Consider the following 62,708-nt stretch of genomic DNA (forward strand, 5'->3'; position numbering starts at 1 on the left):
AAATAAATATATTTTAAATGATATTACGCTTGCTCTTAGCTCACCAAATACGCTTGACAGGTGTAAGATAGATTAGTAACATAACCTAGGATTAATTTCAAATTAAAATAGATAATGTACAAAATTCAAGTCTTTTATTTTCTCAGACCAGGGGACTGAGGATAGCTACTAAATAGATTTATCTTAAACCAGCTCAAAAAACTGTCACAGACGGGACTTTGCATTCACGAAATGTCGCTTTGGCGAATAACTAAGTACTAAATAAGCTACGGTGACATTTTTTCCATAGAAATTACTAAAGCCCGGTCTCTGAGCGCGTAGAATTTTGTCCAATGACCCTAAGCTACCCATCCTTATCGCTCGCGCGTAATTATATTGCTGTCGCAACTGTGCGACGAGCGCCCGCAGTGAGTGTGCGAGCACGACAGCGATATAATTACGCGCGAGCGATAAGGATGGGTAGCTTGGGGTCATTGGACAAAATTCTACGTGCTCACGGACCAGGCTTTAAATCTCAGAAAGTACTTACTCTGTGATAACAATTATTATTTTAGAATTTAATAAAGAATTTCTTAAATCTTTTAAGAAATTACCAATTCGCTAGGATGTCATATTTTGCAGATTAATGGCGGTTTTAACGGATCACTCAATTCATTACTTGTCTGAACGGAGTGGTCTACAAATTAAGCTCTACACCTATAACGTGAAAGAAATTAAACAAAATATTAAAAGAATAATTTTATTACAAGAATAAATACGTAAAGAAACATTATTAACATTTTCAATTGCATAAGTACTATAGTTTATCACACAATTTAAATATTTTTTATAAGCAATCACGATTTTATTTTACAACAATAAAAGTATTATAAAACATGGCAAATTGAGGTGTAGAATCACCATCAATCTATTGCCGTAGTTCGTGACACCCAAAGTGGCCAAAAAGTTGACAACACAACCTTATTCCAATGAGGGCTATCGTTTTTATACTTAACAGTTGGCACCCCTGGCGATTGACAGGACCTTGCTCTACAGTGGCGCCATCTTGATGGGTGCAAATGCGATAGTCCTCCTACCACTTTAGCGCTCACAAGTTGGCGCCACTGTCTTCGCGACTAGCAAGTGACAGGACCTTACTCTACAGTGGCGCTAACTGGTGAGCGCTAAAACGATAGCCCTCATTGGAATAAGGTTGTGTTGTCACTTTTTGGCCACTTTGGGTGTCACGAACTATTTGACGCTGACTGTATCTGTGACCTAATTCACGTATTTTGACAGTCAAGATCTCGCTGACGTTCAGAAGTCGTCCCATTGATAAACAGTTCTAAATCCGTATTCACAAGAGTCATTTTGATAGAACATTACTCGATAAGATCGCATTCAGCGATTTGTTGTCGTTGAAGTTTTGTTACGTGAATAAGGCTACTGGCAGGCCTGGCTCACTCCGCGCGGTACATCCGATAATTACCTACAGCGAAGCGCCCCGCCGGCGGGTATTATATCAGTCGAGTGTCACGCGCGCGCCCGTCAGGACGCTGGCGAGCGTTGTAGTATGATTATAATTCTATGATCGAAGTATTATTACAAAATGGACATAAAGAGAAAGAAATATTATTGTGCGGCGTTCGGGTGTTTAAATTCGAAAAGAAATCTACCGGATTTATTTTTTTTCGCTTCCTAAAGATGCTGAAAGGTATGTTGGCCATGTAGGTAATCAATAATTCTTAGGATAGTATAGGAACCTAACCTACCATGACTACTGCTCAGAATGCGTTCGTTCGTTTCAGCCAAATGACGTCCACTGCTGGACAAAGGCCTCTCCCAAGGTTTTCCATAATGAATGCGTACTTACATATATACGTGTCATGAGGTACGTACCTCATGACATATAAGTAGATTAATCATTTTTTTCACTAGACAGCAACCCTAACAGCTTAAGAAGAGTTCAGAGGCACGCNTTTGCCTCTGGTAAATTAGAGAGAATCATGCTACTGCAGTGGAGACTAAATGACCTGATGATGATCAGACCCAGGGCTCCCAGCCTGAACGGGTGACGCTGAGGATTCGAGGGTCGGTGCATTGACGCAGCAGGCAGGTCACCTGGGAATGTACATAAAGAAATCAATCTTACCGTGGATAACATAAAACTAATTTATTTTTGCAAATAGAAAGAAAGAAAATACATTTATTCGGCACACTGGAACAACAAATTACAGAAATTAATACGTTAAAAAAAATAGGCTTAAGAAGCACTTTTACACGTCCCAGTACTAACCCTACCACTGCTTCGGGACAGTAAATGGGCCAGTGCTGAGAAGAAGCAGAGCAAGAAACTCAGTCACTATTGTCAGCCTCCTTTTTAAGGGTTTACAGTCTTTAAAATATACATACATAGTCATAAATATTGATGCAAGCTAGGCAGTTAAACATTCCAAACATAATGTACATAACGTAAGAGGTTTTTAAAATAACTTAAAAAAACGAACTGCCTAAGGTGGGAACGACCTTTCGCTTGCCGGGCGACTACTCCATATGAGCTACTTAGACACTCGATGAACCCGTCGACATTTTCAAGTGTAACATGCCGCCACCAACCGGCCATTGTGGAAATCATTGGGGGAGACCTATGTTCAGCAGTGGACGTCTTATGGCTAAAATGATGATGATGATGAATTTGCTGTTACGGTCAGCTTTTGTTTCATCATCAAGATCGCTGAAGGTATCCTGACTATCCTCTTTTTGTAAGATCTGTCGGATGCTACTGATGATGATGATGACACTGCTTAAATGACCTAGTGTTGATCTGATGATGTTTTTTTTTATGTGACAGGAGGCAAACGAGCAGACGGATCACCTGATGGTAAGTGATTACCGTCGCCCATAGACACCCGCAGACCCAGGGGCGTTACAGGTGCGTTGCCGGCTCTTAAGGTGAAGATACGCTCTCCTCTTGAAAGCTTTCAGGTCGTATCTGTCCGGAAACACCGCAGACGACAGTCCATTCCACAGTTTGGTTGTACGGGACAGGAAGTTTCTGGAGAAACGGACTGATTGTCGAAGATTGATGATGTCACTGACCTGTTCCACCACGCTGTACTCCTCTTTTTCCTCCAGATCGCTGAAGGTATCATCAAGTAGCCTGACGATTCTTTCTTTGTAGGCTCTATCGGACGCCATTACCACAAAATATAACAGAAGACAAACTCCATACTAAACGCGCTCGAGCCACGCACACATAGACAGACACCGCTCGAGCAAGACTGTCTTGGACGAATGCGAGCGCGACGTGGCGCGACAGACAGACGTTCGCCACACGTTCCCTGTGGTTCGCTTGAGTCACGCGCCGGTCAACCGCCTGTGATATTATTTTGTTTTGCGCAATTGACGAAAATGAGTGAACAGAAAAAGTCGTATTTTAATTGTTCGGTATTTGGTTGCTTAAACTCATCATTGAATGCCGAATTTTCATTTTTTAAATTACCAGTTGATTCGGGGAGGTAAGTAAGTTATTTATTTGAATTTCAATTGAAATTGAAAGCCAACTCAATTATTAGGAATATCGAATTGTTTAGAGAGGTTTTAGGAATTATTAGATAACTAGCTTTTGCCCGCGGCTTCACCCGCGTGAAATTTAGTTTGTCACAGATCGTCATAAATTATAGCCTATATATTATTCAGGGTTATAAACAATAATACTGTAAAGTTACATCAAAATCCGTTCAGTAGTGATCGCGTGAAAGAGCAACAAACATCCAGACATCCAAACTTTCGCATTTATAATATTAGTTGGATAATAGTGTCAACCACTCAACTAAATACTACTTCCTTCTCGTGTATTTGTTTGCAAACTATTACTATAATAACGTACTAAATATAAATAAGTATACGTGGATATCTGTTATTGTCTTTCTTGCATAGTATTAAGAGTTACATTTTTCTATCATAACGAAATAAACGCAACACATGACAAGACAACCCTAGCGCGACGGCCGAGCGTGCGAGCGAGAGAGGTATGCAAAGCGAGGTACATACATGAGTTTACCTTCTGTTATATTTTGTGCCATTACGGCTTGCTTGGTCACTTCGCGCGACGTGGTCCGACCATAAAGTTAATATACCTAGCGGAATATAGCAACAAAGGACTGAGCGAGCGAGATGTCACTAGTAGCAACACTGTGTGATAAAAAGAGATGGGTGATACGACGTAAAAGAACCATTTTTGCAACTATTTAACAGTTTATTAGCACTGACACGCTGAAAATTTGAGCTCTGGGATTTTTTCAGATTTAACGCGAAAGAAATCGTGGATGTTTATGAGAAACTAGCGGCCGCCCGCAACTTCGTACGCGTGGATCCCGTTTTACCCCCTTAGGGGTGGAGTTTCGTAAAATCCTTTGTCTACGGATGCGTACGTCATAACATCTAGCTGCATGCCAAATTTCAGCCCGATCCGTCCAGTGGTTTGGGCTGTGCGTTGATAGATCACTATGTCAGTCAGTCACCTTTGAGTTATACATATTTAGATGTGCGTCAGAAACGTGTTGACTGGTTCAGTGATTGATTAATGTACAAATCAGTGAAATAATCCTGAAAACTGACACACTAATGACATTCTGATTCCTGTGACATCATAAAATCGGTTTCGTTTGACAGCTCGTGGTTGTTGCTTTATTCCGAAGGAATAGTATTAACTTTAAGGCAGCGACCGGTTACGTAGTTCGCTATGATGATGACGATTAATCATCCTAAAGATCACTGATGCTGATGATGACCTGACGAGACTGGCTAAATGACCTAGTGTTGACTTGATGATGATTATGCCACTGACCTGTTCCACCACGCTGTACTCCTCTTTTTCCTCCAGATCGCTGAAGGTATCATCAAGTAGCCTGACGATTCTTTCTTTGTAGGCTCTATCGGACGCCATTACGGCTTGCTTGGTCACTTCGCGGGACGTGGCGCGACCGGTCGCGTAGTTTTCTATGATGGGGTACTGGAAACAAAATACATTATCGTTTCATCTACGAAGACGCGCCCCACCATTCTTCCGCGAATGTTTGAGTGTTATCGGTACACGCTAAATGCTCCATGAGTGCACACGCACACTACAATAATGCCTTACGGCTTGCTCGGACCACACTCCCCGCACCCCGCGCGACCGGGACTAAACATTAGTGGGGCGCGTCCGAGTGGATAAAACCACAGAATAATAATAAGTACTACGTACAGAAGTTTTACTTCGCGAAGGTATTTGAAAAATTGTATGCTCAATGTCATTAACAATATGGTGTAATTTAGCGTGCGTGTCTCAAGAGTAAAGCACCATTTTGTTGACAAACGTCAGTGATCGGCACTGCGCCGAAGCTAAGGGCTGACTTCGGTAAAATGATGTGACGTGAGGTGCCAAACTGCTTAAAATGGCGGAGGAAATACATGATTTAGCATGAATAATATTAACTACTTATTTACCTCTCAGTATCTTAGTACACCATTTTCTTTATTTTATTCCATCATACACAAGAATACGCGTGCGTGATTCAATGTTCGCTCGTATGTGAGGCCTTGTCGAATAGTATCCTGTAGGTGGGCCATCGTGCGTGTTTTGTTTTCGATGTAAACTCGCGGAGATGAACAGGCCTGATAAAACGAACTATTCAAGACTAGAAACTAGTTCGTTTACGGATCTCCTCATTTCTGATTCGATTACGTAAAGAAACACCGAGCATAGCCCTCTCCATAGCACGATGTGTAATTTATTATAAGGCCTGTAGTAAATAAAGTAGGCGTAGCAGTGGACGTCCTGTGGCTGAAATGATGATGATGAAATAAACTAAAGTCGCTGACATAGCCCGACAGATTAGCAAGCTGAAGTGGCAATGGGCAGGGCACATAGTACGCAGAACTGACGGCCGATGGGGCAGCAAGGTTCTGGAGTGGAGGCCGCGTGTAAGACGTCCACCCACAAGGTGGACCGATGACCTCATAAAGGTAGCAGGAAGGCGCTGGATGTATGCCGCTACCAACCGGGCGATGTGGAAATCATTGAGGGACGCCTATGTTTAGCAGTGGACGTCCTGTGACTGAAATGATGATTATGATGATGAAACGTACCTTGCTGTCAAACTCCTGTCCCATCCACTTGAAGGAACCCTTCACAGCGTGTAAAAACAGCTTGCTGGAGTCTCGCAGCGCTTGCAGTAGACTTTGCAGTCGCGCTTCTAAAACTAGAATGCAGTACAATTTATTATTTTTTTGGACCCAGCAGTTTTGTAGCTAGTACTATTAGTGTTGACGCTAGTTGCTATTGTGCTATTAGTAGTGTCAGAATTACTAGTGTTGGAATTAGAAAGAAAGAAAGAAAGATACAGGCAATTACATAGACATGACAGTGGCACATAATAATAGAAGAAGAAAAAGCATAGAAACAAGAGTAAACTGAGCAGTGCCACCCAATTACCAGCAAGATGCCCACTGCAACGGGACCCCACTCGGCATATGCCGTGGCCCATGGTGACGAAGGCCACGGCGCTGGTTTCAGTGTGCCCCATGTTATGTTGGAGTAGTGTTTTTTTCTCTTTTTACAGGAAACGATGGGAAAACAGTCACATTGAAGGCTTATGTACTAAATCTATTAAAATTTAAAAATTGAGTAACAATGTACTGTGTTGGAGCCTGGAGTAGTGTTGAAGTAGTGTTGGACTAGTGTTGAGGTAGTGTTGGACTAGTGTTGAGGTAGTGTTAGACTAGTGTTGGACTAGTGTTGTAGTGTTGAGCTAATGTTGTAGTGTTGGACTAGTGTTGAGGTAGTGTTGGACTAGTGTTGTAGTGTCGCAGCTACCTCTAGTGTCAGCCACGGCTCGCAGGCTCCTTGTCAGCCTCGCCGGGTGTAGTGTTGGACTAGTGTTGTAGTGTCGGGGCTACCTCTAATGTCGGCCACGGCTCGCAGGCTCCTCGTCAGCCTCGCCGGGTGTAGTGTTGGACTAGTGTTGTAGTGTCGCAGCTACCTCTAGTGTCAGCCACGGCTCGCAGGCTCCTGGTCAGCCTGGCAGGCGGCAGCTCGCGCGCGCCGCATTGCAGCAACGGCGACCAGTCGACGCACCACAACGCACCGCAACGGAGCGAATACATCATGTTCTCTAAATGACGGTCGCCTAGCCCTAGGGATTTAAATTAATCAGAAATGTCGTTTCAAACATCAGAATGAAATGTCTTTACTTGTTTAGACTAATCTATATTTATAAAAGCGAAAGGTCACTGACTGACTGACTCACTCGTCACGAAATTTCAGAAACTACATGTGCTAGAAGTTTCGAATTTTGCATGAGGGTTCCTTTCAGATCGTAGGTGCTCACTAAGACGGGATTTTACAAAATTCAACCACTAAGGGTTACTCCCTAAGTCCCTATGAACCGAAAAGCGTATGAAGTCGCGGGCGGCCGGTAGTATAGTAAATTTTTTGTCTAGCGTTTAGCTGAGTCAGCGCCTGAGGTATTTATTTTATGAGAGCGACACAAGACGGGTGACATTGACATATTATGACGTAACGGAGCATACAAATCTCATTTCTCACTGACAATCGACGTAACAAAAACACACTCCGCTCACATACCTCTGGCACTGACATAGTATTTTTTAAATGGTACAGTTTTAAAGGATCTACTTCTTACCGAATATCCAGCACAGCAGAGTAAGCAAGCTTAGTGTCTCGACGAACTTGTGCTTCTTCTTTATAAAGTCTTCTGTCGACGAGCAGTTCGCTTCGATGGCTGATCTGAGGCAAAAATCAAGTTTAAAAATACGTTAAATATTGTGTTACATATACGACGACAGAAAAACGAAGCAGCAGGTAGCAGGAAGGCGCTTTTTTTTTTTATGTGATAGGAGGCAAACGAGCAGACGGATCACCTGATGGTAAGCAATTGCCGTCGCCCATGTACACCCGCAACATCAGTGAAGTCACAAGTGCGCTACCAACCTTTTAAATCCCATTCCCCCCCAATTGGGCCTCCGGTATCCTCACTCACTCGGCGAAACACAGCGCAAGCGCTGCTTCACGCCGGTTTTTTGTGAGGCCGTGGTATCACTCCGGTCGAGCCGGCCCATTCATGCCGAAGCGTGGCTCTCCCACGGAAAAAAAGCGCTGGATGCAGGCCGCTACCAACCGGGCGATGTGGAAATCATTGGGGGAGGCCTATGTTCAACAGTGGACGTCCTGTGTCTGTAATATGACATTATGTATCATTGAAATTGTATGAATCTATTGTAATAATATGTTTGTGCTATTTCAATAATTCATAATCATTTTCTGACATTTGCATGATATTCAATTAATAATGATACTACTTTTTAATACTAAAAACATAATCGTATTTTTGGTAATATTTGCACATCGTATGTACGATAGAATATGTTGGAAACTTCTCTTTTTATAACCATTTGTAACCGTATTCTAGCAAATAAATGATTTATTTATTTATCTGAAATGATGATGAAATGAGAAAGGGTCGTGCAGTCACACTAATGACATCTGTCCAAAATGATGTCGTAGGACTTCATTTGAGCGTGACTTTTAAGTAGACATGCCACGAATATTTGGCTACTATTCGGTATTCGGCCTATTCGGCCACTTTTTTTGGTATTCGGTATTCGGCCGAATAATAGGTACTATTCGGCCGAATACCGAATACCAAGTCATGGAAAAAAAGGACACATCATATTAATCGAGATTTGTCTTTATTATCAAATTACAATACTTTAATAAGTAAAATTAATCAGCTGTAAGTTGTGATGGATAAAAACAAGCTTTTCAGCATTTGAAGGTAGCAAACGATTACGCTTTTCATCATAAATGATACCAGCTTCAGAAAACAACCTCTCACTATACACGCTACTCCCGGGAGAAGAAAGATAAACTTAGCAAATTTCGAGAGGTTTGGGTATTGTTTTTCATTAGCTGACCACCACTTGTAAGCTTCTCGATCTAGTCGATTTGATTTCAAATAAAAATCCATCTCATTTGCCACAGTATTCTTCTCCACGTTCTCCTCATCATTACTATTTCGCATATTATCTTTAACGACTTCCTCAAATAGGCCAGTAGAATTAAACACAAAAATTGATTAAATCGGAAATAATTCCTACAAAAGATTTTTTTGCTTTAATGGCTTCATTGGTTGCCCATTAAGACTCTCCTAAGTTTTCGACTTCGACGGAGTTGTGCTTAAGTGGTGGGGGCCCCCGAAAGGGGCGTTTTTTCGGTTTTCCGGTTATACCGTGTAAAGGACTTACCCTATCGAAAAGTGGTCTTCATGACGGTTAAAGGGCACTTAATCCTGCATTGAATAAGACCAAATTCATATGTTTTGGACAAACCGTTCTCGCGCTAAAGTTCGGCAAAGTAGAAAATATACGTATAATTAATGACCCTCTCCACGTCCAATGGCTTGTTACCCACATGCTTCCAAGCCTTGTAAAGGGTCGCCTTAACCAGTGTAACCCTAACAAGGCTCACGAGTTTGATTCGCTGCTCATTAATTATACGTATATTTTCTACTTTGCCGAACTTTAGCGCGAGAACGGTTTGTCCAAAACATATGAATTTGGTCTTATTCAATGCAGGATTAAGTGCCCTTCAACCGTCATGAAGACCACTTTTTGATAGGGTAAGTCCTTTACGCGGTATAACCGGAAAACCGAAAAAATGCCCCTTTCGGGGGCCCCCACCACTTATGCACAACTCCGTCGAAGTCGAAAACTTAGGAGAGTCTTAATGGGCAACCAATGAAGCCATTAAAACAATAAAATCTTTTGTAGGAATTATTTCCGATTTAAAAGCTAATTCTACTGGACTAAAAGCAGTTCCAGAAACTGTCGTGTATTTCAAATGACTTATCATTTTCGTTCAAGTTTCTTCTCTTACGACTTGGAGAAGAATCGTCATCGGTACTACTAGACTCATCATTACAACTTAGTTTCAGAGCTTCTATAAGAATTTTTTGTCTTGCTCTTTCTGCTTGAACAAAACCTAGGAAACTTGTTTTGAAGCGTGGATCAAGAAAAGTAGCGACCAGAAATTTGTAATTTATATTAATCTGTCAATGCGTGCCGTGACGTGATTTACTCGCAATTGAATGAAAGAGTCAAATAGCCTCACACCGCCCGCGCACGATTGAGACAGGGCAACCTGTCGTATTATTATTTACGCGCTCGACTAGCATGAACTTTGTGCCGAATATTCGGCCGCCGAACATTCGGCGCTTCGGCCGACAGCGTTGCCGAATATTCGGTATTCGGTATTCGGCTAAATCACTATTCGTGGCAACTCTACTTTTAAGACGTTTATAACGTATTGGCCGAAATCCTCCCTTTCAGGACGTCCACTGCTGAACATAGGCCTCCCCCGATGATTTCCATGTTTGACAGTAAGGTACGTTACATCATCATCATTTCAGCCACAGGACGTCCACTGCTGAAAATGAGCCTCCCCCAATGACTTCCACATCGCACCTCCCAAATTCGTCCAATCCAAATCCTCCATTTGCCTCTGGTAAATGAGAGAGGGTCGTTCTCCTGCAGTGGAGACTGAATGACCTGATGATGATCATTATGATCAAGCTCAAGATGATCAAGATGTAATTCTTACCCATTAATAATTTACATCTTGTGCTTACTGCTTAACGATTGCCATCCGCCAAACGCACCCGATGTGTGCCAAATAAAAGACAATGCCGGAAATTGGAGTCTTTTTTTTTTCGCGCGGCCATCGACCAAACTTTGTTTTTTGATTACAAAATAGTGCAATAAACCAAACTTACTATGACATGTATACCTTTAAACTCAGTCTAAACTGAGTTACGAGCATTAGAAGTATGGAGCAGAATCAGCGCAATAAAAAAATAGCGCAATATTTTTTTGCAATTTCTTACAAAACTTGCGCACAAAAAGCAAATCTAGTATGAAAATAATCAAACTTCTAATGCTCGTAACTCAGTTCAGACTGAGTTTAGAGGTATACATGTTATAGTAAGGTTTATTACACTATTTTGTAATCAAAAAACAAAGTTTGGTCGATGGCCGCGCGAAAAAAAAAGACGCCACTTTCCATACAAAATCTGGCATTGCCATTTCTTCTTTCTTTCTTTCTATCAAGCCTGTGTTCCTACCTCAGAGCATTGATGGTGCTCCAAGATGAAGATCAAGATGTAATTCTTAAATCATCATCATTTCAACCACATGACATCCACTGCTGAACATAGGCCTCCCCCAATGCTTTCCAAGTTGCCCGGTTGGTAGCGGCCTGCGTCCAGCGCTTTCCTGCTACCTGTACGATGTCGTCGGTCCACCTTGTGGGTGGACGTCCCACGCTGCGTTTTCCGGTACGCGGCCTCCACTCCAGAACCTTACTGCCCCATCGGCCGTCAGTTCTGCGTACTATGTGCCCTGCCCATTGCCACTTCAGCTTGCTAATCCGTCGGGCTATATCAGCGACTTTAGTTCGTTTACGGATCTCCTCATTTCTGAATCGATCTCGTAAAGAAACACCGAGCATTCTTACCCTCTTACTAATAAAACTTACACGCTCGTTGAACAGTGTTTTAAAGTGACGTTTAGTATGGAAATGTCATTTTAAAACAGTGTTCAACAACTGTGTAACTTTTTTATTAGTAAGGGGGTTAATGTGTGCCAAATAAATGACTTTTCTTTCTTTCTTTCTATTAAGCCTGTGTTCCTACCTCAGAGCATGGGCCGGTACTTGACTGCAAAAGTTGCGGTAGTGCTCCAAGGATGCTGAGGACAGGATCAACTCTTCATCTTCAGCTCTCGCGCCAATGTCCACTTGATCTGGGAGAAAAAGACAAGTTTTTGACATCTTTTAGAAAAAAAATACTTTTTTTACTTTTAGAACAAAGGTTTTTATTTATAAGTTTTGTAATTTTCTTAACTTTGCTGTCACTTTTCATCGCCTAAAACAGGGTCTTTTTATGTGTGTGGAAAATTTTAAATATTAAAAAACGAAATTTTAAATAAACAACTTGTAAAATCGAACTGCCTAAGGCGGGGATCGAACCCACGACCTTATGCTTGCCGGGCGACTGCTCTTCCAACTGAGCTACTTAGACACTGGATGAACCTGTCGAAATTTTCAAGTGTATGTTGTTATGGCCGCGATTACACTTGAAAATTTCGACGAGTTTATCGACGGAAGTAGCTCAGTTGGAAGAGCATACTACCTATAAGGATGGCCTTCATACCTAGATCATAAACGCTGTTGATCATATCGCGGAGCCTGGTGGAGTCTTCGACAAACTCTATCAGCCCGCTGTCCTCTCCGAGTGGGGTCACCTGCAAGAGATTGTCACACCTTTAGACCAGCGTTTCTTAACCTTTTTTTGTCTACGGAGTGTGGCATAACTATTCCATCCGAGGAACGTGCGGCAAATTCTGCGCATGGCCCTTGACGTATCTATAGTCTGGTCTGCGAGCACGTAAAATTTTGTCCAATGACCCCAAGCTACCCATACTTATCGCTCGCGCGTAATTATGTTGCTGTCGCGACTGTGCGACGGGCGGCCGCAGTGAGTGTGCGTGCGCGACAGCAACATTCATTGGACAAAATTCTACGTGCTCACAGACCGGGCTTTAGGGTTATTTTTCAGGGGGGCCCCGGGACCATTGCCCTGAAGCATGGCGATTAGGGTCTTGGGCCGGGGCCCCCTCGGCTCGGGTCCCGTGGCATTTTGCCAGCCACTGTCCACAGACCCTTTAGGAAATCAAGCACAATTTTAAGGAGCCTCTTAATAACACACCTCAGGGGTCCACGGACCAATATGTTAAGAAACACTGCCATCTCCGCTTCGTTCTGCTTCAAAATCCTACTTACCCACGATCTTCTCTACGATACCCCGGTCCTAAAATTGGCTTCTCCGCTAAATATCTCCGCTCCGCTCACCTCATACCGCAGCCGGGTCCCTCGCACCAGCGTCGCCGCGGCCGCCGCCGCTCGCTGCGCCGCTCGCTCCACTTGCAAGCGATCACCACTTTTGTGGATGTACCGACGGACAGTCCCATCAGTGAGCAAGAGTGATAATACTGCTGGACGGCTGACAGCATCGGTGAAGACCGATACCTGGATGAAAGAATAATAATAATAATGTTAATATCGAGCCGGAACACGTAGCGTGGGCAGGCCTCCCACTAGGTGGACCGACGATCTGGTGAGGGTCGCGGGAGGTGCTTAGATGCGGGCGGCGCAGACCGGTCTTTGTGGAAATCCTTGGGGGAGGCCTTTGTCCAGCAGTGGACGTCTTTCGGCTGAAACGAACGAACGAACGAATGTTAATCATCTTCATTTCAGCCACAGGACGTCCACTGCTGAACATAGGCCTCCCCCAATGACTTCCAGATTGCCCGGTTGAAAGGTCTCGTGATGTTACTATTCTGTAAAAATTGGCCAAGTGCGTGTCGTACCACGCGCAGTGTAGGGTTCCGTAGTAGTTAATTTCCCCCCGGGACAAACTTGGCCTTCACTGGTTGTGTTATTGGCGGTCAAGCTGTAGATCCTGGCTACACAGGAGTTGCAGCGGTGGGAACGAGAGGTGGGAATAGTCCCGTGTCAGTTTCCCAAAAAAAAAAAAAAATTTCTTCTAGCTAAAATTGCCTTATAATGTATAATACTTACTTGCTCATAGAACTTCACAACACCCTTCTTTCCGAGTCCCAGTAGTCTTGACATCTGTGCGTCCCGCTCGCTCGCGCAGTAAGTGTGCTTGGCGAGAGCGGGACAAAGCTGGGACAGGCGTAGCGTGGCTCTCGGTGGCTTCTTGTATAGTTCAGATAATATCTTGTTTAGCGTTGACGTTTTTTGCTGGGTATCTGTAGATTCTAAAAGAAATTCACGCGTTAGATTGGTCCCTGGTTATCTGCCAGATGTCTAAGAAACTAATGCCCGTTTTCACTATCAATCCCTAATTTTTAAGTGACCCCTATGGTAACACAAAACATGAATTTTGTTTTCAAAGGGGACACTTAAAAATTAGGGATTGATGGTGAAAACGGGCATAAAAGTAGTTTTTTATCTGATAGATAAGTCCTTAATAGGTTAGTACCAAGGGATAGTTATCACTTCTTGTCCGCCAGATATCTGTATCAGAGACCAGTGAACCTAAATCGTAATTTATCTGACAGATAAGTTCCTGATAGGCTTGTAGCAAGGGATAATTATTAATGGTTGTCCGTCAGATATTTCTATCAGGGACCAGTAAATCTAAGCTGTGGTTCATCTGACAGATAAGTCCCTGATAGGCTTGTACCAAGGGATAGTTATCACTGGTTATTTGCCAGCTATCTTTATCAGAGACCAATGAACCTAAATCGTAATTTATCTGACAAATATGTTCTGAATTTATCTGATAGATAAGTTCCTGATAGGTAATCAGAGGATTTCTCGTACTCTAGACGAGAAACTAGAGAAATGTGCCTCATAGTTTATCTGACAGATAAGTTCCTGATAGGCTATCAAGGACCTTATAAACAAAAGTACTTACTGATATTTCGCTACTTAATGAAGCAGATCCAGAAGATGTAATTAATCTGACAGATAAGTTTCTGATAGATTAGCAAGGATTTTAGGACAATAAGAGGAAGTAAAGAAGTTTTCTGAGTTGATAAGTCTGCAATGACCTTTCTAACTAAACTATAGAAACACTTACCATAGTCTTCGATCATGTACAGATCTTGCTTATACTTGGCTAACACGTTGTATTCCGAACTCTGTAATGAGTATGGATTATCAAATATATTGTCTTTCAGCAGCTCAAAAGATTTCTGCCATTTTGTGGGATCTGCAACAAAAATATGGTTCGTTTCAGCCAAATGACGTCCACTGCTGGACAAAGGCCGCCAAGCATTTCCACGATTGGTAGCGGGTGCACAAAAAATTGGTTAAATAAGTATTAATTTTATTGTTTTTAGTATTACAAGCTATACTGCTTAGTTTGGGTCTCACTGGTAAATATTTAAATATGTTAATATCTAGTGCATAGTTTAAGTACATTGTTATTTAAGTCAAGAATATGTATATCTTTTTGGAAATAAAATATTTATTATTATTATTTATATTTTGTGCTTTTTCCACCTCAGCTTAAAAGCTGGAAAATTAAAGATCAGCTACGGGCATTGCCAAGTACCTGATCTATAATAAGATTAATTAAGTGTTTATATTACGATGGGCCAGCAGAATTATTATTATTTGTTGAAAATTTCAATTTTCTAGCTGTCACAGTTCATGAGATAAACACTGAACTGTCCCAGTTATAACTGTCAGGAGGGCGCTACTATCAATGCTGGATCATTAGTTCCGTTTATTGCCACGTTGGACAACCATTAAAATCTGCGGGCACGGCAGTGCACAACATTAACTATAATAATAAACAAATCGCAGTAAGGAACCATAGACTTGGCACGACTTTGTCTAGATTTCATTACTTTTTAAAGATAAACAAGCAGCTCCATCGAGACTTGGCTAGTTTTTCAACCGACTTCAAAAAAAAAGGAGGAGGTTCTCAATTCGACCCGTACCTATGTTTTTTTTTCTATGTTTGTTACGCGATAACTCCGCCAATAATTATGAACCGATTTGAACAAATCTTTTTTCGGCGTATAGGTAATACGCCGAAAACAAAGGGTGGTCCCATTTAAATGTAATAATAGAAAAAACAACCCCCAAGGGTGGAAAATTGGGGATGAACTTTTTTATACGCAATATTTTTAATTTTTAGTTTTTTTTTGTGTTCACGCATTTGAAGTCGGTTTTATTTTTTTTTAAATTAATTACAGAATGTTTTTTGTGGGATATATTTGACACCACCAATCAATAAACGTACTTTCTAAAACTGTCAAAACGATACTTTCCAATAGATTTTGGTGACGTCACTATTTTGTCAATTTTACTACTTTCTTCAATTACAATGCAACCAAAAATCTTAATTTACAGGTATTTTAAAATTAATTGAATGAAGTGACTTATAAAAAGTTGTGATTTCGAAATATTGGGGAATGGTGTCAAATAGTCTATTGTGACATTAGGAGGGATATCAATCAGGGATGTTACGGATATCCGTAAGCGTAACCGAAACTTTCGGATATCCGAAATAAAAAAATATCCGAAACCGTAACCGTAACCGGTATAATATTATTCCTATATCCGTAACCGTATCCATAACCGAAACTACATATCCATAACATCCCTACTATCAATGCTGAGTTGTTTGTTTTTGATTTTTGTCACTTGACGTTTCAAAATCTTTGAACTATACATTACAGCCTGTTAAACAGATGTACAGTGGAGTCCTTTTCACCATTTGGTTACGGAACCTAAAACACTTACCACTAATCTCTCTCTTCAGTCCCTCACACCTCCTCAACAGTGAGTATCGGAGGTCGCAGACCAGTTGGAACTGTTTCTTCCAGCTGTCGTCTGCAGACGTCAGGGCGGCCGATAGCGAGGGGAAGTCCTGTAGGATGGGGGGGAAGAGGGGAACATGGGACCTGAGCTGGTCTAGGGATGTGTCGTCTAGGTGGGGAAGGAGGGAAACCTGGAAAGAAGTAGGTATTTCATCGAATATTTGTCATATTTGCGACATTTCACATACAGTATCAATCATGAGTGAGTAAGGCATGGTTGAGGATGCAGCGCTTGGTACTCATTACCTGATAAAATGTAATAATGTACGAACTTATTTAAGCAGCTAGGAAACTCTTTAATTGGCTTAGATTTAATGCTCATCAAACTAACATGAATATTGTAAAACAGCTGTTGAGTTTCTGAATAAATAAATAAATAAGTATCGGTCTCTGACTATTAAAGGTATTTTTTCTGAATTTCATTGTGAAAAATATGCCCGTAAATCAGTAAAATAATAAAAAACTTAGATGTTGCTATATGGTATTTTCACCGCTAAAAACATGAATAACAGAAAAATAAATTTTTTAAGTTCATGTCCTATGACTAGTGGGGCGACCAAGTGGCTACACAGCTCGCGGACAAATGACAGAAAACCCACGAAATAAAAAGCCTGGAGAAACCAGAGACAAATGGATGATTTGGACTCAACTCATTTTATAAAATTGACATTGTATTTATTTGACATTTAGAAATATTAATGTATAATTTATTACTATTTAATTAATTTTTAGTCTGCACTCTGTATTAATTTTAAATGTGGAAACTTTGCTGATTTCTGTCCTATTTTTTGTGTGATTATTTGTCTGTATATCAAAATTGTTTGTTTCCCTAATATAAATAAATAAATAAACTGCTCATGCTGGCAAGACGGGTTAGGGAGGCCTGATGTTCGCATATTTGGAACTCAGTCGCTTTTAACGACATCCACGGGAAGAGTCGGAATGGTCCTATTATTCTACTATTATCTGATCTATAAGGTCGTTGATCCTCCTTGTGGATGGAAGTCACACGCTGCGTTTTTCGGTACCGACCAAGGTGGACTAACGACCTCATAAAGGTAGCAGGAAGGCGCTGGATGCAGGCCGCTACCAACCGGGCAATATGGGAATCATTGGGGGATTGATTGGCCTGTACAGGGTGTTAGGTAAATGCTACCCATTTACCTAACACCCTGTATAGGCCAATTAATCAAATGGGTATAGGAGCCGACACTAGCCCATGTTAACATGGGCATATAAAAATGGTATGATGAAGTCAGAAAATTGATATCTTCATTTTAATTATTTTATTTTTCATACAAAGCGGATTTTATAAAATTTATTTTGTATGAAAATAAAAAAAATGAAGATATCAAATTTCTGACTTCACCATACCATTTATATGCCCATGTTAACATGGGCTAGTGTCGGCTCACATACCCATTTACCTAAAACCCTGTATTCAGTGGACGTCCTGTGGCTGAAATGATGATGATTTTAAACATACCTTCTCCAAAACATTCCTCGCTGTTTCTTCGCTCATTTCCGCAGTAAACTCATCTAATTTGTTCAGTATGACGGCCAGGAACAGCTCGGCTCGTTGGATGAGATCCAGCTCTATCATTAGCCCGAGGAGATCCGCCATGTTGGATAGGAGGTCGTTTTGGTCGGACGATTCTGGAAACGTATGAACTTTATAATGAGGGAATTTTGATTGGGTATTTCAGTACGAGCACAGAATAATAATAAGTACTACGTACAGAAGTTTTACTTCGCGAAGGTATTTAAAAAAATGTATGCTCAATGTCATTAACAATATGGTGTAATTTAGCCTGTCTCAAGAGTCAAGCACCATTTTGTTGACAAACGTCAGTGATCGGCACTGCGCCGAAGCTATAGGGCTGACTTCGGTAAAATGATGTGACGTGAGGTGCCAAACTGCGGAAAATGGCGGAGGAAATACATGATTTAGCATGAATTATCATGAATAATATTAACTACTTATTTACCTCTCAATGTCTTGAGGCAACTTAAAAAAGTACATTCTGTGTTTTTATTATTATTTAGGCAGTTAAATACTGCACAGTATTTAGTACACCATTTTCTTTATTTTCTTCCATCATACACAAGAATACGCGTGCGTGAGTCAATGTTCGCTCGTATGTGAGGCCTTGTCGAATAGTATCCTGTAGGTGGGCCATCGTGCGTGTTTTGTTTTCGATGTAAACTCGCGGAGATGAACAGGCCTGGTACGAGTATGATTTGATTTTTATAATAGGCGACACTAGCCATAAGGTTATGGTGTCCAAGTGCGTATTCGAGGGTTGCCAGTTCGATCCAGTAATGATATTAGTGGTGGATTTTTTTTATCCACAACGAGGAAGCTCTTGGCCTGTATCTCTCCTGATGGTAAGTGATGATTTGTCGCAGTCATTTGGTTACAGAAGCCTTAATATATACATAGTTCAGAAGTTAAGTTGCCTAGATTAACTTTTGCGGTTATCAATGGGTGTGATATTTGATATAAATAGTCAGCAGTTCTGCGTGCGTGCCATGCCCATCTTTCCCACTAGGCACTTTGGGCACGTACCCAGGGCCCCGTGAAAGGCCAAGGCTTCCACCTGCTTTAAAAAATATTTAAACAAACAGCTGATAGTTGTAAATTTTTGCATTTTCCCTTTTTTAGAAGGGATTTATTCCTGTATTTGTGATGAATCACTCAGGGCCTCAGTTGGTTAAAGACGGCCCAATGTCAGTTTAGGTTGCTGATGCCCGCTTTGACCATCAATCCCTAATTTTTAAGCGACCCCTATAAAAACAAAATTCCTGTTAAGTGTTACCTTAGGGATCACTTAAAAATTAGGGATTGATGGTGAAAACTGGCATAAGGAATACAAAACATAGAACACCATTCATCTCACCATCGCTCCATACATCGTCGTAGAAGCCAATAGCCATTTCGTACAGCGCGCATAGCGAGGGCTTGTCGAGCTTGACGCTGCGCCGCGATGCCTGTTCTGCGCTCGATATAAAGACTTGCAGCTGCTCTTTGGTTATCGCTGAAACATTATCAGATCATTTTTAGGTCTAAAGCCCGGTCTGTGAGCACGTAGAATTTTGTCCAATGACCCCAAGCTACCCATCCTTATCGCTCGCGCGTAATTATATTGCTGTCGCGACTGTGCGACGGGCGCCCGCAGTGAGTGTGCGAGCGCGACAGCAACATAATTACGCGCGAGCGGTAAGGATGGGTCATCATCATCATCAACAGCCCTTTACAGTCCACTGCTGGACTATGAGCCTCCTCCACTATAGTGGAGGGTTTTGCCATAATCCCCACGCTTGGCAGGCGGGTTGGGTTTAAAAGATTGATGTTTGTTAGAGAGCTCTGCTGCCCGTTCTGTTTGATGTGTGATCCCTAAGTCGCCTCTTACGACACCCGCGGGAAGAGTAGGGGTTGGTGACAAATGTATTCTACTCTGCCGTCACCACAATGCTAAGGATGGGTAGCTTGGGGTCATTGGACAAAATTCTACGTGCTCACGGACCAGACTATAGCTAGCGCATAAAGTCAGTCAGTGCCTGATGTATTGGAGCGGCCTGATGTTTGATTGTCGTTGATCAACATTCAGATTTGTATGCTTTGTCACGTCACAATATGTCAATGTCACCGCTCCGCTTTGCAATGGAGGAAAGTCGAACCTTAAATTCGAACTCCTCCTATGTTCTTCTGATTAATTTCGTTGCGGGTCCAATGACAGTTTAACTTTCCCCCGGGACAAACTTGGCCATCACTGGTTGTGTTATTGGCGGTCAAGCTGTAGATCCTGGCTGCACAGGAGTTGCAGCGGTGGGAATAGTCCCGTAGACCTATAGATTAAAGTACTCACATCCTAGGTCCTGATGTAGAGAAGCGGCTAAATTGTTCCACATTATAATATCGTTGCTTGAAGACTCGTTCAATGCATCCTTCTTTGATTCTGAAACATAATAAATTAGTTAACTTAAGTTAACTTTTACAAACGTCAAAAGTCTGTTAACTCCATACAAAAAGGTCCGGTTATCGTTATAGTTACGGTTAAAGTTAGGTGGTGCAACCCAGCCTTAAAAAATACGCCACAATTCTATATTTCTATGCTTTTTATTTATTATGGCTTCGATAGGAATACGCCAGGGTAGATTAAAATTAGGTAACGAGTATAGACTGCGTAGCGAGGGTTGAGGCGATCAACACAAGCAAAGACTAAACTTTTGTTTTTCACGTCATCCGCTTTTCAATGGAGAGAAGTCGAACCTTAACTTCGAACTCCTCCAATGTTCTTGTTTAATTTCAATGACAATTAACAGTTGACTTACTACCGAGACAAACATGACCTTCACTGGTTGGGTTATTGGCGGTCAAGCTGTAGATCCTGGCTACACAGGAGTTGCAGCAGTGGAAACGAGTGATGAGAAAGTTCCGGTCCCTCCATCGTGTTCGGATACCGGCACAGAATAATAATAAGTACTACGTACAGAAGTCTTTCTTCGCGAAGGTATTTAAAAAAATGTATGCTCAATGTCATTAACAATATGGTGTAATTTAGCCTGTCTCAAGAGTCAAGCACCATTTTGTTGACAAACGTCAGTGATCGGCACTGCGCCGAAGCTATAGGGCTGTGAAAATACATGATTTAGCATGAATTATCATGAATAATATTAACTACTTATTTACCTCTCAGTGTCTTGAGGCAACTTAAAAAAGTACATTCTGTATTTTTATTATTATTTAGGTAGTTAAATACTGCACAGTATTTAGTACACCATTTTATTTATTTTCTTCCATCATACACAAGAATACGCGTGCGTGAGACAATGTTAGTATAGTATCCTGAAGGTGGGCCATCGTGCGTGTTTTGTTTTCGATGTAAACTCGCGGAAATGAACAGGCCTGATACCGGTCCCGGTATCCGAACACGATGGAGGACTGTTGTGGACGCCCTCTGCCTCATTTAGGATAATAAGTCAAGTTATTTTCTCACCAAGTAAGGCCAAAGCGTCGCCCAGCATATCAACGTTGTTACTGTTCAAACCGATGATCCTCATAGCACGAGCCTTTTCGATCTGCCACGACAGTTGTTCGCTGACCTCTGCCGCACTGAAAGATAATTTCGAACTAATAAGAAAAATACCTTCTCTTTAATGAGTGGAGCCCAGGCTTGTCTTCAATCTACTACACAAAACAGTGACATTGTATGTGTAAACAAACAATACCATCCATTAAAGGCTCCAGACATCAGTATGGAGCAGAATCAGCGCAATAAAAAAATAGCGCAATATTTTGTTGCAATTTCTTACAAAACTTGCGCGCAAAAAGCAAATCTAGTATGTGAAATCATCAAACTTCTAATGCTCGTAACACAGTTCAGACTGAGTTTAGAGGTATACATGTCATAGTAAGTTTGGTTTATTACACTATTTTGTAATCAAAAAACAAAGTTTGGTCGATGGCCGCGCGAAAAAAAAAAAGACGCCAGCCACCTTCCATACAAAATCTGGCATTGCCATTTATTGTGCATTTTGGGTATCATTAATGAGGTTAAAGATCATAGCAGACTTATCAACCCGGAAAGGGATCAACACCGTATCACCTTTCGCGAGCTGTCATCGCCATTCGCGCGCTGACCGCGAGGCAAGGCGTTTACGCTACAGTGCGAATAAGGCCCAGAACAGACGGTAAAAGGCAACTGCAACGAAACTGCAACTGTTAGTTACTTTTGAGTTGCATCTAAGTTACTGCCATAGCGTCCGTTGAGAGACCACACATGACGCGACCAGTTTGAAACTTTCAGTTGCAGTTTCATTCATCAGAATTATCAGAATGTTGCAGTTTCGTTGCAGTTGCGTTTCACCGTCTGTTCTGGGCCTAAGTGTGCGTTGCAGTATGGAGTTTGATACAAAGAATACTGACAGCCTCGAGTTGATACGGTTACGATACCTTTCCGGGTTTATAAATGTGCTACGTTCTTTAGTATGTATTTGCTGTAAAAATGGATTTTTAGTTGCCTTGAAATTAAAATAAAATGAATTTATTTCAGACATGAGTCCTTACATTAAAATTAAAAACAAAATGACAATCTAAATTGAAAATCAAAATCAAAATAAGTTTAAAAATATTTGCCATTAATTAAGTTAAAGCCTGGTCCGTGAGCACGTAGAATTTTGTCCAATGACCCCAAGCTACCCATCCTTATCGCTCGCGCGTAATTATATTGCTGTCGCGACTGTGCGACGGGCGCCCGCAGTGAGTGTGCGAGCGCGACAGCAACATAATTACGCGCGAGCGATAAGGATGGGTAGCTTGGGGTCATTGGACAAAATTCTACGGGCTCACGGACCAGGCTTTAGTCGAGTTTACGAATTTGATTGGTGTTTTTCAACTACCCTACCAACTCACCGGGCGTTTAAATCAGCACAGTTGATGACCAGGTGCGGTAGTCCTCTGTCATTGGCCGTCCTACACCACAGCAACTCGTGAGAGCGAGACGGAACTGATTCTCCGTCCTGCTCTGTTGCTTGCGCTCTTCTGTTGTGTAGGAATTTAAAATGTGTTTAAGTTTAACTTGTTGACTCGTTGCTAACATATTTTCAGATTTATTGAGATTTTTTATATTCTTTTTTTAATTCAAAAATATTTTTTGTTACTCTTTTCGTATAAAATAAAACATTAGATTGATATCTTTTTCCTCGTGCGCTTCAGATTTTAATAGCCAAGGCTAGTAAAAAAGATAAAGTTGATCCATTAACATTAAGTTGCTTGTTAAATATTAGTTTTTAAATGGTATATGAGACTAGCAACTGTCATTCGAAATAACAAACCACCACCACCAGTTATTTGACTACAATCGCACCTGATGTTAAGTGGGATGCAGTCTAGGATACTTTTTTAACCGACTGGGGCCGTTCAAGTATTACGTAAGCAGATTTCTTACCATTTTTTACCCCCCCGCCCCCCTTGTCATCAAAAGTAAGCAAAGCACTTACCCCCTCCCCCTATGCTTACGTAAACATTTTTAGTTATAAATGTTTTTTATACAGTGTGAGTCACGTTAAAGTGTACATATAAAAATAGATGAAACTAGACCTATTTTTATAGACAAAAAAGAGGTCAAAAATTTTTTGAGATATTTTCTTAATGTTTTAAAGATTTTTTTTTGTTCCAATTACTTATTGTAAAGAAAACGTAATTACTTTTAAACTAAGCGGTATATCCTGGTAAAATAAAAACATTAATAATGCTTAATAACAGGCGATACTAAAAAAATACATAAAATACACAAAAAAGGCCAACAAATAATAAAAAATGATAGGTACTGTTTGAAAAAAAAAAACACTGCTTTTAAATTCGTGTTTTTTTGGTTATTTGATAAATTTCTCCAAAAAATGCCCCTATAACCGGTGGTTTTTATTACTTTGTATTATTCTCTATCGTATTACCTTCGTAAAACCAAAAATCGCATGTCTCTATCCCTATCACAACGTTTGCAATGATGAAATAACTAACGATGACGTAATCATCATCTAGACCCCCTACCCCCCATGTCATCCAAAATAAGCAAAACAGAGACCCCCCCACCCCCCCTTGGTGCTTACGTAATACTTGAACGGCCCCACTTAAAAAAAGGAGAAGGTTTTTAAAAAGTCGTATTTACGTTTCTGATGTATTTACCTGACCATAAGCCTAGCTGCCCACTCCACCAAGCAGTCTGAGGGCCTGATATCACATCGCGTCTTCATTTCTTGCTCGCTCCACTCGTTGCCTTCTATCAGTTCCGTTACCTAAAATAAATTACGTAAAATACCATTAATAAGGTATTTTTGACATATTTTGACGTATGTAGATAGTCATTTTTTGGAATTACGAAGCCCCATAATGTATTACAGACAAAAAAACAGTAAAAAAATCAATTATAGGTAATGTGTATTTTTAGTATACATGGATGATATTCTTATACATAGTACATCACCCTTTGAGCATAACCAGGAGTTATCTACTTTAGTAAATATTTCCTTACCACAGATATATCGAAGTGTCGCCTCGGCCATCTATCCGTCTCTCTCAGCCATCGCAGGCTGTCCTGCTTGCACTCATCACGGTACGAGCTCAACATTTTGTTGAACCAGGATTTTGAGTTCGCCACTGTCAAACAGAGAAACACTAAATAAGTATTTTTAGGAAATATACAGGGTGATTATCATAAGTGTTAAGTACTAAATGTTGTGTCAGAGGTTTTAGTTTGTATATTTTGCCTTTTTTGTTTTCTCTGAAGTGTCTATTCGAAGTATTTCGTGCACCGTAATAAAACATACGAATTATAACCCAAGATTTAGGTGAATAGTTGTAAGTGCAGCTATTTAATCTGGAATATGGATATTTATCATCCTCATCAGGTCATTTAGTCTTTGCAGGAGGCCGACCCTCTATTACTATAGGCAAAAACGAGGATAATGTTTAAAATAACTGTTTCTTACCATTTGCTTCGGTCAGCCAGGTCTTAAAAGTGTCTTCTGGCATCCACAGCTGCGGTAGTCCTCCGCGTTGGACTTCGTTCTTCTGCTGAATCGTCAGCGTGTCCCAATTGGACAGCTTGCCGAATGCTGATGTCATATCTGTTATATAAACATGCTGTGTTATTCACACCAATCTTGTTAATATTATATTCCAGCTTATGTTTTGAATTTTGAACCCTCATCAGATCATCGGTCTATCTAGTTAAATAATTACTTGACAATTATCGTTGTGATTTGGCCTATTAACTTAATAATGTTATAAATTATACTTTTTAAGTAATACCGGTGGATAAAAAATAATACTGTAAACTTTTAACACAGCAAGTTCAAAATGTTATTTTTAGACCGTAACACCAGGCATTGAGTTTCAAAATATCGTAACAACATATAAAAATGTCATACCATCAAAAGTAGTATCTGAATCCGTTTCGGCGTACTCCATGAAAATACTACTGAAACAAATAATAATTTTAAAATATCTATTAAAAATAAATCATTGATAAATATTTGAAAAGCTTTAGCAGTAAATAAGGCACAAAGATTTAAGAACAGCTAACTCTTTTTTCCAAATTATATTTTCATGAAACTCTCTAGCAAAGAAGCTAATAAAGCCCGGTCTGCGAGCACGTAGAATTTTGTCCAATGACCCCAAGCTACCCATCCTGTCCTGTCGCGACTGTGCGCGACGGGCGCCCGAAGTGAGTGTGCGAGCGCGACATCAACATAATTACACGCGAGCGATAAGGATGGGTAGCTTGAGGTCATTGGACAAAATTCTACGTGCTCGCAGACCAGACTATAGATGCTTGTGTTAGAAGTGGTTATTCCACAATAGTCCAGCGGACGATGGGGGTCAAGCTAGCGACAAGCATAAGAAGCCTGCAGTCATAAGCTAAGATCAGTCAGTTTAGATTAGCTAACATAGCTGACGCAGTTTTCTATGTTTGTATACTTAGCAGTTGACACACAACATAATAAAATCGAGCAAGTGCGAGTTGGACAGAAAAGCAAGCCGTACGCAATATTTATGTCACCGTAAAATTATGAGTCCCGTCACATTATAATCTGGCGTAGTTAGATTACAATCTAACCCACTGTTAGTTTACAAACTCACGCGTTACATTGTAATTTACGGAGTTCATAATTTCACGTTGACATTTACACTCTACTGACCTCTGTTCTGTCAAACGCGGTAGACTGACACTGAAATTGACAAAACAAATGTAAGTTAATATTTCTAAATTATAATAATTGATCTTCCTTTCAACCTAATGCTGTGACACTGGACATAGGCCTCCTCCAAGGATTTTCACGAACGGTCCTGCGTTGCCCATAACCAGTGGCCTAATTCACGTATCAAAACTTCAACTACATGCACTCTTGTGGCGGAGTTTTGGGCTGACACTGTGTAGGTTTGTTGTCGACACGAAAAGAAGAAGAACTACATGCAAGCGATTTGATAGCTGGAGTCACTTTTCGTATTCACGTATTAAACGCCCGTTATGCGTATTCGACCGTGTCTCTGCAGTTCACCTATTTTGAAGTGTGGTTAGATCGGATGCCAGTGATTAAACGTCAAATGTCAAATCACTGAGTTGCGATCCGATCGAGTAATCGTTCTATCGAAATGACACGTGAATACGGATTTAAGACTGTAAATGTTCGCTTGAGTCACGCGCCGGTCAACCGCCTGTGATATTATTCTGTTTTGCGAAATTGACGAAAATGAGTGAACAGAAAAAGTCGTATTATAATTGTTCGGTATTTGGTTGCTTAAACTCATCATTAAATACCGAATTTTCATTTTTCAAATTACCAGTTGATTCGGGGAGGTAAGTTATTTATTTGAATTNTTAGGGGCATTTTTTGGAGAAAATAAAATAACCAAAAAAACACGAATTTTTAAGCATTTTTTTTTCAAAAAGTATCATTTTTTATTATTTGTTGGCATTTTTTGTGTATTTTATGTATTTTTTTAGTATTGCCTGATATTTAACATTATTACTGTTTTTTTTTTATCAGGATATACCGCTTCGTTTAAAAGTTATTACGTTTTCTTTACAATAAGTAATTCGAAGAAAAAAAAATCTATAAAAAATTAAAAAAAAATCTCAAAAATTTTTTGACCTCTTTTTTGTCGATAAAAATAGGTCTTGTTTCATCTATTTTCATATGTACACTTTAACGTGACTCACACTGTATTTTGTGACTAAAGCCCGTATTCACAAACAATACTATGCGGTCTCACAGTGCGCGTGGACGCACAGGGTGACACACGAACTAATCTTACGCCCGTATTCACAAACATTACTAAGATGTCTCACAGTGCGCGTGGACGCACAGGGTGACAACGAACTAATCTCACGCCCGTATTCACACACATTACTAAGAGGTCTCACAGTGCGCGTGGACGCACAGGGTGACAACGAACTAATCTCACGCCCGTATTCACACACATTACTAAGAGGTCTCACAGTGCGCGTGGACGCACAGGGTGACACACGAACTAATCTTACGCCCGTATTCATAAACATCACTATGAGGTCTCACTGTGCGCGTGGACGCACAGGGTGACACACGAACTAATGTTACGCCTGTATTCATAAACATCACTATGAGGTCTCACAGTGCGCGTGGACGCACAGGGTGACACACGAACCAATCTCAGAGCTCTATTCAACGCTGTGCGTTCGATTTACTGCTTCACTTAAGCAAGCATCGTTTGTGAATACTGCCCCCCTAGACAAAACGCACTTTTTGATCGAATCGAAAATCGAATCCGTCAAAACTCCATACAAAAAAGGGGCTTTTCGACCACTTTTCGACTGATTATAATTTGCACTTTGTCTAGACCTACAGATGTAGTAAATGATGATGATGCATTAAACGCTCTGCTGGATCTTATACCACTGCATATGCATGTGCAAAAAGAAGCCAAGCAGAGCACATATAGAATCTGCACCCGCACGAAAGTCAGATGGGCTTCTCAAAATCTGATAAGACTCAAGGAATCAGTACTTGAAAACAAACTTCTGTGCATGCCCAGTGACGACATGCATACGGAATGTAACTTCACCAAACTATATTCCGTAAATTTACCTCCTAGAGACAAATGGCTAGAAGGCCAAATGTCATTTAAGGAAGGTAGTCACGTCTGGTACACGGACGGATCCAAAAAGGAAAATAATGTAGGTTGCGGGATCTACGGAGAGAAGCCTAAGCTCAAAGTTAGCCTAAACATGGGGACTGAAGCCTCAATCTTCCAAGCCGAGGTCTTTGCCATAAACAAATGTGCAGAGATAAACTTGGAAAGGAAGCTCCAGGATCAACACATCTACATCAACTCAGACAGCCAAGCAGCACTGCTGGCCTTAACATCCTTCGAATACACGTCAAAATTGGTGCAAACATGCACCGAGACACTGAATGCACTGGGAAATACCAACAAAGTAACGCTTACATGGGTACCAGGACATTCGAATATAGAAGGAAACGAAGTAGCAGATGAACTCGCCAGAGATGGAGCCGATAACCCTCAAATCGGCGTAGAACCGTTCTGTGGCATTACCAAACAACGAGCCACCACGCTACTAACCGCCCTCTGCAAACAAGAGGCTATTGAGTGGTGGAAGTCTACATCGGGACAAAAACACTCAAAAGCACTCATTCAGGGATATAGCAATAAAGTAACTAAGGAACTGCTAAAGTTCAAAAGATACAAAGCCTGTGCAGTGACTAGAATACTGACCGGCCACTGCAAACTAAACAAACATAAATCGAACATGAACATGACCGAGGAAACTCTGTGCAGATTCTGCCATACAGAAGAAGAAACGGCCATGCATGTTCTTTGCTCATGCTTCCCGCTTATGAGCAAAAGAAGTATCCATCTCGGGCGACACATCATGCACCCGGATGAGATAGCAGATATCACGCTCCAAAGAATCTGGAAATTTATAGACTCAACGGGACTAAGCAGTGAACTTTAAAGACAAGGGCTGCCACAATAGATCAAACCTGGTCGAGTTGGCGCAAATAAAGGCCCAAAAACCAATAATAATAATAAAAATGATGATGATGATGATGATGATGATGACGTCACAACTCACCCGAACTCAAACGTATCCGGATCAGCTCTGAGCCGGTATTCTTCGTATAACAACTGAACCAGGTCCTCGCCTTCGGTGCACTTTGTTATGTCTTTCAGTTTGTTTATAGCTGTTTCAAATCTGAAACAATACATGAAACATTCATTTATTTATTTACCAGCTTCCCGCCCGCGGCTTAGCCCACGTGGAATTTTGTCTGTCACAGAAAAAAAATATCGCGCGCGTCCCTGTTTCAAAAACCGGGACAAAAACTATCCTATGTCCTTTCCCGGGACTCAAACTATCTCTATGCCAAATTTCATCAAAATCGGTTCAGTGGTTTAGGCGTGAAAGAGAGACAGACAGAGTTACTTTTGCGTTTATAATATTAGTACAAATATGTTATTCTGGGTTATAAACAATAACACTGTACAGTTTTATCAAAATCCGTTCAGTAGTTTTTGCGTGAAAGAGTAACAAACATCCAGACATCCATACAAACTTTCACATTTATAATATTAGTAGGACTACATCAAATTCATGCGGGCAAAAGTAATATGATCAAAACTATATCTAGATCTAACCCTTAACTCAGCCAGTGCCTGAGGTATGGCAGAAGGAGGGTGTTTTAGTGACGTCATAATATGTCAATGTCACTGGGCACTTTAGGCACGTGCGACCGAGGGGGCTCCCATCTGCTCAAAAGACCTATTTCCAAATAAAAGCCCTTGATCCTAAAGTGCCCAGGGCCCCTTTGTTAAAGACGGCCCTGAATCAGGCAGTGACTGAGTTAAGTTAAAGCCCGGTCTGTGAGCACGTAGAATTTTGTCCAATGACCCCAAGCTACCCATCCTTATCGCTCGCGCGTTATTATATTGCTGTCGCGACTGTGCGACGGGCGCCCGCAGTGAGTGTGCGAGCGCGATACATAATTACGCGCGAGCGATAAGGATGGGTAGATTGGGGTCATTGGACAAAATTCTACGTGCTCGCAGACCAGTCTATACCTATAAACAACTCACTCAATGACAGCCTTCATATTATCCACCATCAACCTCGCCATCTCGGCCGCAACTGGAGTACCATCGCCGACCGATGCCAACATGTCGCACAGCTGTCGCGACAGACTCGAGCGGGTGTCGAACCCGCGACCGCTGGCCAGAATCATGCGGGCCACTTCGACGCAGAGGGAGAGAGACACGTCTGGCTTGTCCTAAAAAATAAAAATCTAAAATATTCATTCAATTTCGACCAGTATTTTGGCACTTATGAACGTCAAAGTTAAAAAAAATAGAAGTAAGTATTTTCTACAGGCTACACTTCGGAGAATGTGCGAACGAATTACACGAACTAATTCCACCAGCCCCCTTCCATCATCGAGGAACCAGACGCAGGTTAGCGTACCATCCCTATATTGTTTACATTCCACCAGCTCGCACTAAGCGTTTCGATGACTCTTTTATAATGCGAACAGCTAGGGACTGGAATTCGTTGCCTGCTGCTGTCTTTCCCGAAGACTATAATCCGGGCGTTTTCAAGGCGAGAGTGAATAGGTACTTACAGGGCAGATACGTGGGACACTATTTAAGTTGTGAGCCTAACTATGAAAACAAAGTAGTTTATTATTTAAATGGTATTGATTGCGTTTATTGATATTGTCTTTCATGATTTATGTACTTTTTAATGTGTCCGAAATACTTTTCATAGCATTTTTTCCACTCAGCTTGAGGCACCTCTAAAGCATGGTTTTTGACCGCACCGTCTGTTGCTTCTGGCTACATAAATCGCTGTTCACGCATTTAATTTTTAATATATGGGTACCAAAAGAAGTGTTTAGATTCCAAGCAAGAATTTTGTAGCGTTGGACCTGTTTATTTCATATTTTGAGTGTTTAAATAGTCAGTTGTTTGACGAGACGTGTAAAAGCTCACATTTTCGTCACGAATGGCGATTCGACTAAGCTGGTTAGTTTCCCTTAATAAACTGAAGACTTTTGGGAAAAAAGTGGCTGTTTACTATTAAGAATTAACCATTCTAAATTTCTCTAGTGACGTTTCTGTCACATAATCGGATATTTCGGAAAAATAGGCGACCGTAAGTTTCAAAGTGTTCCGAGCGCATGGGACTTTTGTTGGAATTGGTTCGACGTCTCCTGCAAAGGGGTCGTGCAAATGACATTTGACCATTTTCATCTCGATAACCTGGCAACACTGGAAGTTATGGGGAAAAGTATTTTTTGCGACATGGGTGTCTTTAAAGTTAAGGACGGACAGAAGAAGTTATGGCAGAAAAAGTCTGAAAATGGGGTTTAGTCGGTTATACGACCCACATTATAGGAAAAATCCGAAATATCAGAAAATCAAAATGGCGACCGAGTGCGCGGCCATTTTGTAAAAAGTTTCAGATTTTTTATTTTTCCAAGGCTTTTTTCGGGTAGTTGGTAACATCTGGGAAAGTTAAATTGTTTGTGTGTTTTGTCAAGAGGTGTCGCTTGGGTAAAGAAATTTCTTTTCAGCGGGACAGTCCATCCCAAAAAAAAAAAAACCGGTTGGAATTTCTGCAATGTTGCCATATTGTTGGAGATTTGGTCCTTATATTTAAGAAAGAAATGGAAATAATGACTTCCGGTGATGATTTTTTTTACTGAAACGTGTGCAAATAAGTGAAACTAATGACATTTGACCATTTTTATCTCAATGACCTGGCAACACTTGGAGTTACGGGATTACACAATTTTTGGACATGAGGTTTGTTCGGAACTCGGTAAACTTAGAGAAAAAGTAAAAATGGGGTTCGGTGCGGAAAGTAGTCCAGATCAAAGAAAAAATACAAAATTTTGAAAATCCTAGATGGCCGCCAAGCTGTCAATCGCTTTCGTAACCGAACTAAATTCTCGATACAAATTGTATACAGGAGCTTACTAAGGCGAGACCCAAGGCCGAACGATAGTTCAAAGAACGAAAATCGCCACACTGAAAACCAGCGTCGTGGCCTCCCTCACCGGGGGCCACGGAATATGCTGAGTGGAGTCCATTGCGATGGACATCGCTGTGCGACAGGGTGGCACTGCTCAGTTTACTTTTATTTTCATTGTATGTTTTATGTCACCTATGTCTTATTTACTTTTTTTTTCTATTATTTACATCTTTTGTCTTCTGTGATGTCCATTGGAAATAAATGTTTCTTTCTTTCTTTCTTTCCATAAATTTAATTTTAATATTTAAGACAGGACTGCAGCCCAGTGTTATAAGAATATTAATTGCGCATATAGCAGCTATTTCCACAAAGTTTTATTGCTATCTAAAAAGAAATATCAGTTACGTGGGACACTATTTAAGTTGTGAGCCTAACTATGAAAACAAAGTATATTATTATTTAAATGGTATTGATTGCGTTTATTGGTATTGTCTTTCATGATTTATGTACTTTTTAATGTGTCCGAAATACTTTTCATAGCATTTTTTCCACTCAGTTTGAGGCACCTCCAAAGCATGGTTTTTGACCGCACCGACAGTTGCTTCTGGCTACATAAATCGCTGTTCACGCATTTAATTTTAATACATGGGTACCAAAAGAAGTGTTTAGATTCCAAGCAAGAATTTTGTAGCATTGGACCTGTTTATTTTATATTTTGAGTGTTCAAATAGTCAGTTGTTTGACGAGACGTGTGAAAGCTCACATTTTCGTCACGAATGGCGACTCGACTATGCTGGTCAGTTTCCCTTATTAAACTGAAAACTTTTGGAAAAAAGTGGCTGTTTACTATTAAAAATTAACCATTCTAAATTTCTCTAGTGTCGTTTCTGTCATATAATCGGATATTTCGGAAAAATAGGCGACCGTAAGTTTCAAAGTGTTCCGAGCGCATGGGACTTTTGTTGGAATTGGTTCATCTTAAAACACCTCCATAGTCGATAGCTGTTTATTTTCAGGATCATTATGCATAGATCCTAAATTCGTCAACTGTCACAATTTTAAAAACGACTTTTAAAGCTTTTTAAACGTATTTATCAAACATTTCCAAGGACTAAACGACACAAACGTCCTATTGAGCGTTTGAAAAATTTTGTGACATCCAGCGAGAAAAAAACGTATTAACCATAATATGGTCATACAATGTTTTATTACTGCTAGTGGAATTAATGCCTAGGGTTGTCTCAATCCTACGATATATCACATGACGAGGTTTCTCTTCCATTTTTCTAACAACATCAATGTTTTCCGCCACTATTAGTCATTTTGGACGACTTTCGCAAAGTTCACTGGTGAGTCAATGACATAAAATATTATACTTCTTAAACTAGCGTTATACAATGTTAAAAGACAGATCTTTATCACCAAAAGTGAAATTTAGCTGACCGCTTCAGTTTTGTATTGATTAACCACGTCGAAAGTCACAATAAATATTCGCGCAAAAATTTCCGCAAGTCAATTCCATGTTTTTGTAGTCAAGATAATTTTCAATTCAATGTTAATAATACAAAACGTGCTCAAATGATAAAAAGTTTTGAATAAGATTGTAGTCAAAAATGTCAAACTTTTCATTAAAAGTATCAGGTGTCGTCTAACAACACGTTATGATGTCGAGGCTCACAACTTAAATAGTTCCCTAGTAGGAGAAAAATTTCGAATGGAAAATGTCCACAGGAAATTAAATAGATTTCTTAAAAAAAATTAGTATTGTTAGTTAGGAGGTATATTGCCACTTTACCATTGGTATTATACACGAGTGTACGTGCACCTGTCACAAATCTAGCCGAAGACCCAAGAGCTAGACTGACCCGACACTTTACCGAAGATATCCCGGACGTCAGTCTGTACGAGATTAGAATGGCTCTCAAACAGCTGAAGAACAACAAGGCACCGGGTGATGATGGAATCACGGCTGAGCTTTTGAAGGCAGGCGGAACGCCGGTACTGAGGGCTCTTCAGAAGCTGTTCAATTCCGTCATCCTCGAAGGGAAAACGCCTACGACATGGCACAGAAGTGTGGTGGTACTCTTCTTCAAAAAAGGTGACAAAACCTTATTGAAGAATTATAGACCCATCTCACTTCTGAGCCATGTCTACAAGCTGTTTTCAAGAGTCATTACGAATCGTCTCGCTCGCAGGCTCGACGACTTCCAGCCTCCCGAACAAGCCGGTTTCCGAAAAGGCTTTAGTACCATAGACCACATACATACGCTAAGGCAGATTATACAGAAGACCGAGGAGTATAATCAACCACTTTGCCTGGCGTTTGTGGATTATGAGAAAGCCTTCGATTCGGTCGAGACCTGGGCAGTGCTACAGTCTCTCCAAAGGTGCCAAATTGACTATCGATATATCGAAGTGTTGAGGGATTTGTACAAAAACGCCACAATGTCGGTCCGCCTCCAGGATCGGGATTCGAAACCTATCCAGTTGCAGCGAGGGGTAAGACAGGGAGACGTCATATCTCCAAAACTGTTTACCNTGAGAAAAAAACGTATTAACCATAATATGGTCATACAATATTTTATTACTGCTGGTGGAATTAATGCCTAGGATTATCTCAATCCTACGATATATCACATGACGAGGTTTCTCTTCCATTTTTCTGACAACATCAATGTTTTCCGCCACAATTAGTAATTTTGGACGACTTTCGCAAAATTCCCTGATGAGCCAATGACATACAATATTATACCTCTTAAACTAGCGTTTTACAATGGTAAAGGATATATCTTTATCACCAAAAGTGAAATTTAGCTGACCGCTTCAGTTTTGTATTGATAACCACGTCGAAAGTCATAATAAATCTTCGTGCAAAAGTTTCCGCAAGTCAATTCCATGTTTTTGTAGTCAAGATAATTTTCAATTCAATGTTAATAATACAAAACGTGCTCAAATGATAAAAAGTTTTGAATAAGGTTATAGTTAAAAATGTCAAACTTTTCATTAAAAGTATCAGATGTCGTCTAACAACACGTTATGTTGTCGAGGCTCACAACTTAAATAGTGCCCTAGTATGTACCATCCTAGACTGCATCCCACTTAACATCAGGTGCGATTGTGGTCAAATATCTGCATTGTTATGCATAAAAAAAATAGAAAAGGATAGGCTATATTCTAGACGGCTCAGCGAGAATTGAGGCGAACACGTACTCACACTGAATTTGAATATTTCGTGCTTAGTGCAAGTTTGCATTGAACGTCATCGCTAGCGAGTGCGTCAAAACGGATGCGAATGTTCTTAAGAGTATCCGCTAGAACACCCTGTACAGTGTGCAGTCTTTCATACTTTCATGATATTTTTTTCGCAGTCGCTAGCGAAAACGTACGGTGTAAACTTGCAATAAGAACACAGAACACAAATAACACATTAAAGTTCAAATATTGGATACACTATCTACCTCGCTGATGGCCTCAACATGCATAGGCCGCGCAACGTGAGTTGAGGGTTGATGATGACATTAACAGATAACCTTAACGCGGGACTATTCCCACCGCTGCAAGTCCTGTGTAGCCAGGATCTACAGCTTGACCGCCAATAACCCAACCAGTGAAGGTCAAGTTTGTCCCGGGGGAAAGTTAACTGTCATTGGACCCGCAACGAAATTAATCAGAAGAACAGATGAGGAGTTCGAAATTAAGGTTTCAAATCAGTTTTATAGGTCGCTCAAAGTGATTTGAGTTCATTAACACAAGCAAAGATTTGTATCTGTCTGCTCTGACGTCATCCACGAAGTTTTATAGCTCACACAAAATAATAAAATCTTACCTTAGCAAACGATAGAAAGGATCCTAAGATGTCATCGATTGGTATTTGAACGTTAATACCACTTTGAGTTTCATCTGAAAACAGAATAAATCCATTAGTGATCCCTATTTATCAATTTTCTGCCCTACATAGATAACATAAAGTTCAAATTACAAAAACAATCAGTCTTACCAAGTTTAACGCGAGCTCGTTTCCCCATAGTACTCAAAAAGGACCCTTGATAAGTCCTTGTGTTTGTCACCAGTTTTGAAGACATCGAAAGTGGATCCCTGATGGTGGAAACAGAATTGTTCATATCTACAACTGCATATCTAGCACACACTATGCGATATTAAGTAGTTATAGTCAGCGTCAAATAGTTCATGACACCCAAACTGGCCAAAAAGTTGACAATGCGACCTTATTGCAATTTCAATTAGAAGTCAAGTGGTCTCTGTTTATGACTGTGTCCTAATGTAGTTCTGAAAAATACTTTTACAGAATCACAAAATCAGTTTAAGTAGCTTCGTCATAAATGTGTCATCTCTGAGTATTTCTTTGTTTTTTTAATTGTGGTTGACAATAAAGTGTTTTTATCTAACTATCTGTCCGTTACATCCCTGGCAAAATTGTTCGGTTGTTTCTAAGGCTGAGTTGCATGCAACATCTTCCTTTAGCTAAAACATTGCAACATCTTCCTATACGTAAAAAATCTGTCAAACTCCATACAAAAAGCACCGGTTATAGTTATAGTTACGGTTAAAGTAAGTTGGTGCAATTCAGCCTAAGATTCTCAGGAACAAATATACATAAAAAAATTACACGGGCAATGCTTAAAAGTCAAATACAAATTAAAATCAAGTTTACCTGAAATCCAAGGCGTCCTCCCTCAGTTTGGCTAGTTTAAATCTTTCCTGGCCCCTCAGGCCTTTGAATAGTAGGTCGAAGAAGGCCGACGCACAGACAGACGGTTCTCGATTCTTATTCATAGTAGCTGGCATGCAGAACGATATGAGGAAGCTCTCTGCTAGTCTGGAAGTAAAATATACTATGATCAGTTAATAGTTAACGTCCTACAAGGTGGACAGACGACCTGATAAAGGTAGCAGGAAGGCGATGGATGCAGGTCGCTACCAAGTCTACCAACCGTGCGATGTGAAAGTCATTGGGGGAGGCCTATGTTCAGCAGTGGACGTCCTGTGGCTGAAATGATGATGATGATACGTGGAAATCCTTGGGGGAGGCCTTGGTCCAGCAGTGGACGTCATTTAGCTGAAACGAACGAACCTCCACTCACCTGATCTTCATATCGTCTCCATTTAAACACTTCCCTACCCTTTCTCTCGCGTTACTGGTTATAGTCCGGTCGCCGAGCACGTAGAATTTCGTCCAATGACCCCAAGCGTCAGTCACAGCTAACGATATACTCTCAATAACGGAGCTAGTATACATTGAGTACTGATACCGCAGTGGATAATTAGCACATATTCTGATTACTTTGTGTGTGTGAATTTCTAAAGCGACACTGAGTTTCGAACTCTGCGTATTAGTTGGCATGTTTCTATATCTCTATGGTAGAAATCCTTGTGGGAGGCCTTGGTCCAGCAGTGAACGTCATTTAGCTGAAACGAACGAACCTCCGTGGTTGAGGATTCCGGGTGAAGCTCGCTTCCACCTTCGGCCTGATCATCACTTACCATCAGGTGAGATACAGGCCAAGAGCTTCCTCGTTGTGGATAAAAAAAAACCACCACTCACCTGATCTTCATATCGTCTCCATTCAAACACTTGGCTACCCTCTCTCTCGCGTTACTAGCTATACCAACATCACTGTCAGTCACAGCTAACGATACGCTCTCAATAACGGAGCTAGTATACGTATCGGGTGACTCGATGTTGTGTAGTATTTTGCTCGGATGTGATTTTGGAATCTTAGCTGATGGTTCGCCGTGTTTTGGGCCGAAAAGATCTGTAAAGAAAATTGTTATTTAGTTTTTTCAATTAAATGTTATATGGCCTAGGAGTTATTTGTTTTTTAAAAGCGATTTTACACGTACTAAAGTCTGGTCGACGCGCACGTAGAATTTTGTCCAATGACCCCAAGCTACTGCGCGCCCCAAGCTACTCGCGACTAAGCGACGGGCGGCCGCAGTGTGCGAGCGCGACAGCAACATAAATACGCGCGAGCGACAAGGATGGGTAGCTTGGGGTCATTGGACAAAATCCTAGGTGCTCAGGGACCGGACTATAGTATAATTAATATTGAAGCGATTTATTCAATTACACTTTTAAATCGTGATTAGCCACATACTGGTGATGCTATGAACCATTGCAGAACTATTTTTTGGGACACATGGCCAGGATGTATTGACGTTTGGTCAAAAAACTTGCAAAGGTTAGCACATAACTGACCTTCACTGGTTGGGTTATTGGCGGTCAAGCTGTAGATCCTGGCTACACAGGAGTTGCAGCGGTGGGAACGAGAGGTGGGAATAGTCCCGTATTAACACAACACATAACTGAGTCAGTGCCTAAGCTGTGAGAGCGACGCGGGAGGGACATTGACATATTATGACGTGACAGAGAATACAAATCTGAAGCAAATGTCTCGCTGATGTTGGACGTTACAAAGACACCCTCTCGTGGCGCTCCCATGCCTCAGGCACTGACTCTGTTAAGCGAAAAGCCTATGGTTTCTGATAATGATAACAATTATAACTTACCTTCAAACACATTCAGCATCACCGTGACAGCCAGTCCCCTGATACTCCTGTCACTGTGACTGACACACGTCACCACCCCTCCTACCACCTGTGAGAAAGATAGAAAATAATTTTATTTGGCAAAAAAGACAGACAGACAGGCATTTCAGCTACAGGACGTCCATTGCTGAACATAGGCCTCCTCCAATGACTTCCACATCGGACGGTTGGTAGCGGCCTGCATCTAGCGTCTTCCCGCTACCTTTATCAGTGGCCTAATTTACGTTTGACACAGGGTTCGAAAATATCCGATATTTATTATAAATATCAAAATATCGGATATTTATGATATATATCCGATATATATCAACTTTGATATATATCAATTTTGTATGAAAGCCATAGTATTATTTTATTGTATTATTCATGAATACCATTGCATATGTGTTATATAAACATGTTTTTAATGTTTTTAAAACTTAAAATCAGACAAATAAAGCAAAAACATAAAATATCTTTGAAATACGGCAAAAACAACTAAAAAATTAAAAATCTTATGTCAAAAAGTACAAATACAGTAACAAATTTTAAAAGTTGATATATATCATCAAAACCGGCTTGATATATATCGGATATATATCCGATATATATCTTGATATATATCCCTTGATATATATCCTCGAACCCTGGTTTGACACAGTCAAAATCTCGTTGAAGTTTAGTAGTCCTATTGAAAAACAGTTCTAAATCCGTATTCACGTATCATTTCGATAGAAAGATTACTCGATAGGATCGCAACGTTTGTGTCGGTGTTTATCGGCCGTTTGGTGTAGTGGTTCAGAACGGACTACTATGCCGAGAGGTCCCGGGTTCAATGAGGATCATTTCGATTTTTAGCTGTGAATGCAGATTTATAGGGCTAAGAAATCCTTAATACACAGTCCAAAAATTTTTGTTCTACGACAAAAATTGACGAAGTTATGGCCAAATTACTAAAAAATTTCACTGACCGCCCGGCGCGGGGACGATGACGTCACTATATCCGATCCGAACGCTGCCGGCGTACTGCGTGGATAGAAAATATTTTTTTCTAGCCAAACTATCAGTTTTAGAGAAAAACTTGTAATGACATTTATTCATCAGAATAAAGTAAGCTATCGATAGGTAATTTAAAAAAATAGAAATTGTGAAAAATACCGCAAACAACAAACTCATACGATTCAATGGAACGCAGAGACGCGATTGGGGTCTCCGCGGTGGTATATTTGGCGATTTATTCAAATAAAGTGACACTCACCCCCAACCGCGTCTACGCATTGCATCGAATCCTATGAAAATGTGGTTTTTGGACATAGCGGTACTTATTTTTCACAATTTTTATTTTTTTAAATTACTGGTCGATAGGTTACTTTATTTTGATGAAGAAATGTTATTAAAAGTTTTTTTCTAAAACTGATAGTTTAGCAGGAAAAAAATATTTTCCATCCCAATAGTACGCCGGCTGCGCTCGATTCGGATATAGTGACGTCACGCGAATTTTTCAATCGTCGGATAACTTTTAACTAAAGAATAAGTTTGGCACATTGCAGTTTTAGTATGGGAAATATGTCAAAATGACAAGGTTATTCCTCAGATAAAAGATATCTGACGATTGAAAAATCAGCCCTAAGTAGTATATCCGTTAAACTAGCACCCATAACACAAGCATTAAGTTGCTTACTTTGGGGCTAGCTGGCGCTGTGTGAAATTAAAAAAAAAACTAGGTAATAGGTGAATACCGCGGAGGCAACGATTGAATACGCATAGAAACGAAATCGAAACAAAATCGGGCGACTAACACGTGAATACGAAAGATGACTCCAGCGATCAAATCACTTGCATGTCGTTGAAGTTTTGTTACGTGAATTAGGCCACAGCCACTTAGAAAATTATCAATCAGTTTTTTGCAATAATTAAATTAATATAACCTGTCTCCCCACCCTCCCTCGAGTCAAGCACCGCGCATCTGACACCAGCTTCAGACTCTCTGAAGGCAGCTCTCTGAGGAGACTGCAGATGTCGAGGGTAGACAGCAATTCCGTCTGTTCGGTGTGGGATATGTAGGTGGACAGTATACGGAGGCATTTGGACTTCGTGTGGCCTACTACCCTAGCTGTTAGTTGCAGGACCATTCTGGAAGAGAAACAAAAAAACTGAATTAAATAGTACCAGGCCTGTTCATCTCCGCGAGTTTACATTGAAAACAAAACACGCACGATGGCCCACCTACAGGATACTATTCGACAAGGCCTCACATACGAGCGAACATTGACTCACCCACGCGTATTCTTGTGTATGATGGAAGAAAATAAAGAAAATGCTGTACTAAAAACTGTGCAGTATTTAACTGCCTAAATATTAATAAAACACAGAATGTACTTTTTTAAGTTGCCTCAAGACACTGAGAGGTAAATAAGTAGTTAATATTATTCATGATAATTCATGCTAAATGATGTATTTCCTCCGCCATTTTCCGCAGTTTGGCACCTCACGTCACATCATTTTACCGAAGTCAGCCCTATAGCTTCGGCGCAGTGCCGATCACTGACGTTTGTCAACAAAATGGTGCTTGACTCTTGAGACAGGCTAAATTACACCATATTGTTAATGACATTGAGCATAATACATTTTTTTTAATACCTTCGCGAAGTAAAACTTCTGTACGTAGTACTTATTATTATTCTGTGATAGTACTTACACACGGCCACACTATTAACTATCCATTTCCGTTTTTGCTCTCGCTCCAATCAAATGGTGATTCTTTGCGATCGAAAAAGACGACATGACATGGATAGTTAACACTGTTGCCGATGGTACAAATTGTTAATTTTTTAAGACCGAAAAAATGGAAAGGAAAAAATACGATTTATAGTTATAGTTTTTGCAACTCACGAAGGCGAGTGAGCTTTATTTGACGGACGTTTGTAAATTATCTACCTACATAAAATCTGTTAATTTCTCATGTAAGTGACTGTAATGTTTTTAATGAGAAATAAATGTTCTTTAAACCTTATTTGTGTGTGTACGTGTACATGCACATAACGATAGAACAGTAGCGAGCCACCACACATGTAAATCTCACTCGCCTCCGTGAATCGCAACAACTATAAACACTTAACTAAGCCTTAACTAGTAGATAAGTTAATTTCTGTAACACATTTGTTTGTAATTCCTAAAATAAATAAATAAATAAGCCAGTGCCTAAGGTATGGGAGCGACACGGGATCGGTGGCATTGACATATTTTATTATGACGTGACAGATGATAATATAGTTCCAAAATACTGAACTGTCCTATGCATGACATTGACAGTGGGGCGCCACCGTCAATACCGGATCGCTGGTTCCGATTTTTGCCATGTTGGAAACCATATAGTTGAACGATGGTAGCGCACCCCTGTCATTGAGTTTGGTGGGACAGTTCAGCGTGGGTCATCTATATCTGAAGATAATTTGAAGACTCGCTGACGTTTAACGTCACAAAACACCCTCCCGTGCCCCTCTTATAACTCAAGCCCGGTTTCCACCGAGGCGGAGAGCGGAGAAGTGTGAGGTCGTAAAATTTTTCGATAGAATTTGGAGCGGAGAGTAGAAGTAAAAATAATGAAATCTGATTGGTTGTTCATAACACTTCTCCGTTCTCTGCTCCATCTTAGTGGAAAGATCTATAAATAAAAATTTATATTTATAAATAAATAATTTATTTCTAAGAAGTAGTACAGACTTAACATTTTCAGCGGCTTCTGCACTAAGCTCACGCTTGTATCGCAGGTGCCAAATAACACAACTCTAAAAGTAAATTACAGTAGCAGTCGGACAAACAGTTTTATTTTTAAGCTAGTGGCAAAATGATATCTAAGGTAATATTAAACAGTCAATTAAATACTATTTTGATAACAATTACAATATAGAAAATTGAAGTTTGGAATTTTTAAGAGCCATTTCACAAAAATATTCCTTATCTTTTTTTTTTAATTCCCTTTTTTTACACGCCGTTGGGTTTTTTGTTTTACACTCGAAAAACATAACCCACCCTCCTTCTGGCGCAGTCGGGTAATTAACTAATTAATAATAACACTCACTCACCCCATCGCATCGTTCCGTTCGGTTCATGATAATATTCGGCCGACGACGGCGAGAGGGCGGCGGAGGCCTCCAGCCGCCGCCGCCGCCGCAGACAGCGACCGCCCGCCCGCACGCCCGCCACACCACCAGCACCAGCACCAGCAGCAGCAGCAGCAGCAGCAGCAGCAGCAGCAGCAGCAGCAGCACACATTGTTCACGCACCACCAACTGAAATTATGAACGGAGAAACCACATAAGTATCTGTGTATGATACCACAACAACATCACACGCATCACTTTGGCACTTTGTTTGTTCGCACACATAATCATTTATCGTTTAAATCGCTCTCAATTTACTTGCTTTTACCGCACAACACACACAACTAACTGAATGAACGAATAACAACAACAACAACAAGTAGCCACCTGAGTTAACTTATAACTTGTCTTGCATTTGATGCGCGTCGTCGTTCACTTTTCGCCATTTCAGCGGCAAAATGATAACACAATGCAGTTATTAAATAATCTCTGGGTGTTGCTTAAGATAGTAATTCATGCTTCCAAAATCTTAGAAATTCGCACGAAAATATAAAATGGCTCTTAAACAAAATTGGAATGTACGGTTTTAATTAAAAATCTTAATTAAAATTGGTAATGGGAATGTGTGTGCGCGCGTGTGTGCGTGTGTGTGTGTGTGTGTGTGTGTGTGTGTGTGTGTGTGTGTGTGTGTGTGTGTGTGTGTGTGTGCCTGTGCGTGTATAGCAAAAATACTTACTTAAAATGATACTCGTCACATATCATAGGATAGCCAATCTGCGCATAATACAGCAACTTAACGTAAGAATCAATCTCCTCCTTCTGTCTCTGTCTGTCCATGAACTGTCTGTACTTAGAGACCGGTCGCTCCGTCTCGCTCGCACACGCCAACGCTTGGCCAAACAGTTCGGCCAACTTTATCTCGTGCCAATGTCTTTCTTCCAATGCTATTAAGGATGGTAGAAGCTCGGGAATGTGTATTTTGTGTTTTGTTACAATTAGAAGAATGCGTAGTACTGCTTTTTGTTTTTCGCGCACTGGAAATGGAGATAAAAATTAATTGTATTTGACACCATTCGATAATCATTTTGAAGAACATTTTTAAAAACACACTTCATTCTAGAGTTTTAAGAAACTAGAGTTTTTAGTCTTCATTTCGAGACTGAGTCTATTTCCAAGACTAAGACTCTTTGGTCACATGAGTCCGAGTAGTTTGAATCTTCTAAGTCCTTATTTATTTCAATACTCAAACTTTGGAGGACTCAGTCATGAGTTCTTTTAAAAAGACTCAGTATTTATGTTCTTTTTGACAGGACTCGAGTCTTCGAGAGTCTCTAAGAGTCTCAGAGACTCCGAGACTTAACATTCTAAAGGACTGAGCTCTAAGTTTTATTTATAAGACTCGAGTCTTCATAAATAGTTCAAGTTCTATTAAATAAGACTCCAAGACTCGAGTTTCTTACAGCCTTTAGTTCGTTTACGTATCTCCTCATTTCTAATTCAATTACAATACTAACCAGTACCAGTCACAAGGTGGACCGATGACCTCATAAAGGTAGGAGGAAGGCGTTGGATGCAGGCCGCTACCAACCGGCCATTATGGAAATCATTGGGGGAGGCCTATGTTCAGCAGTGGACATCTTATGGCTGGCATGATGATATGACTTACCAGTAAGAAAACTCTCAAAGCACTTCCACGGCACTGCCACCAATCTACCATAGACTTCCAAACTTCTGTCCAATAGACCTGCCAGCCAGTTCATCATGCTAGCATAGCCGTGGTTGTCTATGCACGTGTTTATTAGATACTCTATGGCCGAATTCAGGTGCTCCGTCAATTTTGCATGCTATGTGCCCTGTCCATTGCCACTTCAGCTTGCTAAAGGACGAAGAACACTTTTCATCCCGAAAACGAATCGTAACCGTATCAACTCGAGGCGGTCAATATTATTTGCACGAAACCAAGTACTGCAACGCACACTTATCCGCACCGTAACGTAAACGCCTCGCCTCGCGGTTGATAGCGCGCGAAAGGTGTAAGTGCGTAACCGTGTTGATCCTTTTCCGGGTCGATAAGTCTGCTATGACCTTAATCCATCATGGTTTATTTCGTTTACGGATACACTTACCAGTACCAGTCACAAGGTGGACCGACGACCTCATAAATGTAGCAGGAAGGCGCTGCTTGTACTACCAGACTTACCAGTGAGAAAACTCTCAAAGCACCTCCACGGAACTGCCACCAATCTACCATAGACCTCCAGACTCCTGTCCAATAGACCTGCCAGCCAGTTCATCATGCTGGGATATCCGTAGTTATCTATGCACGTGTTTATTAGATACTCTATGGCCGAGTTTAGGTGGTCCGATGGTTGCAGGTCTGGTGTATCTTTCCAGTGGAGGAGGGTTTCTAGCTGGAAAGAGGAAAGACATTTTAGATAAATGAACTGTCAAACTACAGTGGTGACGACAAGGTTCAACAGTTCTGTCATAAAATAATATATTTTTTTTTAAAAACTCAAAAAAAGGTCACTAAAAAGTAGAAATATAAGTTTTAAATTCAAATAGTTCATTCAGTACATAGGCCCTTTCCAGGGCGCTTATACACGAATCCTTTTAGAAGGAATGTGCTCACTAAGACGGGATTTTGCAACATTCAACCACGTAAAGGGTAAACGGGGTCCACTCGTACGAAGTCGCGGGCGGCCGCTAGTATGGAAATAAATCTGATTGGTTATTCAAAACACTTCTACGCTCCGCCTTGGCGAAAACTGAACCTAAGACTTGAAGTCGATCAAAACTCACAATATCAACGTGCAGGCTGTTGACCAGTTTCCTCCCGTTGTCCTCTCTCGCTGTAGTCGCCATCACTTCTATAAGAGGGCCTCTGAGGACGCCCGCGTGAGGCTTCAACGCCTCCCTGCAGTTGCATACCATCTGCGGGAATAATATAGTTATTAGTTAGTCAAAATCTACCTAAAAAATTTACCTATAAGATTACTATACATAATACTTGCTATGCTCTTACTTACAGGGTGCATGTGATGTACTACCCTACCATTTACCAACTGTCAAACCACACATTTACATGTGTAAGTGCAAATAAATGATTTGCTTTGATTTGATTTGAAATCTTATTTCATTAAAATGTGGCATTAGTGTTCAGTTTGGTAGTGTTGGGATGTGTCATTAATGTTAGGTTGTGTCACTATTGTTGTGTTGGGTCACCAGTGTTGGAGTTCTATTAATGCTGGAGTGTGTCATTAGCGTTAGTGTGTCACTAGTGTTGCGATGTCATTAGTGTTGGAGTGTGCCATTAGTATTGGGGTGTGTCACTAATGTTCAGGAGTGCCACTGTGTTGGAGTGTGTCACTAGTGTTGGTATGTGTCATTAGTGAAGGAATAAGTCATTACTGTTGAGGCATGTCACCTGAGCCAGCGGAGCGCTCCCTGTTAATGCTTTTTTTTTTTTTTTTTTTTTTTTTTTTTTTNTAACAGACTGGAATACCTTTTTTTTCGTCAGGAAAATACATTGATTTGTATACCCACCAGCCGCGGGGGCGGTTAGTGGGTTATGTGGGGTTCTCCCTGCCAGAAGGGCAGGGCCTACCCACTAAAAACCTGACGTTGCCCTCGGTAGCCATATGAGTCGGGAACGCGGGCCATCACTATCGGCATTTTGCCTCAAGCATTCGTCCGCGTTCCCTGCTCGGCATTTCACTCGCTTAAACCAAGCCCAGCCCAACCAAGGCGTTATTACGCCTTCAACCTCCTGCGAGCGGCACGCAGGACACGTGCTGCGCCGTCGCGGCCTCTTTAGACGCCACCAGACACCCCCGTATCTGATGGCCGAGGCCTATTAGGAAGGGGCAGATGGAGGTCATAGAGCCTCCTTCTTTGCCCATGACGTCGGCGGCGGGCAATGGGTGCGTCGGGTGATGCTTCCCGCTCCCTCTCCGCCGCTTCCTTCTGTGAAATGACTGCTTCACAGAAGGTGAGAACTCCACGCCACGCCTCCTCTCCGTTGGTCATATGGTGAACTAAGACCGGTAGAGAGAGGTCATTTCCTATACATATATTGAGGGCCGCACGCTCATCCGCCCAAGCTGGGCATTCTTGGAGCGTGTGCTCAGCTGTATCCACAGTGTCAAGGTTGCAGTGATGGCAGCCTGGTACCTCTTCTCGGCCTATTCTGTGAAGGAAGGCCCCGAAACACCCGTGGCCTGTCAGTAGCTGGGTCATCCGGTAGGTTAGACGACCATGCCGACGTCGCAGCCACTCCGCTAGGACAGGCAGAAGTGCCTGCACAGTGCGACGCCCGACTTGACTAACGGCAGCGAGCGCGGTCACCCATCCAGTGTGGTGCAGAGAGCTCGCGTGTTGTAGCAGACCCATCACAGTGTCAGTACACTCTTGTTGTAGGGTGTGTCATTAGTGTTGGGGTGTCACTAGTGTTGAGGTGTGTTATTAGTATTAGGGTGTGTCACTAGTGTTCAAGCAAGAGTGCCACTAGTGTCGGAGTGTATTATTAGTGTTAGAGTGTGTCACTAGTGTTGAGGGTGTGTCATTAGTGTTGCAATGTCATTAGTGTTGGCGTGTGTCATCAGTCTTGGGATGAGTCACTAGTGTTGGGATGAGTCACTAGTGTTGGAGTGTGTCACTAGTATTGGAGTGTGTCACTAGTGTTGGTGTGTGTCACTAGTGTTCAAGAGTGTCACTAGATGTAGGGGTGTGTTATTAGTATTGGAGTGTCACTAGTGTTGTTGTGTCACTAGTGTTAGCGTGTGTCATCAGTCTTGGGAGTGTGTCATTGTCATCAATATTGACATGTATCATCGTGTCATTACCTGAGCCAGCGGCGCGCTCCCTGTTAATCCTTCAGCGAGCGCGGTCACCCATCCGGTGTGGTGCAGAGAGCTCGCGTGTTGTAGCAGACCCATCACAGTGTCCGCACACTAGTTGTAGGGGTGTGTCATTAGTGTTGGTGTGTGTCACTAGTGTTAGAGTGTCATTAGTGTTGGAGTGTCGTGTTGGAGTGTCCTTAGTGTTAGAGTATGACATCAGTCTTGGGATGAGTCACTAGTGTTGGCGTGTGTCACTAGTGTTCGAGTGTGTCACTAGTATCAGCGTGTGTCATCATTCTTGGGATGAGTCACTAGTGTTGGAGTGTGTCACTAGTATTGCAGTGTGTCACTAGTGTTGGTGTGTGTCACTAGTGTTGGTGTGTGTCACTAGTGTTCAAGAGTGTCATTAGTGTTGGAGGTGCGTCACTAGTGTTGCAATGTAATTTTTGTTGGAGTGTATCACTAGTGTTGGGGTGTATCACTAGTAATGGGCGTGTCTATCAGTGAAGGAATGAGGCATCAGTGTGTCATCGTGTCATCAGTGCTAATGTGTGTCGACAGACCTGAGCCAGTGGCGCGCTCCCTGTTAATCCTCCAGCGAGCGCGGTCACCCATCCAGTGTGGTGCAGAGAGCTCGCGTGTTGTAGTAGACCTATCACAGTGTCCGCACACTTTAGTTGTAGGGTGTGCCATTAGTGTTGCAGTGTGTCGCTAGTGTTGGGGTGTGTCATTAGTTTTGGGGAGTGTCATTAGTGTTGGGGAGTGTCATTAGTGTTGGGGAGTGTCATTAGTGTTGGGGTGTGTCATTAGTGTTAGGGTGTGTCATCAGTCTCGGGATGAGTCACTAGTGTTAGCGTGTGCCACTAGTGTTGGGGTGTGTCATCAGTGCTAATGTGTGTCGACAGACCTGAGCCAGCGGCGCGCTCCCTGCTAATCCTTCAGCGAGCGCGGTCACCCATCCAGTGTGGTGCAGAGAGCTCGCGTGTTGTAGTAGACCTATCACAGTGTCCGCACACTCTTGGGAGTTTAACTCGTTGTCCACTAATTCGATTTCGTGGGAGTTTTCCTGGGAGGAATGGTTGATGTTATTTTAAACTTCGATACCTTTATGCGCAAATTGTCAAAATCGTAAGTTGTCAAATTCGCAAATTGTCAAATCGCCAAAATGTCAAATGCGCAAATTTTCAAATTCGCAAAATGTCAAGTTTTCAAAATGTACAGTAGGTTTAATAATAAAAGTAAAATTATTAATTGGCAGAACTTTTAATCATTTTGCAATTTGCGAATTTGGCAGATTGTGACCGCTTGACAATTGGCGAATTTGACAATTTGCGCATAAAGGCTTCGATGATAATATGCATATTTTCCAATCATCGAACTGATGAATAAAATTGGCCTATTGACAGCTTCTGTATGGGAAATATGTCAAATTGACAATTTTATTCCAGTAAGCTGAAGTGGCAATGGGCAGGGCACATAGTACACAGAACTGATAGCAACAAGGCTCTGGAATGAAGGCCATTTACCGGAAAACGCAGCGTGTGACGTCCACCCGCAAGGTGGACCGACGACCTCATAAAGGTAGCAGGAAGGCGCTGGATGCAGGCCGCTACCAACCGGGCGAGATATGTATAAATCATTGGGGGAGGCCTATGTTCAGCAGTGGACGTCCTGTGGCTGAAATGATGATGTTGATGATTTATTTTAAAACTAACTCACCGGAGGCTCCTCATCAGTATCCATCAGGTCAAACTGCAGTGGGTTTTCTGACAGAGTCCTCAGAAACATCCTAGTTCTGGTAGTTCTACTGGCACTAGTAGCGCTAGTCCGACCGGTAGGACTGTCGACCACTGTGTGGATTGTCTTTTGTTGCGACTGGAATGGAATTTTAAACATTACAGGGGGCGTAGTGTGAGTTTACGTCAAACACATTTAATGTCTACTGCGTAAAAAAGTGACATTACGTGACGGATTGTACAGCGCCCATAGCGGAAACTTTCATGAACTAAAATCTATACTTCCATACTAACATTATAAATGTCTATACTTCTATACTATTTATACTAATATAACAAATGCGTTAGTCTGTCTGTCTTGCTTTCACGCCTAAACCGCTGAACCGATTTTGATGAAATTTGGTAGATATAGTCACTGGAAAGGACAAAGGATAGTTTTTATCCCGGGTTTTGAAACAGGGACGCGATAAAGTTTTTCTGTGACAGACAAAATTCCACGCGGGCGAAGCCGCGGGCGGAAAGTTAATCTTCATATATTTTTTACGCGTTCGCTAGTGACGATGTTTGATGTAAACTCACACTAAGCTGAGGGCATAATTGAGTCAGTGCTTGAAGTATGGGAGCGGCACGGAAGAGGTGAACGGGTGACATATGACATGAAAGAACATACAACCAGGCCTGTTCATCTCCGCGAGTTTACATCGAAAACAAAACACGCACGATGGCCCACCTACAGGATACTATTCGACAAGGCCTCACATACGAGCGAACATTGACTCACGCACGCGTATTCTTGTGTATGATGGAAGAAAATAAAGAAAATGGTGTACTAAATACTGTGCAGTATTTAACTGCCTAAATAATAATAAAAACAGAATGTACTTTTTTAAGTTGCCTCAAGACACTGAGAGGTAAATAAGTAGTTAATATTATTCATGATAATTCATGCTAAATCATGTATTTCCTCCGCCATTTTCCGCAGTTTGGCACCTCACGTCATATAATTTTACCGAAGTCAGCCCTATAGCTTCGGCGCAGTGCCGATCACTGACGTTTGCCAACAAAATGGTGCTTGACTCTTGAGACAAGCTAAACTACACCATATTGTTAATGACATTGAGCATACATTTTTTTAAATACCTTCGCGAAGTAAAACTTCTGTACGTAGTACTTATTATTATTCTGTGATACAAGTCTGAAGCACATCTGAAGTCTTGCTGACATTTGACGTAACGAAAGCACCGTTCACCATTCGTGCCGCTCCCATACCATTTACTCAGTTAAGTGGTAGACCTCTACCCCCTTACTAATAAAAGTTACTCGGTTTTTGGACACTTAATTAAAGAGACATTTAGTATAAATAAATAAATAAATATCCCTGGACATTTAAACTGCGCTTCTAGTCCCAAACTAAGCAAAGCTTGTACTATGGGTACTAGACAACGGAAATAAACATACTTAAATACTTTTTTTTTAATACATACATATTATACATAGAAAACACCCAGTCCAATACAAACAAAAATGTTCATGCACACACATGTTTGTACTGTGCGGGAATCGAACCCGCTACCTCCGGAATAGTAGTCCGTTGCGGACCAATACACCAAACGGCCGACGTATGGTATGGAAATGTCATTTTAAAGTACTGTTCAACGCTTGTGTAACTTTTTATTCGTAAGGGGGGGGGGGGCTTGCCACTACAAACTGGTCGCAGGCACCAATCTACAGATGGCGCTGATACAAGCTTACTGTGACACGCGCCTCCGCGCCTACAAACCTGCATCGCGGTAGTAAAGATTTCAAGATTTTTAATTGTTTGTATATAGGCTATTTTATATAAAACCTCTCTTTTTTTGCTCTCTTTCTCTCTCTCTCTCACACACACACTAACCCAAGTCATCTTCAAAGGCAGCTTCCACTGTTGCTCGCAGTCGAACAGCTTCTCCCATACGTTGCGCCTGAACAGAAACTGATAGAACTTCGCCTCCGGCCGCATGATCAATATGGCTGCGCAGAGACACTTGTAGTTCGCCACTTGGAATTGTCTGTGGACAAATACAGAGTGTAGAAACAGACATATTTTTAACTAGTGACCCGCCCCGGCTTCGCACGGATGCAAAGAATACATATAAACCCTCCTCTTGAATCACTCTATGTATTTAAAAAACCACATCAAAATCCATTGCGTAGTTTTAAAGATCTAAGCATACATAAGGACACAGCGGAAAGCGAATTTGTTTTATACTATGTAGTGGTTTATTTGCAACTCAACTGAAAGGGATTTGACTACATTTTGTCGTTCTAATGCTGACTATTAGGGAGCGTTTCTCGAGGTCATTTTGGTGATAGGTGATCGGCGTAGTATATTCTGGTAAACAATATCATCATTTCAGCCACAGGACGTCCACTGCTGAACATAGGCCTCCCCCAATGACTTCCACTTCGCACGGTTGGCAGTGACCTGCATCCAGCACCTTCCTACTACCTTTATCAGGTCGTCGGTCTACCTTGTGGGTGGACATCCCACGCTGAGTTTTCCGGTACGCGGCCTCCACTCCAGAACCTTGCTGCCCCATCGGCCGTCAATTCTGCGTACTATGTGCCCTGCCCATTGCCACTTCAGCTTGCTAATCCGTCGGGCTATGTCAGTGACTTTAGTTCGTTTACGGATATCCTCATTTCTGATTTGATCTCGTAAAGCAACACCGAGTATAGCCCTTTCCATAGCACGCTGTGCAACTTTGAGCTTCTTTAAGAGGCCTATAGTGAGAGCCAGCCTCTTCTGTAAGAAAGGTGTACGTTTACTCTACTGGATCTCTGACTGAGAGAATCCTACCAACCTGTAGGCCTCCTTGAGTTCGGGCGCGGCGGGCCGCGGGCAGGCCTTGTCGCGGGAGGCCGCGCAGACCCCGCAGGCGCGCTTCATCAGCAGAGACGGCTGCAGGAGACACTTCTCTACACGCTGGTAGAGAGACGACTTATTTTGGAGCGTCATTCTAATACTGGACGTCTATTTCTCTCTGCTCGATGGACTGATGGCTGCAGGAGAGACCGCTTTACATTGTGGTAGAGAGACTTGACTAGTTGTGTAATTTTATCGCGGGCGGCGTAGTGGCGAGTAGTAGTTGTCCTAAGTCGGGACTCTGAAGGAATTATAAGCGCGGCCAGTTCGGGGATGGGTGACCGGTAAGTCTGTGACACTTTTTGAATCTACCCTGCTTCGTCCAGTAGAAGTTTGCCATAGATAACTGACAGTCACTGTCAAAAACCGGGCGATCGTGTTCTGTGGTGCTTCGTCGTCAAGTCTGAGACTGTAGAAGGCAGATTGTGAACCAAGCAGCGTGCTCTACAATGGGGTCAACTGACAAGCATTAAGACCGCCCTCATGCTACTGACCTGTAGGCCTCACTGTAGCGCCATCCTGGTGATGACAGTGACTTTATCTACAGTGGCGCCGTAGAAATTACTGACCTGTAGGCCTCCTATCCTAGTGACTGCAGATGCGATAGTCGTCCTACCACTGTCTTCGCCACTAGCAAGTGACAGCGATCAGTAAGACCATAGCCCTCATGCGACTGACCTGTAGCGCCATCTTGGTGATGACAGTGACCTTACTCTATAGTGGCGCCATCTTAGTTTAAATACGATAGTCTTCTTAAAACTTCAGCGCTACTCAGGCGCCACTGTCTTCGCCACTAGCAAGTGACAGCGACCAGTAAGACCATAGCCCTCATGCGACTGACCTGTAGGCCTCCCTGTAGCGCCATCTTGGTGATGACAGTGACCTTGCTCTAAAGTGGCGCCATCTTGGTTTAAATGCGATAGTCTTCTTAAAACTTCAGCGCTCACCAGTTGGCGCCACTGTCTTCGCCACTAGCAAGTGACAGTGACTTTGTTCTACAGTGGCGCCAACTGGTGAGCCCTCACGCGACTAACCGGTAGGCCTCCTTGAGTTCGGGCGCGGCGGGCCGCGGGCAGGCCTTGTCGCGGGAGGCCGCGCAGACCCCGCAGGCGCGCTTCATCAGCAGAGACGGCTGCAGGAGACACTTCTCTACACGCTGGTAGAGAGACGACTAATTTTGTCGCGTCTTTCTAATACTGGGCGTCTCTCTTTCTGCTCGATGGACTGATGACTTCAAGGAGATAGCTGGCAGTCGAAAAGCGAGAAATAGTGACCTAACTCTACAGTGGCGCCATCCTAGTGACTGCAAACGTGACAGTCCTCCTACCGCTTTAGCGCTCACCAGTAGGCACCACTAGCAATTGACAGTGACCTTACTCTACAGTGGCGCCATCTTAGTGACTGCAAATGCCACAGTCCTCCTACCGCTTCAGCGCTCAGTTGGCGCCACTGTCTTCGCCACTAGCAAATGACAGTGACCTTATCTACAACCCTCATGCTACTGACATTTCGGCCTCCTTGTAGCACTATCTTGGTGTAAATGCGATAGTCCTCCTGCCAGTTCAGCGCTCACCAGTTGGCAGTGACCTTGCTCTACAGTGGCGCCAACTGGTGAGTGTAAATGCCATAGCCCTCATGCTACTAAAGCCTGGTCTGTGAGCACGTAGAATTTTGTCCAATGATCCCAAGCTACCCATCCTTATCGCTCGCGCGTAATTATATTGCTGTCGCGACTGTGCGACGGGCGCCCGCAGTGAGTGTGCGAGCGCGACAGCTACAAGGATGTGTAGCTTGGGGTCATTGGACAAAATTCTAAGTGCTCACCGACCAGATTGATTTTGATTCATGACCAGATTGATCCAGATTGATCATGATTGATTGGCTGTAATGATGCTGTATGAAGCAGTATCAATAGAAACCAACCTGTAGGCCTCCTTGAGTTCGGGCGCGGCGGGCCGCGGGCAGGCCTTGTCGCGGGAGGCCACACAGAGTCCGCAGGCTTGCTTCATCAGCAGAGACGGCTGCAGGAGACACTTCTCTACACGCTGGTAGAGAGACGACTAATTTTGTCGCGTCATTCTAATACTGGGCGTCTCTCTTTCTGCTCGATGGACTGATGACTTCAAGGAGATAGCTGGCAGTCGAAAAGCGAGAGATAGTTAACTTACTTTACAGTGCCAGTGGCGCAATCCTAGTCACAGTAAACGAGATAGCCCTCAAGCTACTGACCTGTAGGGCTCCCTGTAGCGCCATCCTAGTGAATCACGGTGACCTTAGTCTACAGTGGTGCCATAGCCCTCATGGTACTGACCTGTAGGCCTCCCGGAGCTCGGTCGGGAGATTTCTTGGGGAAAGTTTACATCCAGTAGTAGCTATTTCGTCTATAGTCTGGTCTGCGAGCACGTAGAATTTTGTCCAATGACCCCAAGCTACCCATCCTTATCGCTCGCGCGTAATTATGTGGCTGTCGCGCTCGCACACTCACTGCGGGCGCGCGTCGCACAGTCGCAATATATTTACGCGCGAGCGATAAGGATGGGTAGCTTGGGGTCATTGGACAAAATTCTACGTGCTCACAGACCGGGCTTTAGTAGTAGCTTTTTTGTCCAGTTGCAGCGGTGGGAATAGTCTCGTCCTGTGGTAGTCTCTCGTTGGCTGAAATGGTGCTGTATGAAGCAGTATCAATAGCAACTAACCTGCAGGCCTCATTGGTTGGGCTTTTGAGGCGGTCAAGCTGTAGATCCTGGCTACACAGGAGTTGCAGCGGTGGGAACGAGAGGTGGGAATAGTCCCGTCCCGTATTAGTCTCTCACTGGCTGCAATGATGCTGTATGAAGCAGTATCAACAGCAACTAACCTGTAGGCCTCATTGGTTGGGTTATTGGCGGTCAAGCTGTAGATCCTGGCTACACAGAAGTTGCAGTGGTGGGAAAGAGAGGTGGGAATAGTCCCGTCTACCTGTAGGCCTCCTTGAGTTGGGGCGCGGCGGGCCGCGGGCAGGCCTTGTCGCGGGAGGCCACACAGAGTCCGCAGGCGCGCTTCATCAGCAGAGACGGCTGCAGGAGACACTTCTCTACACGCTGGTACAAGATAGACTCTTCAGACTTGAGAGAGGCGAGTGGGATCTGAAAAAAGTTGTGTTTATACTCTTTTGACAGTTAAACTATAACTATAGTCAAACGATTTTGAAAAGTCAAATGGAAAAAATAAAAAAATAACCCAGTATTGATAAAATCAAAATCAAAAATATTTTGGCACTTATTAACGTCAAACCAAAAAAACCTTTTGGACCTTACCTGTGCAGCGCTTCGAGACAAACAATATGGCAAGGGCTAAGAAGAAACGCCGGAACACACTCATAGATAGTAGCGCCCTCCGGCAAATTTCATAATTATTATGGTTCTCCAACGTGACAAATATCGGAACTAATAATGCAGTATTGATAGTAGCGCCCTCTTGACATCAATGTATAATATTATGTATATCTTAAGAAAGAGGCTGACCAAAGTGACTGAGTTTCTTGCGCTGACACTTTTTTCACATCCTAACGTAGAAATTGTTACTTTTTCACACTAACCTTCTCAAAAGCCATAGTGACGAGTGTATAGCACCTGGCCTGTTCTCTCAACATCTTCCTTAGCTCGTAGCTATCGCTCTCGCCCCGGCTCCGCTTGCTAAGCGTCGCTAGTAGCTTGCTTACTATGTTAGAGAAGAATTGCTCGCAGAATGATGAGGTTGAGTATCTGTTAATAATTTATTAAGGCTGAGTTGCACCACCTAACTTTAACAGTAACTATAACGATAACCGGTGTGTTTTGTATAGAGTTTCACGTTTGATAAACTCAAAGGCCCAGAACAGACGGTGAAACGCAACTGCAACGAAACTGCAACTTTCTGATGATTCTGATGAATGAAACTGAAACTGAAAGTTTTAAACTGGTCGCGTCATGTGTGGTCTCTCAACGGACGCTATGGCAGAAACTTAGATGCAACTCAAAAGTAACTAGCAGTTGCAGTTTCGTTGCAGTTGCAACGTCTGTTCTGGGCCTAACAGTAACTATAACGATAACCGGTGTGTTTTGTATAGAGTTTCACGTTTGATAAAGTCAAACTGTCAAAGTAAGATGGTGCAACCCCGCCTAAGAATGTTGTATGTTTGCGGCAGAGTAGTATTAAGAGGTAAACGTGAAATACCCGTTTAACGCATATACTGACAGTTTTCATTCAAGGCCTTCGTCTAAAGTGTAATCTCACATACCTATAACGTATATAAAACGTTTATGGGCAAATTGTCAAATTCGCAAATTGTCAAGCGGTCGCAATGTGCCAGATTCTCACTTTGTCAAATTCGCAAATTGTCAAGCGGTCGCAATGTGCCAGATTCTCACTTTGTCAAATTCGCAAATTGCCAAATTCTCACTTTGTCAAATTCGCAAATTGCCAAATTCGCAAAATGTTAGGTTTTAAAAATGTCTTTATATTACGGTTTTATGGTTTCATATTTAAAAAAACCTTAACGTTTTAATGATTAAAGTTCTGCCAATTAATTACTTGATTTTTATTATTAAAACCTAAACAACTGGTCATTTTTAAAACCTGACATTTTGCGAATTTGACAAAATGAGAATTTGGCACATTGCGACCGCTTGACAATTTGCGAATTTGACAATTTGCGCATAAACGATTTTATATTTGTCAACTTTCAGAACGTATGGAAAAACTAAGCCAGTGGTCTAGTTCGGAGTGCCTCACTGTTCTTGCGCTTATTCGGTTCCTAGGCGTTACAAATCTATCAATCAGATAAGAATATTTAAGAGTTCGTGACGTCACTTGTGACGTTATTACCTGAGCAATGGCACGAGCAGCCGCTTGCAGACCGCCAGCGAAGGATTCTCGAACAATATATTGGCGATTCTGCACATGTAACAAATTCAAATTCAGTTATTTAAATACACAAGTAAATATTGGATATATCGGTTATTATACCAGCTTTCGTTATAATGCATCTTGACCTCAAATTAATAAACCATAGCCCCCTTATTAATAAAAAGTTACACCTAGGATGAACCCTGGATTAAAATGTCATTTCCATGCTAAATGACAATTTAAGCAAGAGTTCAACTAGGGTGTAACTTACATTAATAAGGGTTTAGATACAAGCGCAAGGCAAAATTTTTTGACTTACAATGTTATGAAAATCTATGCTAATATTATAAATGCGAAAGTAACTCTGTCTGTCTGTCTGTCTCTCTTTCACGCCTAAACCACTGAACCGATTTCGATGTAACTTGGCATACAGATAGTTTGAGTCCTGGGAAAGGACACAGGATTATATCCCGGTTTTTGAAACAGGGACGCGCGCGATAAAGTTTTTCTGTGACAGACAAAATTCGCCGCGGACGGAAAGCTAGTTTTACAATATAGTTTAGGACTAGAGGCGCAGTGTAAAATGTCCAACGTATTTTTATATATTTGTGTGCAACTGTGTACTCACGACGACCTGATAAAGGTAGCAGGAAGGCGCTGGATGCAGGCCGCTACCAACCGTGCGATGTGGAAGTCATTGGGGGAGGCCTATGTTCAGCAGTGGACGTCCTGTGGCTGAAATGATGATGATGATGACGATGATGTGTACTCACTCAGGCCAAGGAGGATGCGATCTCCTCCTCCCACCAGCCTTTGGCTCAAGGCGGAGCGGAGCGGAGACGAGAGATGTGCGGCGAAGCTGCCAGGCTAAAGCGGAGCGGAGAAGAGACGAAATGTGTGAATTGTGCGTAGTTGTCAGCTGTCAGTGTATTAGTGTCTATAAAAGGCAAACACACTCGGCACCGCTCCGCTCCGCACAGCTCCGCTCGACAAAAATGAGTCCGCGCGACACTTCTCCTCTCTTCTCCGCTTGATCCATTTCCATCGAAGCGGAGCGGAGAGATGTGTGAGCTGTGCGTAGCTGTCAATCTATGACAGGTAAACACACTCCGCACGGCTCCGCTCCGCAATGATCGGCTCTGCTCCGCATTACTCTGCTCCGCTCCGCATCACGTTGCGCCGTCTCACTCTTCTCCGCGCGATTCATTTACACTGAACCGGAGCGGAGAGGAGTTGCGGAAATAATGGTTATTGAAAACACTTCTCAGCTCCGCTCCATCGCTCCATCTTAATAGTTTGGAAACAACTCGCAGTTAGGCGGTTATCACACTGCGCCGCGCTCCGCCGCGGTCCGCGTGATTTCATATAAAAAATCCCGCGCGCAGACGCGTTGTCAGTGTGTTGTGCCGCGCGTGTTTTCTATACAAACTGAGGTACTTGCATATAATTATTAAATCTGTCGTCCCGCGCTCCGCGGCGGAGCGCGGCGCAGTGTGATAACCGCCTTATTGTGTGTGTGTACTCACGTCAAAACCTTCACCTCCCTCGTGTGTATGACACGCCCGTCGCGCCACATCTGTAACCCACAGTCGCCGCGGCGCGCGACGTGGGCCAAGGAGGATGCGATCTCCTCCTCCCACCAGCCTTTGGTCTGGTCACCTTGAAGAAAGTAAAATCATCATAAGGTTATTTAAGGTTATATAGTCTGGTCTGCGAGCACGTAGAATTTTGTCCAATGACCCCAAGTTACCCATCCTTATCGCTCGCGTGTAATTATGTTGCTGTCGCGCTCGCACACTCACTGCGGGCGCCCGTCGCACAATCGCGACTTGGGGTCATTGGACAAAATTCTACGTGCTCACAGACCGGGCTTTAGAAGTTTTATAGCCACGAGAGCCGAACGGTGAAGGGGTCGGGGCCGACTCGAGATCCGAGGAACGCGGGTTCGAATCCCACCGCCGCTCGACTATTGTGGTGAGCCCACTCCTAACACAAGTTTATTTAGCTTAACACGAGGGGCTAATGGGACTATTAGTAATTTGGACAATACAAATTGCTAATAATGTTTAAAAAAAGACATCAACTCGGAAAGGAACCAACACCGTATAGCCTTTTACGAGCTGTCATCGTCTTTCGCGCGCTGTTCACCGCGAGGCGAGGCGTTTACTTTACGGTGCGGATAAGTGTGCGTTGAAGTATGCAGTTTCATACAAAGAATACTGATCGCCTCGAGTTGATACGGTTACGATCCCTTTCCGGGTTGATAAAATGTGTTACGGCCTTATATTTCCACTGTAGAACGATACTAATTTACAAAATTTTTAAATGCATTTTGGGCTACATTAAATACGCTAGCAAGACGGGTTGAGGAAGCCGTTCTTCTCAGTCGGTACACTCTCGAGTGGTCGTGGTCATCATTGTGAATCACGATGAGTGATGTTCCTCGTAATACGGCGCCATTCCTCGCGGACTGCAGATTTCCGGGTACTTTTGCTAACCGAGCACTTAGTTGCGGCCTTGATCTGGTCCGTCCATCTCATTGGTGATCTACCACGTACCAAGGAAGTCTTATGTTCACATATTTGTTTCTTAGTCGCCCCTTACGATATTAGAAGGGAATGTCGGCCAAATCCTTCATTTCTTCTGGTAGATTAGAGATTGGCGAGCCCTTGCATCATCATCACGTCCATAGCTGAACAAAGGTTGCCTTGTTTTAGGGTAGATATACCCAACATTGATGAAACAAACGCTAGCCGTAACAGCGCATTACACTTGAAAATTTCGACGGGTTCATCCAGTATCTAACGCCCGTTTTCTCCATCAATCCCTAATTTTTAAGTGACCCCTGTGAAAACAAAATTCATATTATGTGTTACCATAGGAGTCAGTTAAAAATTAGGGATTGATGGTGAAAACTGGCATAAAGTAGCTCAGATGGAAGAGCAATCGCCCGGCAAGCGGAAGGTCGTGGGTTCGATTTCCGCCTTAGGCAGTTCGATTTTTTCAAGTTATGTGTAATTTACAAAGGCTGCCTTGTCTGCACTCTTCTCTTTTCGAACTCTGCGACACTCACCAGCTGAGGTTTAGATCTCTTGCTCGGTGGACCGACGATCTGATGAGGGTCGCGGAAAAGACCAGTTGTGGATTTCCTTGGGGGAGGCCTATGTCAAGCAGTGGACGTTTTTTGGTGAACGATCGAACTAGTAACTCTTACATTCCGCAAAATAAAGTTCCTCTGTGGTTGAGGATTCCTAGTAAAGGGCTACCTAAGTTAACTGCGACAAACGTTACTTCGACACTACACTACTCAGACAAAGGATATTCGCCTTTTCGCCATCAGTAGTGTCGGAGTAACGTAATGTCGAAGTAACGTTTTTCGGAGTTCAGTTTTTGAGCCTTAGTGAAGCTCGAAGCCTGATCATCACTTGCCATCAGGTGAGATGCAGGCCAAGAGCTTCCTCGTAGTGGATAAAAAAACTAATTGACTCACATTCCGCCATTTTGGCTATGATGTCTAGAAGCGTGACGTCAGCGGTCGAAGCGAAAGCGTCCAGGATGGCTTGGAACGCGTACTGCGAGGCGCCTGATAGCTCGGACAGTCTCGCAGGCAGTCGGGAAGCGAACGACTTGTATGCAGCACTAAAAAAAGAAATAACGGTCAAGTGCGAGCCGGACTAACACTATACACAAACATTACTATGAAGTCTCACAGTGCGTGTGGACGCACAGAGTGACACACGAACCAATCACAGGGCTCTATTCTACGCTGTGCGTTCTATTTGCTGCTTCAGTTAAGCAAGCATCGTTTGTGAATACGGGCGTAAAACTTTTCCAAATTAAAAATTGGATATTTGACACCATTCACCAAGCTAAGTAATAAGTGCCCTTTCCCAAAGCACAGCAATCCAGTTTTGCGGGATGCTACAGGACTTGTGAGATCACATGACAGCATCCCGCTTTTTGCGGTACAGCTGTTTGCCAAAAATTTATAAAAACTAAAAAAACTCATAAAAAAACTCAGCAGAGAGCTGCTAGTGGTATCACTTCTATTTTAAACAATACTTGTAAATTGTAATTAAATAAACTGGACCTTTTTTACTGAGGGCTGAGTTAGTCACTCAGCCCTCAGTAAAGAAGTCCAGAGCGCGTAAGATTTTAGTTCTTGAAAGTTTCCGCTAGGGGCGCTGTACAATCCGTCATACATTTAATGTCATTTTTTACGCAGTCGCTAGTGAAGACGTTTGATATAAACTCACACTAAGCCCACTGTAAGTGCCTATTCACTCTCACCTTGATTCTTTGTATAGTCACGGAATGAAAAGGTTCGTCAGTTTTCAAATTGATTCCTTCAACGAATCGCGAGCACATATTACCTTTTGAAACTATGTTACAGAATAATCTCGAGTTAGAGAAAATAATCTTTAACTGTTTATTAGTATTAGTGTTAGTATTAGTCGGCCGTTTGGTGTAGTAGTTCAGAACGGACTACTATGCCGAGAGGTCCCGGATTCGATTCCCGGCCGGGCAGAAATTGAAATGATGAATCTTAATTTCTGTGACGGGTCTGGGTGTGACTATGTATAATATTTATGTATTTAAAAAAAAAGTATATAAGTAGTATATCCGTTAAGCTAGCACCCATAGCACAAGCATTAAGTTGCTTACTTTGGGGCTAGCTGGCGCTGTGTGAAATTGTCCAAAGATTTATTTATTTATTTATTTACTGTTCGTCAGTAAAGTTCAAAATTATTCAGATCAAAGTTGTTTGACGATTTAACTTGTCAAGAAGATTATTATGATTGATAAACTAAAACCTTCTTGTTGGTTCAACCTGCCATTATCTATTAAATAAAAAAAAACTACATTTTGTAACATTGCACTGCTGCACATTGCAAACTGCGCGACGACACGTGCGGGGTGGGCCGCAGACACCGTCATCAACTTCTACCACCGCTGGGGGCTAAAGTGTAACGTAGACAAAACGGAGTGTGCCATGTTCACTCACAAAAGAAACTACCGCAAAACCATACGAATCAGAGGCGAGGTAATCGAATACAAAAACAGTATAAAATATTTGGGCGTACACCTAGACAAGACCATGACCATGGGCAAACAGACGGATTACGTCGTCCAGAAGGCGCGACGAACACGCAGTGCGCTGGCCCCTATAATAGGTTGGCACTCCAAGACGGATCTGACGGTGAAACTTGCCGTCATTCAGGCCTGCCTACTTCCTATACTGGACTACGGCGTGGTACAACTGCTCTCACGCTACAGTAAGAGCAATTTGTTGAAAATTGAACGCCAATATCGATTGGCCCTCAAGACAGCTGGACAGTTCCCAAGACGTCTAGAGACCGCAATTCTCTGGGATATGCTAGACTGGGATCCATGGCAACTTCGTGCACAAGATTTGAATGAGGACATGCTGCGCCGACTTGACGAAATGCACATCGAGGATTTAGAGACCCCGGGAGACGCCTATTTCAGATACGGACAACACAATCCTCTCCTGACTAACACTAGACTAGGCGAAATAAGTTATGTACCAAAAAAAGATAGGAGTCGGCTGCTCAGTAAGCGAGCAACCGCTCCTCGTCCCCATAGATTATAGTCATAGATACAATACGAAACAACATTATAAAATTATATAAATTTATTTTGTAACTACACACTAATAAGCACAAAGCACGCATTACACGACACTTATACAGATT

The 62,708-nt window shown here is 42.1% G+C and overlaps 4 protein-coding genes across 5 annotated transcripts in view; 1 reads left to right on the forward strand and 3 right to left on the reverse strand.

Annotated features, from left to right (window-relative positions):
- Window positions 1-124, forward strand: part of LOC114361838 (serine protease snake-like) — a 6,889-nt gene extending 6,765 nt beyond the window's left edge. The window contains exon 7 of the mRNA XM_028317038.1: window positions 1-124. This exon is cut by the window's left edge and continues 719 nt beyond it. The gene's annotated coding sequence lies outside the window, so the exon portion shown is untranslated.
- A 1,840-nt stretch (window positions 125-1,964) lies between these two features.
- On the reverse strand, window positions 1,965-44,495 carry LOC114361837 (uncharacterized). 2 transcript variants are annotated; one of them, XM_028317036.1, is made up of 31 exons: window positions 44,310-44,495; window positions 43,380-43,677; window positions 40,469-40,673; window positions 38,523-38,610; window positions 37,558-37,768; window positions 36,667-36,831; window positions 35,992-36,089; window positions 35,821-35,894; window positions 30,101-30,291; window positions 29,100-29,219; window positions 26,164-26,193; window positions 25,393-25,442; window positions 24,952-25,089; window positions 24,495-24,619; window positions 24,149-24,258; window positions 22,877-23,005; window positions 21,462-21,577; window positions 20,331-20,420; window positions 19,362-19,499; window positions 17,948-18,117; window positions 16,385-16,592; window positions 14,709-14,840; window positions 13,679-13,881; window positions 12,950-13,126; window positions 12,252-12,342; window positions 11,733-11,841; window positions 7,668-7,771; window positions 7,005-7,157; window positions 6,112-6,224; window positions 4,829-4,993; window positions 1,965-2,100 (listed from the first exon to the last, which is right to left on the reverse strand). In XM_028317036.1, exons 1-31 carry the CDS (start codon window positions 44,404-44,406, stop codon window positions 2,023-2,025), a joined length of 4,176 nt encoding a protein of 1,391 aa, XP_028172837.1. In that variant the 5' UTR covers window positions 44,407-44,495; the 3' UTR covers window positions 1,965-2,022. The 2 variants fall into 2 exon arrangements, with proteins under 2 accessions (XP_028172837.1, XP_028172838.1); XM_028317037.1 differs by lacking the exons at window positions 37,558-37,768; window positions 38,523-38,610; window positions 40,469-40,673; window positions 43,380-43,677; window positions 44,310-44,495 and adding an exon at window positions 37,097-37,112.
- Window positions 44,496-44,956: 461 nt separating this feature from the next.
- LOC114361834 (uncharacterized) lies at window positions 44,957-53,521 on the reverse strand. The gene is made up of 6 exons (XM_028317034.1): window positions 53,160-53,521; window positions 51,115-51,268; window positions 49,204-49,359; window positions 48,392-48,550; window positions 45,394-45,577; window positions 44,957-45,054 (listed from the first exon to the last, which is right to left on the reverse strand). Exons 1-6 carry the CDS (start codon window positions 53,243-53,245, stop codon window positions 44,957-44,959), a joined length of 837 nt encoding a protein of 278 aa, XP_028172835.1. The 5' UTR covers window positions 53,246-53,521.
- A 1,558-nt stretch (window positions 53,522-55,079) lies between these two features.
- On the reverse strand, window positions 55,080-60,630 carry LOC114361835 (uncharacterized; the record flags this gene model as incomplete). The annotated part of the gene is made up of 5 exons (XM_028317035.1): window positions 55,080-55,250; window positions 55,703-55,868; window positions 56,971-57,039; window positions 58,518-58,650; window positions 60,482-60,630. Coding segments are annotated over 5 exons (688 nt in total), but the record flags the coding sequence as incomplete, so codon positions are not given.
- Between the last annotated feature and the right edge of the window lie 2,078 nt (window positions 60,631-62,708).

Source organism: Ostrinia furnacalis, unplaced genomic scaffold (genome assembly GCF_004193835.3).
Source record: "Ostrinia furnacalis isolate ACB-3 unplaced genomic scaffold, ASM419383v2 OfSCF6005, whole genome shotgun sequence".
In the NCBI taxonomy this organism is placed as follows: domain Eukaryota; kingdom Metazoa; phylum Arthropoda; class Insecta; order Lepidoptera; family Crambidae; genus Ostrinia; species Ostrinia furnacalis.

Coding starts and splice junctions, on each gene's coding strand:
- LOC114361837 (XM_028317036.1), bottom strand. CDS start 44,406: ATGATGAACTGGCTGGCAGGTCTATTGGACAGAAGTTTGGAAGTCTAT. Junction 37,769..38,522: donor GATGCTGAATGTGTTTGAAG/GTAAGTTATAAT, acceptor TTTTCTTTACAG/ATCTTTTCGGCCCAAAACAC. Junction 25,090..25,392: donor TTCAGATACTACTTTTGATG/GTATGACATTTT, acceptor TTTATATAACAG/ATATGACATCAGCATTCGGC.
- LOC114361834 (XM_028317034.1), bottom strand. CDS start 53,245: ATGAAGCGCGCCTGCGGGGTCTGCGCGGCCTCCCGCGACAAGGCCTGC. Junction 49,360..51,114: donor TGCCTTTGAAGATGACTTGG/GTTAGTGTGTGT, acceptor ATTCCATTCCAG/TCGCAACAAAAGACAATCCA. Junction 45,578..48,391: donor GGAGCGCGCCGCTGGCTCAG/GTCTGTCGACAC, acceptor TTATTCCCGCAG/ATGGTATGCAACTGCAGGGA.